General features: G+C 35.9%; 5 protein-coding genes and 1 long non-coding RNA gene across 14 annotated transcripts; 4 read left to right on the top strand and 2 right to left on the bottom strand.

Annotated features, from left to right (window-relative positions):
* Positions 1-17,595: 17,595 nt before the first annotated feature.
* LOC141691732 (uncharacterized) lies at positions 17,596-18,414 on the bottom strand. The gene has a single exon (XM_074496487.1). It carries the CDS (start codon positions 18,412-18,414, stop codon positions 17,596-17,598), a length of 819 nt encoding a protein of 272 aa, XP_074352588.1.
* Positions 18,415-22,541: 4,127 nt separating this feature from the next.
* LOC141691731 (uncharacterized) lies at positions 22,542-23,519 on the bottom strand. Its single transcript, XM_074496486.1, has one exon. The coding sequence runs from the start codon at positions 23,517-23,519 to the stop codon at positions 22,542-22,544; it is 978 nt and encodes a 325-aa protein (XP_074352587.1).
* Positions 23,520-27,005: 3,486 nt separating this feature from the next.
* On the top strand, positions 27,006-28,891 carry LOC141689637 (UDP-glycosyltransferase 86A1). The gene is made up of 2 exons (XM_074493987.1): positions 27,006-27,641; positions 27,748-28,891. The coding sequence occupies exons 1-2, from the start codon at positions 27,113-27,115 to the stop codon at positions 28,647-28,649; spliced, it is 1,431 nt and encodes a 476-aa protein (XP_074350088.1). The 5' UTR covers positions 27,006-27,112; the 3' UTR covers positions 28,650-28,891.
* Positions 28,892-29,371: 480 nt separating this feature from the next.
* LOC141689638 (uncharacterized) lies at positions 29,372-35,299 on the top strand. Of its 6 annotated transcripts, none has more exons than XM_074493992.1 (10): positions 29,372-29,982; positions 30,380-30,487; positions 30,585-30,645; positions 31,457-31,527; positions 32,605-32,669; positions 32,915-32,959; positions 33,042-33,122; positions 33,482-33,542; positions 33,810-33,903; positions 34,962-35,097. In XM_074493992.1, the coding sequence occupies exons 1-10, from the start codon at positions 29,919-29,921 to the stop codon at positions 34,963-34,965; spliced, it is 654 nt and encodes a 217-aa protein (XP_074350093.1). In that variant the 5' UTR covers positions 29,372-29,918; the 3' UTR covers positions 34,966-35,097. The 6 variants fall into 6 exon arrangements, with proteins under 6 accessions (XP_074350093.1, XP_074350095.1, XP_074350094.1 ...); XM_074493994.1 differs by having other exon boundaries at positions 29,386-29,982; positions 33,810-33,858; positions 34,962-35,099; XM_074493993.1 differs by having other exon boundaries at positions 29,406-29,982; positions 33,482-33,549.
* Positions 35,300-36,525: 1,226 nt separating this feature from the next.
* Positions 36,526-41,936, top strand: LOC141693957 (cell division cycle protein 48 homolog). Its single transcript, XM_074499149.1, has 9 exons — positions 36,526-36,686; positions 36,814-36,979; positions 38,019-38,247; positions 39,037-39,803; positions 39,902-40,123; positions 40,209-40,280; positions 40,371-40,652; positions 40,749-41,108; positions 41,437-41,936. Exons 1-9 carry the CDS (start codon positions 36,658-36,660, stop codon positions 41,728-41,730), a joined length of 2,421 nt encoding a protein of 806 aa, XP_074355250.1. The 5' UTR covers positions 36,526-36,657; the 3' UTR covers positions 41,731-41,936.
* A 396-nt stretch (positions 41,937-42,332) lies between these two features.
* On the top strand, positions 42,333-45,815 carry LOC141689639 (uncharacterized). Of its 4 annotated transcripts, XR_012562457.1 has the most exons (4): positions 42,333-42,455; positions 42,669-42,766; positions 43,973-44,888; positions 45,282-45,815. It is a non-coding gene; the product is annotated as an uncharacterized LOC141689639 (long non-coding RNA). The 4 variants fall into 4 exon arrangements; XR_012562456.1 differs by lacking the exon at positions 42,669-42,766 and having other exon boundaries at positions 42,343-42,455; positions 45,282-45,813; XR_012562454.1 differs by lacking the exon at positions 42,333-42,455 and having other exon boundaries at positions 42,463-42,766.
* Positions 45,816-72,089: the final 26,274 nt, after the last annotated feature.

The following is a 72,089-nucleotide window of genomic DNA, read 5'->3' as shown; positions in this document are numbered from 1 at the left end:
CAGCATCTTGAGGAGCTTCTTCCACTTTCTTTGGTTCAGTCTGAGAGAGAAAGGAATGATAGAGACATTCATTTGAAGTTGTAGTTCTAGTTCTGACACCTGCTTCAGGATCTCCAATGATTAAATCAGGTGTTTGTGCTTTAGTCCATTTCCTTGCAGATGAAAGTTGATCTCTAGAACTGGATCCTCCCCCATGATCTATGTTGTCTCCATCAGGATTTTCTGATGCTCCCCCTGTAGTTATGCTCTCTGAGATTTCAGAATTTGAGTTTGATTTTTCAGGAGTTGAAGAATCAGAGCTTCCAGAATTATCAGTACTTGGCTCAACAGAACTAGATGAATCAAAACTTGAAGAGTCAGTGACATGTTCTGATGCTTCTCGAGAGTCTTGAGATATGGTAGCATCTTCAGCTTGCTCCCCCTGGACAGGTGCATTTTCCTTTGGAGTTGTTACCACAGTTTCAATGACATCATAACTTAATCCAGTAGAACTTACAGGATCAGGATTTAAGTCATCAGAATTTCCAGAATCAGAATATAAATCTTCATTCTCAAATCTCAGCTGATCATGATCATCAAAATCTTCAAGTCCAATAATCTTCTTATCATCAAAAGAGACATTGATAGATTCCATGACAACCCTTGTTCTTAAATTGTAGACTCTGAAGGCTTTTGTGGAAAGTGGATATCCAACAAAGATTTCTTCATCAGCTTTTAGATCAAATTTTGACAGCTGTTCAGGAGGAGTCTTAAGAACAAAACACTTGCAACCAAATACATGAAAGTATTTCAGATTTGGCTTCTTTTTCTTCACCATTTCATATGGTGTTTTTCCATGCTTGTTTATGAGTGTAGCATTTTGAGTAAAACAAGCAGTATGCACAGCTTCAACCCAAAAATAGGTTGGCAACTTTGCTTCATCAAGCATAGTTCGTGCAGCTTCAATCAGAGTCCTGTTCTTTCTTTCTACAACTCCATTTTGCTATGGAGTTCCTGGTGCAGAAAATTTCTGCTTGATTCCATGCTCTTTGCAGAACTCTTCCATAATCGAATTCTTGAACTCAGTGTCATTATCACTCCTTATTATTTTAACAGAATCTTTGACCAACTTATCCAGCTGTCTGACATGATCAGTTAGAGTTAATGCAATTTCATTCTTCTTGTGCAAGAAGTACACCCAAGTATACCTTGTGAACTCATCCACTATAACCATAGAATATTTCTTCTTTGCAATAGACATGACATTGACTGGACCAAATAGATCAACATGCAGTAGGTGATAAGGCTCAAGAATTGATGACTCAGTTTTGCTCTTAAAAGAAGATTTTCTTTGTTTTGCCTTCTGACATGAATCACAAAGGCCATCAGGAGAAAATACTGTTTTTGGCAGTCCACTCACAAGATTTTTCTTTACAAGCTCATTTATATTGTTGAAATTTAAATGAGAGAGTTTCTTGTGCCAATTTCAGCTTTCTCCGATTGATGCTCTACTCAATAGATAGATAACAGAACCATCAATACTTGTTGAAAGTCTGGCTTCATAAATGTTACCATGCCTGTAACCTTTCAGAACCACTTTGCCTGTAAAATTACTTATAACTTCACAGTGTTCTTCAAAGAAATCCACATGATAACCTATGTCACATATTTGACTTATACTCAACAAATTATGTTAAGTCCCGAGACTAGAGCTACTGATTCAATGATGACATTCCCAATATTGATCTTGCCATATCCCAGAGTTTTTCCAATGTTGTCATCTCCATAAGAAACTCTTGGGCCAGCTTTCTCCACAAAGTCTGATAACAGGGCTTTATTTCCAGTCATATGTCCTGAACATTCACTATCCATAACTAGGATGTTCTTCCTGTTTTCCTTTAACTCAGTAGCATCAGAACTACTATCAGCATTTGCCATCAAGGCATAGTTCTCCTCATCTTCAGAATCTGAAGTGTTTGTCCAGCTTTTCTTCTTTGTGACAAGAGTCTTGCCTTTGTCACTCTTTCCTTTCTTGCAGTCAGGAGATATGTGGCCATTCTCACCACAATTGTAGCATTTAACATTTGAGTAATCTCCTCTGTCAGACTTTCCTCCTTTGCCTTCAGATTTTCTGAAGCCCTTCTTATCAGAACTTTTACCTTTCCTAGAAAACTTCTTTCCCTTTCTGAATTTCCTGTAGGCTATCTTTGTGATACCATTCACCATAAGAGCACACAGCTTCATCATCTCCTCATCAGCATCTACTTCAGGTAAACATTCAGTTTCCGAATCATCATCATCATAACTTGATGGTTCTGAATTAAATTTTATGATGAGAGCCTTTTCTTTGCCTTTTTTTGAGAAAACCACTTTGGGGGATTCGTCCCCAGCCTTAAGAGCAACTGTCCTTGACATACTCCCATGTCTCTTGCTTTTTTGATTCATCTCAAGTTCATAAATCTTGAGCATGCCATAAATTTCATCAAGAGTAGTTTCATCAAGAGCATAGTTGTCTCTTATAATAGTAGCTTTCAAATCCCAACTTTCAGGAAGAGCTAAAAGAAATTTTAGATTTGAATCTTCAATATCATATTCCTTGTCCACCAGTGACAGATCATTCAAGAGTTTGACAAACCTGTCATATAAGTCAGTTAATGACTCATCTCTTTTTGAGTCAAAGTGCTCATATTCTTGAGTAAGTATAGTCCTCCTGTTTTTCTTGATTGTATCAGTTCCCTGACACCTTGTTTCCAAAACATCCAATATCTCCTTTGCAGTCTTGTATTGAATTACCCAGTTTGACATGACATTATCAATGGCACTATGTAGCAAATGCCTTACCTTTGCATCCTTGGCAATAGATGAGATATCTTCAGTTGTGTATTCACTTTTCTCCTTTGGTATGGTCTTTGCTGGCTGATCTGCAACTACAACAGAGAGCTTGGTTGGCTTATAAGGTCCTTCATAAATTCTGTCAAGGTATTCTGGATCCGTAGCTTCCATAAACATAGCCATCTTCACTTTCCATATGGGATACTCAGAAGGTCTCAGCATGGGAACCCTGATAGTCTCATATTGACTGTGGGTTTGAGTCTTTGGAGTTTTTTCAGTTTTCGCGGGCTTGGTTGGATTTTCTGCTTCTTTAGACATGATTGTTTTGGATCTTTACTGTATGTGTGTTAACAGATAGGCTCTGATACAACTTGTTAGGTCACACAATACTATAGAAGGGGTTGAATATAATGTAGAATACAATCAAATTGATTTAGAACACAAATAACAGAAAACAAATGTATTCGATATAATAAACTCTGTTACAATGGAACTGTCCTCTCTCAGTGATGAACAAATATCACGAGAGCTGCTAGGTTACAATGTATGATCTTCTCGATAATCGTAACACATATAGTGTAAACCTATGTATGTGTTTATATAGACACACAGTTACAAGATAACTTCTAATTGATATGGAATATAATTCTGTCTCCTAAAATATATCAATCAGATATCTTATACAATTCTTCTATTCCTCTAACTCTTTCCATGCATATCTTCTTCCGTATTAGTCTTGATCTTCTTTCCTGTAAATCAGCTTCCTTCCTTAACTGTTAGTCCTCCAGTACTTAAGTTATGATATCCATCTTCTGATATTATCTTCTGATAATCTAAGTCTCGATATCCTTAAGTCCTGACTTCCAGTAAGTCCTGATTCCAGTAAGAACTGATATTTCCTGTTTATTAAGATCTGAAAACTAAACATGAAACATATTAGACATGACATCTCAAATATATCCAACACTCAGGTACATGATTCTCATATCAAAATATGTTAAAATACTAATATACGATCCTGGAAAGACGTTCTTCTAACATCTTGAGCTTTTATATCGACTGATTCGTTAACATGGTATCAAAGTTTAGTCTGACGGCAGACTCAGGTTTAACTTCATGCCAACCCCAACATTCTCATAATTTATTATGGACAAGAAAAGTAAAATTATGATACACTCTTTGACAAAGCTAGTTTATAACACACAATCAAATCAACAACTTTTCCGCCCTAACCACCATCACGATGGATACTAACAAAAACAAACATAAGAATTATCTAATAAAGAACATAGTTTTATAAAAGCAATCACTCTTGTATAATTACCTAGTGCAATGCATACCATGAGAGGCCTTACAGGCTTTGGAGATGATAGAGAATATTAGGATAATCAATCTCAGACCCATAAAGATAGATCAATAATGTAAACTTTGAATTCGAAACCACCTCAACATTCGAACAAAACAGTTTGACCAAGGGTAATAGGAAAATTATCATAAAAAATACAATGGATGAACCGTTGAAATGCTCATTCAATTTATCAAAATTCAATTATATAACTGTTAGATATATTTGAGATGTCATGTCTAATCTGATTTGTGTTTAGTTTTTCAGAACTTAACAACAGGACATATCAGGACTTACTGGAAATCAGAACTTACTGAAGTCAGAACTTAATATCAGAACTTAAGGTGTCAGAAGATACATATCAGTACTTAAGTGCGGGAAGACTTTCAGATAAGGAATGCGGCTGATTTATAGGAGAAGATCTGGACTAAGACAAAAGAAGATATGCATGAAGAGTTAGAGCACTAGAAGACTTGTAGAAGATATCTGATAAATATATTCTAGGAGACGGAATTATATTCTATATCAATTAGAAGATATCTTGTAACTGTGTAATATATAAACACAGACTTAGGGTTTACACTACATGTGTTATCATTATCGAGAAACATTATTCATTGTAACCTAGCAGCTCTTAGTGATATTTGTTCATCACTGAGTGAGAACAACAGTTCATATTGTAATAGAGTTTATTGAATATACTTGATCTTTGTTACATACTTGTGTTCAAATCGATTTGATTGTATAAACACTGTATTCAACCCCCTTCTACAGTGTTGTGTGACTCCTTTGAGATCTAGAGTAAATATGTGGAAGGGAAGACCCAAGTGCATTGTTGGTATTAAGTTATATGCATTAGAAAAGCAAATAAATTTTTCTTGGTGACTTTTCACTTTCTCTGATAACTGGAGAAATACTCTGATAATAGAATAAATTCTGATAGCAGTTGTGACTCACTTACACTGAGAAGCCACTGTAAAAAGAATGTCAAAAGATGCATAAAATTAGCACAAACAGTTGAGGTGGATTCTTGCATAAATTTGTTCTATAGTAGACTTCATAATTAAAGACATATTTTAAGCACTTTTCTTAGTTATGCCTTATTTCTAAGATATACCGAAGTTTATCAGACTTTAATCATTATCTGATCATTTGCAAATGCACACACTCTCACTCCATGTAAATGATGAAAATTACTGTGGTGATTAAGTTGTTTTTGACAAACAGTTTAGTATTATTTGCATAATTTCTAAGGACAAGTTCTAATGAAAGTTTTGAAGATTAAACTCTGAAAAAATAAGTCAGTTTTTGTATGAAAAATCACAGAAACAAACATTCACTTTCTGAGAACAGAAGCCATGTTCTGATGACCGTTAAAATCTGACATTAATCAAGTTCTGATATTAAATCCTAATGGAAACTCAGATGCTTACATGTATTTATTTACTTGACTTATTTGTGATAATACTTAACGGTCATATTTTATCAGAATATATTTAAGTGAGATAAAATAGTGATAATCATTTGTTTAGTGGGAAACGTGTTTGTCTTGAAAAACTGCATGTGCACAATAATTACTGCTTATTTCTCGTCCCCACTAATTACTGCTTTAACTATTTACTGATTGTTCACATGTTGCCAGGTGTAAATTGTCTGCCATGCTTTACAAATATAGTTTCTGTCACGTGGGCTGTATAAATAAGAAAGTTAAAAGATTTTCTAATCTTTTACCTACTTTTCTCATTCTCTCATCTCTCTTATTTTCTCTCACCCACTAATATTCTCTGAAGCTCTATTTTCTCACAGGCATTTTATCAAACACTTTATGTACACACTATTCTCACTTGATTTTTTAAAGAAATGACACCTAAAGACATCGTTTTCAATGGAGCTAAGTTTGTTCTTAACAACTACTTAGCTATTCTTAGCAAGGATGAAGCCTCATCAGATCTTCACTTTGTTCAGGACTTCCTTGCTAACAGCGAGATTGGGTATGCATTGAACCAACCTCAATCACTCTCAGGAACTCAGATACTGAAGTTTTGGAGGAGTGAGGTTTATGATGATGGTGGCAAAGATGGGTCCCCTAGTATTATTTTCACAATAGGGGAGGATGAACATGTGGTGACTGTGTCTACAGTTCTCAAAGCTCTATATCTGCCAGAAGACTGCACTTTTTCAACAGTTGAGAAGCCAGCTCTTCAACAGATGATGGCTAATCTGGGTTATGAAAAATCATTGTCCAAGCTGGGACAATTGAAGAGGCCATGCATAAGGAAGGAATGGAATTTCTTCTTTGACTGCATCACCAGAACTTTTGCAAACAAATATTCAAACTTTGATGCAATTCCAATCCTTAGTCAGCAAATTGGGTAAACTCTAATTACGCAATCTCATTTTGATTATGCTAGTATTGTACTAGGTTTCATAGGTGATAGGATGACAGAAGATAGAAATATTGTAGATTTTGCTAGATTCTGTCAACTTATTTACAGTTATTGTAGCTCTGATAAGCCCCAACTAGCTAGTGAGTTGATTCATCCATTTAAACTTGCTAAAAGAGCTTTTACTGACGTATTATCTACTGATAATAAGAAAACTGTTCTAAGACCCCTTCAAATTCCACAATCAGTCAAACAGGTCTTAGTAAACTCTGACCCAACCACCTATACTACCATATATCCTGATGTCCAACCATTCCAACCTCCATCAGCACCTACACAACCTATCACTTCTCAACCTCAACCAACTCAACCTACCACCAGAACATAGTTCCAACCAGCACATTCCTCACAACAACAACCATCAGCACCTACCATCAGACCTTCATCCTCAAGGCCTAAAAGAGCAAAATTTGTTCCTAAATCTCCACCAAGGAGAAGAAGGATGATTCTAAGGGATGAATCAGATGATGAAGAAGCACAAGGTCATGCATCAGAACATCTGCCTGTTGAAGCTGAAAATGTGATTTTTCAGAAATCAGTAGAAGTTGCAGGGTCAACCCATCAGATAAATACTGAAGTTGAGGGTTCTGATACTTTGAAGAGAAAGTGAACTGTAAATTTTGATGCTTCTCAACCAACTCCTTCTCTATTAAGGAGATTAAAGAAAATGAGGGTAGGAAGGCACATGGCTAAGCCTCCATCTGAGGATACTGAAGAAGCTGAGGAAGGGGATCAGGAATCTCTGATCTCATCAGAACCTATTGTAATTAAAGCTTTGCCATCCCCAACTCAAGCTCAAGACACTGTTCCAGATACAGTGCTCACACCTCTGGTCTCTCCAATCAAAGCTACAGATAATGTTGAAGAACAAGAAAAAGTTCTGAAATAGATATTCACAATCTGAATATTCCAACTGTTTTTTATCTGGAAGCTCCAACAGCAGCTCAACCATCTCCAGTTAATTCTCCAATCGTACAGGCTGAGACACCATCTACACCTATTCTGGATCAGGAACCTAGAGATCAGAATTTAGATGAAGTTGTTCTGGAATCTCCTATAGCCTCACACACACTTGTGTTATCAGAGGATAATGAGTCTTCTTCAAGTTCTAGAGACAGTGTTTCAGTGGATACTCCAGCTCCTACTCTTGGCAAGGAGGCACTTATTGAAAAGTTTGTTGAACAAGCTGCTCCTGTTCCTTGGGAAGAAACTCACAGAGGTGTTGAGTGGACCAAGAAGTGGAATGAATCTGATTTCATTCCAAGCTCTAAAGTTCTGACAGAGCATATTGCTAAAGCTGATGAGTTGATGACAAATTCTGATTTCAAGACACAACTCAAAGTCACAGCTCTAAGTGTCAAGTCTCTTCAAGGTCAACACTCTACAACTCATGAAAAGGTTGACAAACTTCTGGAAAAGCTGAAAAGCTGGATATGGAGACCAAACTTGATAAAAAGAGGTTTATCAAACCTATTTCTGAGAAAGTTGAAGTCATTGAGAAAGTTCAAGAACAGCAACACGCTCAAATTAATGAGGTCCTGCAGAATCAAAATTCAATCTACTCAAAAAGCTCAATTGGATGAAATTCATTCTTCAGTAGAACTTCTTCTCTCTCTCTCTCTCCTACTACCAGATGATGCCAAAAAGAGGGAGAAGGTAGTTAAGTCCAAATGCTCACCTACTCAAATATTGAAGAAGAAGGATGACAAAAGTGATGACCAGGGAAACTCTGATAAGAGTAGAGGTCAAGAAAAAATTCAAGGAAAATCTTCACAGAAAGTAATTTCTGATGTTAGCAAATCTTCTACACAGAACAAGTCAAGTTCTGATGCTGTGAATGCTAAAAGTCTGATATCAAGTTCTGATAAGCAAAGTCTGATGCCAAAGCCTGATGTTCTGATTCAAGGTGGAAGTCAAGACTCTCAGAAGTTTCTGCAAACTCTGAAGCTCAAGGGAAAGCAAACTACTGTCTACTACAAAGATCCTAAAATCCAGACACTTGATGAAGAGATTTCTAGAAGATTATTTCTCAAACATAATCCTGGAATGGATTTGGAAAATCTCAAGGAGGAAAAAGCTAGATTTGCAGCTGAGAAGAAAAATCTAAAGTCTAAAGCTTCTGATGCTAAGAAACCTCCAAGGCCTAATATAAAAGGCACTGTGATCATAGAAAAGTCAAATTCTGAGGCTTCAAAGTCCATGACAAGATCACATATTGATCCCAAAGATAAAGGGAAATGAAAAGTTGATAAACCAGCAAAGCCACATGAGATAAAAATTCCTCAAATCCTGATGAAACCTTTGTGCAAAATGGTTCAAGTATTTGATGATGCTGCTGTTGAAGATGAAACTGTTCAAATTCTGAAAAGAAGAAAGATAACTGAAGAATCCAAGACAACCTCTGACAAAGCTCAAGTTGTTCAGAATGAAGAACAACAAGCAATAGTAGAAACAACAAATTCTGATCAAGTTATCAAGAAATCAACCTATGACAGTGCTCAAGTTGATTTAGACAAGATGAAAGTTGTTGATAAAAAGAAACTCATATGGAAGAATGTCAAACCATCATATCCAAAGAAAATCCAATTATTATATGATTTCATGACTATTGGATTGAAAGCCAGAGAAGCAAGGAACAGAGCTGGACTAGGTTCTGATGAAGCTAAAATCAAGACAGGAGTTGAAGTGCTTACAAAAGATCCATTCTTGTTGACTGATAAACCTCTTGAAGATGTTACACAGAAATACCTTGATAAGGTTATCTTTGTTCAAGTGGTATTGGATGCTCATGACAAGCATAATGTCAAAGAAAATCTGATTCTATTTCTTGAAGATGGAAGGACATATCAAATGTCAAAATCAGATGTACTGAACAAATCTCTGAAAGAACTTCAATTCTTTCATTATCTTTTAGAGATAAAGTCTGAGATTACCAGGAGATGGTCAAATTTCATTATGAAGATCATAAGAGATAAAGCAAGAATTTCTGGTTCCAGGGTTACAGAGTTCATTCCAAATATAGTTGAAGATGATGGAAGTGAAATTCCAATGAAGAAGGATTCTGCTAAAATTGAAGTCATTCTGAAAGAGAAATGTCTGTGCTACAATGAAGATTCTTCTCATCCAAGGGTGATCAGACTTGTTGATGGTTTGGAAAGAAACCATATCTCAGCACTAAGGACTGCAATCTACCAGATTGGAAGTCAGGGTGAAGAATTGAAGCAAGTCAGAGCTACACTATCTCAAGTCCCGAGGAATAAAGAAGAAAAACTGATATCAAACTTTGTCAAGAATCACTTTGGATTCAAATTGACTCAGTGAGATTGGTAAAAGCTACAAGGACTGTAAGTTGTAGTTAATTGTCTATTTAAACTCTCATTGAATTTGTACTTAATTGTTTTTGACATTATCAAATCTATTAACTTGTATATTTTTCATAATTTATAAGTTGGGGGAGATTATTAGATATATTTAAGATATCATGTCTAATCTGATTTGTGTTTAGTTTTTCAGAACTTAACAACAGGACATATCAGGACTTACTGGAAATCAGAACTTACTGAAGTCAGAACTTAATATCAGTACTTAAGGTGTCAGAAGATACATATCAGTACTTAAGTGCGGGAAGACTTTCAGATAAGGAATGCGACTGATTTATAGTAGAAGATCTGGACTAAGACAAAAGAAGATATGCATGAAGAGTTAGAGGACTAGAAGACTTGTAGAAGATATCTGATTGATATATTTTAGGAAACAGAATTACATTTCATATCAATTAGAAGATATCTTGTAACTGTGTAATATATAAACACAGACTTAGGGTTTACACTACATGTGTCATCATTATCGAGAAACATTATTCATTGTAACCTAGCAGCTCTTAGTGATATTTGTTCATCACTGAGAGAGAACAACAGTTCATATTGTAATAGAGTTTATTGAATATACTTGATCTTTGTTACATACTTGTGTTCAAATCGATTTGATTGTATAAATACTATTTTCAACCCCCTTCTACAGTTTTGTGTGACCTAACAATAACATAACCGGTATGAATGACAATCTTAACAGTTGCGGGAATGCGAGAACCGATCGGATGTCAGATGAGAATTTATTCACGATCGTGAAAAACAGTAGCATTGAAGTGCAAATAGGTCATCTCTTTTTTTGACAGACACTTATGTTATTTGGACTAAGTGTAATAAGCGATTGCATGGAATTATTCACAGCAACCCCTTTTATATCCTTAACAATATTAAAAAGTATGGTCAGGAAAATAATCTTTGTTAGCTCCAGAGCAAATAGGTTACACAAATGAATATTATCTCTATTTGGTATTAGGTGTTCCTCTGTATTTGATTGATGGTAGTGCTTTTTTTGGTTTGACTGTTGGTAGCTTGAGTTGGAGCTTGTTCCGTCTCTTGTTTGTTTCCTCTGTTAGTTTAATGAATATTTACTTAGCAAATAAAAAAGAAAAAAAACATATTTTGAACAAAAGGCCTGAGGAACAAGTTGCAATCTCAGTAACATAAACTTCAGTCAAATATACAAACATTAATAAACAATACATTTTTTGATAAAATGAATATACTAACCATTAGAGAATTACAGTCAGAACTTCGAACCCTTTTCACAAATTTCAGACACAAAGACGTACCTACAAATTCAATAAAAAAATCTAAATAATAAATAAATAAGAATGACCGAAGTGTACAATATTACATGACGTATTTATAAGTTGAGTTAATTTCATTTTACAACCACCACCTTTCATTCAAAATCAAAACAGTATACTTACTTTGTAAAATACAGTTTATAACACTTAAATTTAAATATGAAATATAATATTCATCCCCACTAACAATTTTTGTTAAATATGTTAATAATTTGGAGAGTAAAATTGGAATTCTGCATATCATTTAAATAAATATAATATTTTTTAAAAAATTAAACTTAAAGTTAGAATTTGAAATTATAAAAATAATATTAATGTCAATTGTTTTAATATACTCAATATAATTTTTTTAAAATTTTAAAAATACATAAATGTTAATTTTTATAATTAGCCATGTATATAACTATATAAATATATTTTTTGCTTGATGAATAATTTATAATTATTTATGTTATTGTTAATTTAGTGCATTAATAATAAAAAATAGCTAATATTCTTTTTTCATGTGAAAATACATTAATATAAATATTTTAATTGATTTGAAATTTTAGTTAATAATATTAATATCACAATTCCAATTTTACCCCGAAAATATAAATATTTTTAACTAAAAATTTTCGGGGTTGCATGTTATAAGTGATATTAAAAATTAAGGGTTGTAAACTGTTTTTTGCAAAATATATATATAATTTTGATTTTGAATGAGATGCGGGATTGCAAAATTTAATTAACTCTTATAAATTTTATCTAATAAGTATCACTATATCGGTACTTTAAAACAGAGAACGTACCTGTTTTGATACGAGCGAGACTTAGGCAAGCACAAGTTTGGGTATTGAACATGGGGAACAGTAAAAGGACCAACCACCTAATCCGAGACGGGAAGTCTGTGTTAGTATTACTAGAGAAAGTGATAGAAGGAATTGCTAGAAGAAAGAAGAGTGCGGTAAAAAAAGAGTTACAACTTCGTTTCAATCAGGAGAGTAAAATGTGCACAGACCAACCAAGATTAAAGAGTCAAATATGCTAACCAATAAAATAGTTGCATAAATTCAATAAAAAAATCAATAAATTCTTATAAATTTTTTATCAGATATAACTTCTTTTAATTAGACCTTTAATGATTTTTTTTTGGCAAGCAGGGTTAATATAATTATGAATCCACAGTAACAAAATATATAACTGGCATTGGTCTAACAAGAATTATGGCAACCATGCCGACCTCACCCAGTCATCCCCTCTGCCCTCATCATACGCAACTGGTTGTCCTTACAAAAACAATTTGTATTTTTTACTCCCTTTTTTTTCCAAGTGTAACCTTTTTTTCTACGATGATAAGTGAAAAAAATAAGGCACTTGATGCTCAAGAGAATAAGCGCGACATATCAAATTGCAAATTACAGTACAGCCTACAACAGAATTTATAAATGATTGTGTAACGCCCAGATTCCTTCAGGTGGATGAATAGGCTTCGGCCTCCGCGAAGAAAGCTTCTGCTAAGACCTGAAAGTGAAGAGAATGCGAGGGTTTGTACCCCCGATTCACCTCCGGCGTGAGAATAAGAATCTGGTTGTAAAGTGGGTAGAAAATACAAGAAAAGTAGACTATTTGAGAGATAATGTGTCTGTTTTTGTCTTACTTTCCAAGGGGTTTTATACCCATTTAGGCCATGAATGATCATCCGTTACTCATCATTAAGGAGGGAGTGAAAATGGGGCGTTATATCTCTTCTGCTTTCCAATGGTCGGGAAGAAAGATGGGCCTTGGCCTGAGACTCTTCGTGGGCCTTCGGCTTATGGGCCTGGTGGACCTTCGGCCCAATAGCTCAATCGTCTGATGGGCCTTCGTTCAGTGGGCCTTACTGGGCCCATAGCCAACATGTCCCTGTCTTTTAGCTGAGCCTTCGAGTGGGCCGATGGACATTAGTTCTAGTCTATATTGGGGCGAAAAAACCCTAGGGTGACTGCTTCAGTTTCACCTCGATCTTCGTTCGTACACGTGGTAAGCTTGTGGGAACTTGCGGTGCATTAAAGTGACAGATGTTGTCACGTCGTTTCATGGCTCAATCTCAGCCATTGAATCTCAACCGTTTTAATCTGGGACGTCCATTTTAAAAACCCCCGAAACGTCACCCTTTTAAATTCATTTTTGGGCGCTTATATAAGACTCATTGTACATTTCTTTTTTCCTTTAACACTCCCAGTTTTCTCACAATAGCAACAAACGTCATCGAGTTCTCCAGTCACGGGCAACAATAACTCCATTTTCCCAGATTATCCCATCTCAATCCAAGAGCATCTTCAAATCAGGAAGTTTCCTTTCCTTTTCCAGTGTTCCTTTCATGCAAGTTATTGAGTTTTATCATTTTTGCATGCAAGTCCAGTGACCTTTTTCTGGGCTTTTATATATTTTTTGTTCTTGTGTTTTGGGGTTTTTCAGTTTATGGGATATTCCTAGGTAGTTAATAGGAGTTTTCTGGGTTTTGTTAATTTCAGGGGTGCCCCATGGGTTTAAACATGGCATGTGAGGCATTTTCTAGCCAAGAACTCTCTTTGGGGGTTCTTGGCGTTGGAACGTCCTTCGGTAGCTGACCCGGGGTGTAGATATTTGGTTTGGAGTTTAAAGATGGAAGGAGAAGGGTTTCTGGGGGCAAGGACTTCCTTCGAGAAACTTTCCTTTTTGGAACATCCTTCGGGAGCCGACTCCAGATTCTTTTTCTATTCGCTCGGTTCTAGGACATGTACTCGACTCTTCGTCCTTTTTTATTTTTCTTTTGTCTTAATCTGAGTACATGAACTAATGTCTCTCTGTTTCCGAATACAGGCACATGGACCGAGTGAACCGCCCAGCGGAGACTTGGGATCCAAGATCAGGCAGTTTAGCGGGGACATCTTCCATTCGGCCGGAGAGAACTGGTCGGGATTTCTTCGGTTCTGCGGTGAATTATCCGATGGCGAACAATCGGTCGGAGTTGTCGAAGGAGAGGATAATTCAAATGTATTCTAACTTCTTCTTCCTCGGAACTTCTTCTGGCTCTACGCCCCCAAGGAGAATGAACGGATTTACGACACTCCCGGAGTGCCGGAGGGGTACGACGACTGTGCCGTCGGGGATTTCAGAGACGGCGTTCAAGTGCGGCTTCAGAGTGCCGACGGTGAAGATTATGAAATACCTCTTTAAACAAATGAGGATTGTCATGGGGCAGATGGACCCCAACGGGTTCATTCATATAAATTACTTCCAGAATAGGTGCCTTCACACAGGAATCACTCCTACTCCGAGGCTATTCTGGTGGCACTACGACTTTCGAAGGAACTCGAATAGCCCGAGTTTTTATATCGTCACTCGTTGGGATGGCCGGGCGGATTGGACTGCTACTAACTCTGGAAACAAGAATACCCATACTCACTGTTACTTCGTGAGTGGGTGGAGGCTGGCCCCAATATCCGTCTGGCGGGACGTGAATCATTCGCTGCTCCTCGCGCCGAGTTTAACAGAGGAGGAGAAGGAAAATTACACGGCTCTGGTAAATGTCCGTGTGAGCAAGCTGGGTCCCGAAGAATTTCGGGACAGAGACTGGCTGCTAAGTTTGTGGGGTGGGGGTAACAAACTACTTCTTTGTCTATTATAGTTCTGCTTTTATTATTTGTGTAGTTACTTTCTTTCGTTCGTTAATATTTTCCTTTATTCTGTCTTCTTTATGGGTCTGACATTCTTTGCCTTATTTTTCAGTGTCTTCCAGAGAGGCCCTAATTGAAAGAAAGAAGGCGAAGATGGCCGAGAAGAGGGTCGCGGAGGAGGCGGCAAAGAATAAAGCTGCTGAAGGGAGGGCCACACCGAATCCTTCCGAGGAGACGGAGGAGAGGCCCGAAGCTGAGAGGATCTCGCCGCTTCGCCAGGCCCCGACTGCTTCCGGAGGGGGCGAGGAAGACGAGCTGGAGTTCATTGGGGAAAGAAACCCCTCCAAGAGGACCCGGAGCCGGAAGGGGATCGTTCAGTCCTATCTGCCCGGATGGGGTGTGCTGACGTCCGACCGCACCGTTTACCCGGTGAGGCAGTCTACTAAGGAGGTGGCTTCAGACTTATGCCATACCCTCCAGCTCCTTGCCGATCTTCCGACCTTTGCTTCGAATTCTCCGACCGAGGCTTGTACTGAGCTTCTGTCCTTCTTGTCCCTGGTACGTATTTAATTTCGTTCGTCTTTTCCCTTCGATGTATTGTTCTTCTTTTGTTTGACATTTTACCTTGTATTTTTTGTAGGCTGCTCCTTGGGTTGCGGCCGTGAAAGACAAAGTGCGGGACATGGAGACTCGGATGGACGAGGTGAAGGAGCTGGAAAGGAGGACCACGACGGCCGAGGAGGAACTCAAGAGGGTGCAAACCCAGAATGAGATGCTGGACGGTTAGGCCACCGTGCTGAAGGGAGACATAGCCGGGCTGGAGGAGGCCCTTGAGAAGACGAACCGGAGGATTGCCCACCGGAATGTCCAGCTGAAGAAGTCCCGCAAGGAGCTTTGGAAGATGAAGAAACAGCTGGACCTGACGGAAGAGCGCTGCTTCTAGTTCGACGCTGACTATGTCTTGGAGAACGCTCACGGCCTTAACTCGGATTATAAGCAGTTGCTGGACGATACCCAACTTTTGCAGCGGCTCCCTTCATTCACCTTTTCTTATAATTTATTTCTTGTAATTGGTACTGCTGCCTTTGAGATTTTGTAATTTAACTAGCCTTCGGGCTTTTATATTTTAATGCATCTCTTTTTATTTTAATCGCATCTTCAGCCTTATCGTTCGCCTTAGCAATTTTAATAATATGAATCGCATCTTCGGCCTTAACGTTCGCCTTAGAAATTTTAATAATTTTAATCGCATCTTCGGCCTTAGTAATTTTAATAATATGAATCACATCTTCGGCCTTATCATTGGCCTTAGCAATTTTAATAATATGAATCGCATCTTCGGCCTTACCATTGGCCTTAGAAATTTTAATACCTTACTACCTCTTACGGCCCCGAGTGTTAAAGGCCGAAGGTAACTTCGGGATGTTAAGACTTTAATAGGCTTCTGTTGGGCGAAGGAAGAGGGATGCTGATCATTTTTTATTGCTCTTTGACCAGCATGCCTTCGTTCATTCAGTCAATGAAGAGGATGGGCTGGTCTACTTTGGGATTGCCCCTAGACCAGGCCTTCATAGCTCTGCAAATGTTTTTAATATATGCGGAATTGAGGCCGAAGGGTCTTGTCTTCTTTGGGATTGCCGTAAGGCAGGGTTTCCTGTAGTCTTCTTTATTATCACTAAACAATAAGGGAAGGACGAAGGAGAAGGTCTTATCTCAGGATCGCCCCTAAAGATTCTTCATTCGTCCTTACCATGTATTTATTGCAAATTAAATTATAGTGGTGAAGTGAAGGATGTATTTAAAGATTCTTATTCATTCATGCTTCATTTATAAATAGAACAAATGTGTTGACCGAAGGGTTTATCTTCTTTGGGATCGCCCCTAGATAATACTTCTTCGGCCATGCATTTGGTATTTAATAAAAATAAATATGACAGGAAGTGCAGTTTCATTTATGATTAAACTCCTTACACTTTTCATATAGATTTCAAAGTACAAATTGACTTTAAAGGAAATTTCTTACTTATAAAACTTTCGAAGGCGACTGGCGTGCCAGGTGTTTTTGATTGCTTCGCCTATTAATGTTTCAAGTTTGTATGTTCTTGGGCGAACAACTTCAATCACCTTATATGGCCCTTCCCAGTTGGGCTGAAGCTTTCCTTGTTTGGATGGCATAGAAGCAGCCAGCTCCCTTAGGACTAGGTCTCCTACTCCGAACGACCTCTTCTTAATGCTGGAGTCATAATGTTGGGCTGCCTGTAGCAAGTATTTTATGTTCCTTTGGTGGGTAGCCTCTCTTTCTTTTTCCAATAAGTCCACGTTCGCCCTTAGTCCAAAGCTGTTAGTTTCCATATTGTAGACCTCAGTTCGGTATGATTCCAATCCTACTTCGACTCAAACTAGGGCTTCGGCCCCATAGGCCATTCTGAAAGGAGTTTCTCATGTTGAAGACCTAGGGGTCGTTCGATAAGCCCACAAGATCCAAGGGAGTTCTTCTGACCACCTGCCTTTAGCTTCTCCCAGCCTCTTCTTTATTCCTTGAAAAATTATTGTGTTTGCTGCTTCGATTGCCCCATTCCCTTGCGGGTGGGCGACCGAGATGAACCTTTGTTTGATCCCAAAGTGGTGCATGAACTTTCAGAACTTGTTTCCAACAAAATGAGTCCCATTATCAGAGATGCAAATCTTCGGAATCCCGAATCAGAGTATAATATGCTCTAGGAATAACTTCTTTGCCGCTTCTTCGGTTATGGCCGATAATGGTCGGGCTTCGACCCACTTGGTCATGTAGTCGATGGCAATTATGCAGTATTTTGCTTGTTTCATGCTAGTTGGGAGAATTCCTACTATGTCCACGACCCACATGGCGAACGAAATAGGGCTGAGAACTGAAGTCATTTCTTCAGGGGGTTGCCTCGGAACAGTGGCAAACAACTGGCATTGTACACACTTCTTGGCATATTCGCTGGCATCGGCTTTTAAAGTTGGCCAAAAGAATCCTTGACGGAGGATTTTGAAGGCTAGGGACCGTCCAGCCAGATGCTCTCCACAAATTCCCTCGTGGACTGCTTCAAGAGCCTGATGTTGTTCTTCAGTGTTTAGGCATCGGAGGAGGGGCTGGCTGACAGACCGACGATACATTCTTCCATTAATGATAGTGTAGGTCGATGCTCTGTACTTTATCTTTAGTGCTTCCCTTCGGTCCATAGGGAGTATACCTTTCTCCAGATAGTTTTTTAGTGGGGTCATCCAATCAGTCCCCTGGTGAATTTCCAGACATTCTCTCTTTTCGATCGAAGGCATCTTGGCTTCGGTGAGGTAGATAGAACCAGTTAGGCTCTGCGTCTCAGCTGAAGCTATCCTGGAAAGGGCGTCTGCCCTTCCATTGTTCTCCCTACCAATTTGACTTAGTTCAAAAGTTTCAAATGACAGAGAAGCGTCTTTTACCTTGGTGGCGTAAGCCTTCGTCCGTGGGTCCCTTTGCTCATATTCTCCGGATAAGTGCTTTACAACCAGCATAGAATCACTGAAAGCCCTCAGGTGCTTCGCCTCAAGGCTTCAGGCCAACTCCATTCCTGCGAGTAGTGCTTCGTACTCCACTTTATTGTTCGTCAGAGGAAAGTCAAATCTTATAGCCTGGCATATCTCAAACCCTTCGGGGCTGGAAAGTATTAAGCCGACCCCACACTTTTCCCCTGCTACCGACCCATCTACAAAGAGTTTCCATTTCCGAGGGGTCCGAATGAGTTGTTCATCTGGGGTGAGATCCTGCGGCCCCGAGAATGTGCATTCGACCATAAAGTCAGCCAGAGCTTGGGCCTTGATTGCCATTCTAGGGACATAATCAAGATCAAACTCCCCAAGTTCGATGGACCAGGCTACTACTCCTCTCGAGCCCTCAGGCCTTGTTAAAATCTTCTTCAAAGGTTGACTGGTGATAACTTGAATCATTCAGCTTTGGAAGTAATGTCACAATTTTCGGGAGGCCATAACCAACCCATATGCGAATTTTTTGGTATAAGGGTACCTCGTCTCTGCATCCTTGAGGACATGGGACACATAGAACACATGGTGTTGATTGCCTTCATAGTTTTTCATAAGAATCACCCTTAGGGTTCTGTCGGACATAACCAGGTAAAACTGAAGAGTCTCCTTTGGATCAGGCCTCATTAAGAGTGGTGCCTTAGTAAGGTATTCCTTTACTTCTTCGAATGCCTTTTGGCATTCAGGCCCCCGCTCGAAATTCTTCGACCCCTTAAGCACGACGAAGAAGGGGAGTGCCTTCTCGGCTGACCTGGAGATGAAGCGCCGAAGGGCGTCGAATCAACCGGGTAGCTTCTGGATGTCTCTGATGCACTTAGGGGCTTTCATATTAATGACTGCTTCGATCTTCTCAGGGTTCGTCTCTATTCCTGAAAGAGATATGTCCTAAGTCCAATCATGTATGAGGATTTAGGTATAACTTTTATGTAATCTGTTTTGATTTCATTGATATTAATAAAAGACTTGTTTTGCTCTATCTATTTAAATGTTTAAATAAGATATACCACAGTTTAGAGTTAAGCTTTTTATGGATTGTGATGAGATCATAATAATGAGATCTAAAAGATGATAACTCTAAACTTAAATAGTTCCTGGTCGTAGGATTACTAACTGGTAATTAACAATCCGCAAAGATCGGTACATACTATGCTTGCTTCATTATGAAGGATGTCTATTCTCATAGACATTTATGTGGTGACACTATAGCTAGTATGTAGGTGCTTATTATAGTACAAGTTCACTGAACATGACTCACACAGCTGAACAACTGATGGAGTTCACTCACGTGTCAGCAGTTGTTCACATAGTGATAGTTGTACAAGTATCCTTAGACTTGAGGTCATCATAGTCATCTTGTGTACACTGAACTATGCTTTGGTTTAGTTTTTAGTCTCAAGGGACAATTATAAGGGCTCTACTGGGTATAGGAATTTGTACACGAAGATAGTGTATGATCAATAAAGGATCTACCCCTTCCAGTGAAGGAAGAGAATGTTCACTGCTGATACACTTATTTTAGTTCAGGAATTTCTGGTCAGAGTGAATGAAATTAGAAAGGAGTTTCTAATTTATATTAAATAGAACTAAACATAGTGAATGGGAAAACAAGTGATTAAATAAGATAGGCTTGACACAAGTTACATGCCTTATATTTAATCGTGACATTGCAGGGTAGAAGGAATTAATTGTACGGTAACTACTCACTGAATATGTTCTTGATATTCTAAGCAGTGAATTCGTATTATCCGGATAATCGCGATATGCTGAGAAGTATCCCTCACGATGTAGAATAAATATGATTAATTAATTAATCATATTTAATGAACTTTTTTTTTATTAGAGAATTTATATAAATAATGATAAAATAGTTTTATTATTATTTATTTCTACTACCGGCTTAATATTGAACCTACAGGGTCACACCATAAAAGAGAATGATCTAATGGTGGAGGAATTATCTAATAATGGCCGATAATTATTTATTTATGAAATAAATAATTAATTGGCAAATTTAATAATTGATTAAATGAGATTTAATTGATTATAAATTAATTAAGAAAAGGTTCTTAATATTATTAATTAAGAATTTATTTTTTGGAAATTAAATCAAGTGAGAGAATTATTTCTAAAGAATTTAGAAAAAGGATTAATAATTAAAAGGTGTTTTAATTATTAGTGAGAATAATAAAGGCTTAATAATAATAATATTTTATGTGAAAATTTTCAGCTGAAAATTTTGCCTATAAATATACTATTATAGACCCTATTTTTGACTCAACCAAAAAGATTTACAAAACCCTAATTCTCTCCATCTCCTCCTCCTTCATTACATCGTTTTCTTGGTGGATACCGGTGGAGTGCTTCACACTTGAGGAGCAACTGCTAAGGATCTCCGTTCATCATTTTTGGATCGCCATTAAAGACCTCCATCTTTCCATTAACGTAAAGCTTCTTAAGGTAAACATACTGAACTACGAATTAAATATTATTTTTCGCATGGATCCTGCGGAGGGTTTCGGTTTTTTTAAAATTTAAATTTACGTTTTCGCTGCGTTTATGTGCTAAAAACCCTTCAATTCCCCGGGCGCTGACCATATAGCCCAGGAATTTGCCACTGGACACTCCGAAGGTGCATTTGTTCGGATTGATCCTCATGTTATTTTTTTGGAGCATCTCGAAGCATTCTTTCAAGTCTTCGGCATGATCTTGGAACAATGATTTTACAATCATGTCATCCACATATGCTTCCATGTCCCGACCAATCTGCTCTTTAAAGACTTTGTTCACCATCCACTGGAATGTGGCTCCGGCGTTCTTTAGTCCGAAAGGCTTTTAATATAAGCATAGGTCCCTTTCGGAGTTATGAACGCTGTCTTGGGCACATCCTTGTCATTCATAGCAATTTGATGATAGCCAGAAAAAGCATCCAAAAAACTAAGTACCCGGTAGCCAGCTGTTGTATCTATCAGCTGATCGATGCTAGACAAGGGGTAGTGGTCCTTCGGACTTGCCTTATTGAGGTCTGTACAATCCACACACATCCTCCACTTCCTATTTGATTTCTTGACAACCACCACATTGGCTAGCCAGTCAGGATATTCAATTTCTTCAATGAAATTGGCTTCCAACAGTTTTTCTACTTTGGCCTCTATGACCTTCTGTCGTTCGACTACGAATGTCCTCTTCTTCTGCTTCACCAATTTGGCCTCAGGCTGTACATTCAAACATTGCTTAGCCGTCTTGGGATCCAAACCAGGCATATCTTCCGGCCCTCAGGCGAACACATCATGGTATTTCCAAATGACAGCTATTACCTTCTCCTTCAGATCTACCCCATGTTTTTCCCTATCCGAACCATTTATTCCGACTGGCCTGCATACAGCTCTACCTTTTCAGTTTCCGCCGCGGGTTTGGCGATAGGGCTTGAGAGATCCGCTCCAAACTTTTATAACTCAATATTCAGTGTTTCTCGGCTTCCACTGTACTCGGCTTCGGCCCTTTTTTTTCCCGGTTTCGTCTGGCCCTTCATATTCTTGATCCTTTTCCGGTCTTCCAGCATTATGATTCAGGAGGTTTTTTGATCGCCCCTCATTTCTCCTACCCTTTTCTCGGTCAGAAACTTGAGTTTAAGATGGGGTATAGATTACACCGCTTCAAAGGTCGACAATAAGGGTCTTCCGAATATTGCATTATAGGGCTCTCAATCCGTACCACGTAAAACTTCACTGACTTTTCAATAATATATGGCAACTTGCCCAGGAGGACAAAAAGCGTGATTGTTCCCTCAAACTGTATGAGGTGTCCTCCAATGGTGTAAAGAGGAGCCTCATTGCAGGGCTCCAACTGTTCTCCAACCAAATTCATCTTGCAATAGGTTTTGTGGAATAATATGTTGGCCGAACTTCCGGTATCTACCATCACCTTCCATATTTTATTCTGCCCGATGATAGGGTTAATAATGAGGGGGTCCTCGTGTGGGCGAATGATGTCCTCGTAGTCCTCAGTGCTAAAGGTCATGGGCATGTGGGGCTTCGCCTGACCGAACTGATAGAGATTTTACACTTGTCGGGCGTACTTTTTCTTGGTTGTCTTGCTATCCTTGTCTAGGATGCTGCCCCAGATATAGTTTTTACTTCGCCCCTTATCCTATCCCTTCGTTCTGGCTCTTCGACTTCTACCTCCTCCTCTTGGTTTTCCTTCGGCCCCAGTCTATCTCTCAGATCTCGGACGAACTGATTAAGTTCACCGTCTTTGATCATTCGCTCAATTAGCCTTTTGAGGTGATAGTACTCGTCGGTATTATGCCCCTTGTCCCTGTGATAGTCGCAGTATTTGTCGGGGTTCTTCTTATGGTTAGGGACCTTCATTTTGGTCGACCGAACGAACCCAGGCTTGCCCTTGATTTCATGGAGAATCTTGGAGATAGGCGCATTCAAAGGGGTGAATACGGCCGAATCTCTATCTCGTCGCCGTTCGGCCCCACGATCCATCTCTTTTCTTCCTTCTTTCCTACCATCCCTTCGGTCAGAGCCTGATCTTGAGCCTTCGTATTTGTCAGCTCGCTTCGATCGGTCATCCCTTCGGGAGTCCTTATACCCCCCAATACTTTCCATTTTCCGGCGAATGTTCTCGCCCCTCACATATATATCATTCAGGGATTTTGGGGGGAAATCTTGAAGAGATGAGCGGAGCTTTTTACCTTTATAGGGGTCCAGCCCCGCTGTCAAGAAACCCATTACCTTGACCTTGTCCAGATAAGTAACCATCCCAGCTTCCTCTTTGAACCCAGCGAGATAATCCCCCAACTCCTCATTCGCCCTCTGTCTGCAGTGGACCAGGGCTTCAGTGTCCTTCGCGTTTCGGCACAGGTGCGAGTAGTACTTCAGAAACTTCCTCTTCAGTTGCTCGTAAGATCTAATGGACCTAGGCTTATGGGATTTGTACCACATCGAAGCTGACCCCTTCATATAGGTCTTGAACATTTTGCAAAGCATGATATCATTATGACCCATCCCAATCATTAGCAACTCGTACTTTTCGCAGTGGTCCTCGGGGTCTCCCTTCCCGCTGAACTCACTCATCTTAGGGAATTACCTTTCTTCGCCCGGAGGGGGTCGATATTATTCGATTTCTTGTGTCACGATCGGTTCTCTGTCGACCCTCCTATCACCGAACAAGGCCTTTTCTAGGCGATTGAGCCTGAGGCGGGATCCATCGAGCTCCCCGTTTGAGTCGGATGAGAAGGGTTGCTTCGTCCTCTTCCTCCGAGGATGCGAATTAGAGTCATACTCATCTCCTTCGTCATGCACCCTACGATATCTCTTATCCTTATTCGTTCTTCCAGGTTCGTCGGCCTGCAACGCTTCGCGCAAGGTCCTTTCTTACAGTTCAATTTCTTCTCTTTGAAGCTGCAGGGCCTTCAGTCGTAGCGCATCAGCCTCTCTTTGCTTCGCGCGGGCCTCCGCGTCCTTTTCTGCTTGGTCACTTTTGGCCTTACCCTTCTCCGCAGTCTTTTCCGCCCGGATCTTTAGGAGTAAGGCTTCTTCCTCAGGAGTTAATGTGATGACTCCATCTTCGTGCACTAGGGTGGATGGTTTCCCCTTATCGGAAAAACCAGGTGGCGGTGAATGCTCAAGAATTATTTTTGTCATGCTCTCGTTATCTCGGCTTGTAGCTCTCGTATTCCCACAGACGGCGCCAAATGTTACGCCCAGATTCCTTTGGGTGGATGAATAGGCTTCGGCCTCCGCGAATATGGCTTCTGCTAAGACCTGAAAGTGAAGAGAATGCGAGGGCTTGTACCCCCGATTCACCTCCGGCGTGAGAATAAAAATCTGGTTTTAAAGTGGGTAGTGAAATGAATATGTCCTAAGTCCAATCATGTATTAGGATTTAGGAATAACTTTCTGTGTAATCTGTTTTGATTTCATTGATATTAATAAAAGACTTGTTTTGTTTTTATTACGGGCTTTATCTATTTAAGTGTTTAAATAAGATATATCATAGTTTAGAGTAAAGCTTTTTATGGATTATGATGAGATCATAATAGTGAGACCTAAAAGATGATAACTCTAAACTTAAATAGTTCCTGGTCGTAGGATTACTAACTGGTAATTAATAATCCGCAGAGATCGGTACATACTATGCTTGCTTCATTATGAAGGATGTCTGTTCTCATAGACATTTGTGTGGTGACACTATAGCTAGTATGTAGGTGCTTATTATAGAATAAGTTCATTGAACATGACTCGCCCAGCTGAGCAACTGATGGAGTTCACTCACGTGTCAGCAGTTGTTCACATAGTGATAGTTGTACAAGTATCCTTGGACTTGAGGTCATCATAGTCATCTTGTGTACACTGAACTATACTTTGGTTTAGTTCTTAGTCTCCAGGGACAATTATTAGGGCTCTACTGGGTATAGGAATTTGTACACGAAGATAGTGTATGATCAATAAAGGATCTACCCCTTCTAGTGAAGGAAGCGAATGTTCAAGGCTGATCCACTTATGCTAGTTCAGGAATCTCTGGCCAGAGTGAATGAAATTAGAAAGGAGTTTCTAATTTGCATTAAACTAAGCATAGTAATTGGTAAGCAAGTGATTAAATTAGATAGGCTTGACACGAGATCCATGTCTTGTATTTAATCGGGACATTGTAGGGTAGAAGGAGTTTATTGTACGGTAACTATTCACTGAATACGTTCTTGGTATTTTAAGCAGTGAATTCGTACTATTTCTCAATCTTTCTGATTTGCTCCGATAGTCGCGATATGCTGAGAAGTATCCCTCACGATGTAGAATAAATGTGATTAATTAATTAATCATATTTAATAAATTAGAGAATTTATATAAATAATGATAAAATAGTTTTATTATTATTTATTTCTACTACCGGCTTAATATTGAACCTACAGGGTCACACCATAAAAAGAGAATGATTTAATGGTGGAGGAATTAATTAATAATGGCTAATAATTATTTATTTATGAAATAAATAATTAATTGGCAAATTTAATAATTGATTAAATGAGATTTAATTGATTATAAATTAATTAAGAAAAGTTCTTAATATTATTAATTAAAGGATTTAATTTTTGGAAATTAAATTAAGAGAGATAATTATTTCTAAAGTGTTTAGAAAAAGGATTAATAATTAAAAGGTGTTTTAATTATTAATAAGAATAATAAATGGGTTAATAATAATAATATTTTATGGAAAATTTCAGCTGAAAATTTTGTCTATAAATATACTATTATAAACCCTATTTTTATTCTAACCCAAAAACCCAAAAGTTTTAGAAAACCTAATTCTCTCCACCTCCTCCTCCTCCTTAACGTTGTTTTCTTGGTGGATACTGGTGGAGTGCTTCACGTTTGAGGAGCAGCTGCTAAGGATCTCCGATCGTTGTTTTTGGATCGCATATTAAAGGTTAGTATTCGATCCATATGTTTTTACCACGATTTATATGCTTTTATTTGGATTTTGTATATGTAAAAGTGTTTTACCATGCCTCCGCTGTGATTAAATCCAACAGGTAGGAAATACAAGAAAATCAGAGTGTTTGAGAGATAATGTGTCTGTTTTTTCTTACTTTTCAAGGGGTCTTATACCCATTTAGGCCATGAATGCTCATCCGTTACTCATCATTAAGGAGGGAGTGAAAATGGGGCGTTATGTCTTTTCTACTTTCTAACGGTCGGGAAGAAAGATGGGCCTTGGCCCGAGGCTTTCCGTGGGCCTTCGGCTTATGGGTTTGGTGGACCCAATAGCTCAATCGTCCGATGAACCTTATTGGACCCATACAGATTGATAGTGGAGGGGACAGTCAAAGGGCTATCACAATTCACAACATTTGTTAGAATAATATGTCTACTTGTTTCTTGTCTTCTACCTTTGCAAAGCACCCACATTTTTCTTGATTTTATGTCCTCTCTCTTTATGTCATATTCTTTTTGTTACACCCCCGCATTCTAGACCAATTTGATTGCTTGCCGCATTGCTTCATTTATTGGCTCACTTCCCTGACAGTCGTATGCAAGAGACGGGGAGGGACATGTTGTATAACATACTATTTCCCGATCACTAAATTATATTTTAATTTTTTGTAATCATTTTAATGTTTTAACACACTGGCGTCAGTTTTGTCATAACACACATATACAGTTGCTACCTATCCGTCATCTCGGCAAGTGGCACAAAGAAGAATACAAGAGTTATGAGAAATTAATGTGCACTTGTCAGCCATGGCGCCGATAATACTGGTCTACTAATTAACGTTTGTTTTTCCTTAGTCGGACGTCCGTTTTTATGAACACTTTCTAGTCGAATGATGAAGTTTGCCAACTTCTAAGAATTTTGTATTCCAACTAACGCGCAGCGGTGGCTATTACAGCTTGTGCAAGGACATCTACAACATTTGTTTTTACACCCCCTAAACAGAAATGCTCACTCTGTAGAGTAGTATTAAATTTAGGCCTCTGTCTTGATACACGTGCTTGTCAATTTAAAGGTGGCGGACCCATTTGCCTTTGTGCATTTCCTGGTTTGTGTGTTTAGTGACACTCCTACCCTACACATCATACATTATTTATTCATCACCAGGGATCTACCGCTCTTGAATTCAATTTTCTTCATCTCTTTCTTTTTCTCCAGATTTACCACTTCACAAGCAATGGCAAAGAATCAGCACAAAGTTCATGCAATTATGATTCCCTACCCTTTCCAAGGTCATGTTATTCCTTTTGTTAATCTTGCCATGAAGCTTGCATCTAAAGGCTTCACAATCACCTTTGTTAACACTCATTCTGTTCACCAGCAAATTTCTCAAGCTCAATCCACCTTGACTACTGCCCATGATATCTTTGATGAAGCCCGAAAGTCCGGTCTTGATATTCGTTATGCAACTGTTAGTGATGGCCTGCCACTGGATTTGGATCGATCTCTTAACCATGACCAGCACCAGGAGTCTCTGTTGCAAGCCTCTGGTTCCCATGTTGATCAACTCATTGGAAAGCTAGTTGCTGAGAATGCAGATTGTCCGGTTACTTGCTTGATTGCCGACACTTTTTTTGTATGGCCTTCACTCATTGCTAACAAGTATAATCTTGTTTATGTTTCATTCTGGACAGAACCTGCCCTGGTCTTCACTCTGTATTATCACTTGGATCTCCTTAAGAAGAATGGCCATTTTGCTTCCCAAGGTAAGTTCAAGAATGCATTTGATAATTAAGTATACGGGTATTAGAGATTAAAGCACACATGACCAATAACAACAATCTCACAACAATATTTACTGTTCTTTTTCAGATAATCGTCGTGACACCATAGACTACATACCCGGAGTCGAAGCAATTGAGCCAAGGGACCTAATGTCATATCTACAAGCTACTGATATAACTACGGTGCTGCATCGGATTATTGACAAGGCATTTGCGGATGTGAAAAGGGCAGATTTTGTTATATGTAACACGGTACAAGAGCTTGAACAAGAGACACTCACTGCTTTGAATCAAAAGCAGCCAGTTTATGCAATTGGGCCTATATTGGCTAATGATTCTGCTAAGACAAAAATAGCCATGAGTCTGTGGTCAGAATCAGACTGTAGCCAGTGGCTCAATACTAAGGCCAATGGCTCTGTTGTGTATGTTTCATTTGGTAGCTATGCTCATGTTAGTAAACATGATATAGTGGAGATAGCCCATGGGCTTTTACTTAGTGGAGTCAACTTTGTTTGGGTACTAAGGCCTGATATTGTAAGTTCCGATGACACTGATATTTTACCAGAAGGATTTATAGAGAGTGCGAGAGACAGAGGTTTGGTTGTGCCATGGTGCCATCAGATTGCCGTATTATCACATCCCGCGATAGGAGGTTTCTTGACTCATTGCGGATGGAATTCTATCATGGAAAGCATATGGTGTGGCATTCCATTGATTTGTTTTCCTATTTTGACAGATCAATTCACTAATAGAAAATTAGTGGTGCATGACTGGAAGCTTGGAATAAATTTGTGTGATGAAAAGACAATATCAAGAGAGCAAGTGTCAGCAAACATTGTCAGCCTTATGAACGGAGAAATATTGAATATTAAGTTGATGAACGAGATGAAGAAAGTGAGAAAAACACTAGAGAATGCTGCTGATGGATCCTCGAACAAAAATTTTGAGGAGTTTATCAGTGCCGTTCAAGTTAATATTGTTAGTAGATAATTTCATTGAGCTGGCTAAGTTCTTATCAGCGGCCAGCTTCATTTGTGTACTAAATTTTAGTTATCTTATAGTTGCTAAATGTGCAAAATAACTGGTGTCTTTGGTTTTAGATGGAGATGCCATCTGTTTTGGGTGGTTCTAATTTTTTGTTTGTCTTCCTAAGGATGGCAGCAAGTATGAAATTTGTAATCTGCGTAGTAGTGAGTCTAGGAACTTGAAGGAAACGATGATTTTTATTAGTACAGTAGAGAAGCCTGTCCTTCTTAAGTAAAGAAAGTGTGTGTGCTGGGATAGAAAAATTAAAAGACTGGAGCGTTTCTTTCTTTTAGGCGGTTCTCCTCGAGTGCTGATTCTTGATGCTAATTGAAAGAACAAAGCAATATGTGCCGAATCAAATATACCATTGAAGGCCCTGACCATCTGCCTGTAAATTAGTTGCTGAATTGCAGATTTCCTTGTTTTTTAAAATTATTTCTATCTTCATGACTCAATTTTGCTCCCTCAAAGATAGGAATGGCACAACAAACATAAAAAGATAGCAAAAGCATGTTAAATTTGGAGCTCGTCTGCTCTAAAAACAACAGTAGATTAGCAATCCTGGTTAAGTAAATCTAATCTCAGGTTCAGCTAATTGTGTTAACCTGACTAGTAGCAAGCAGCTATCAGACTGTAAATTACTTAAGCTCGTGAATTCATATTGTGGGTCGAGAACTGTCCTTCCTGTGCAGTTAGCAAATACTGTCCTCCAATAAGGCTTTTTGCCGGAAGTGGATTCTCCACTAATAAGCTAGAAACTGAGAAAATCAAATTTACAAATAACATAACAGTCTAATGTTTACTTTACAATGCAAACTCAGCTGGTATCTTTCGAGTTTTATCACTTGAATTTTAGATAATTGCTACTGGAAATGCTCTTCCATCGATATCGATATTGGAGGGTAAAGACACCACTCCGCATTTTAGAAATTATGGAAAGCACATCACTAATGTGGAAATTTCATAACAGATAGCAACTCAAATTGCACTAGTGATTTTAAACTATTGTCACGGGTTCTATTCAATTTGCTGTCTGTGTAGCTGCTATTTGTCCTCGTATAAACAAACCCAAGCAAAAAACAAAATAGTAGGCAATTAGTACCTGCCTGTTATCAAGAATATAGAAATAGTAACTTCTCATACGACCCTATATCTCAAATTATATTTTCAACAACTTCTAACAAAATTAAATATATTCTACCATCAAGAATAGAATAAAGATAGTAACTTTACATGATTCAAACAATTCATCCTCTCTGTATCAAAGCAATCAAGCAAAGCAAGACCAGACACTCAGGTAATGAATAGCTTGATTTTTTTGCTATTTTGTGCTATTTTTTTTTCAATTAAGCAAGACCATATTCAGGGGCTTGAATTATCTTGATGTTCTTTGTCTTCATGGCTATTGAAATGTTTTGTTAAAGGTTCGATTTTTGTTTTTCGTTAATGATGTTAGGTGTTTGATGAAAGTTCCCTAAGAATTAATTTTCACAGGTTACTTATGAACACTTGGTGGTACTGTCGCTAAGTTAGAAAACATGCTGTAGGGAGTTGCAATCTGTTTGAAAGATAGTGTAGCAGATTTAATTAGACATAGTATCAGAGATGAGGGTTCTCAGAATTTATAATCAGCTTGTTGTTTTCCGTATATTATGTTTTGGCCATAACATCTTTTATAATTACCTGTTAGATAGAATGGCTCATGATCGTTGTTTCACTCACTGTAATTTGGTTGGCTTCTCTCTGCAAAATTCTTTTAGCATCAAGGTCTCCCAGAAGGGCGACATTCTTAACTAGTACAGGTAGATAACTATTTCAACTATCCATATAGGCTTTATGGTTGTTATTAACTTATTATCTTGTAATGTGTTATTTGATATGTTTTTTTTTTAAAATCAGGTGAAGCCTCTTGCAAGAAGAATGTTCTGCTGGTAATTGCCCATCCTGATGACGAGTCAATGTATGTTTAGGCAATTTATATTATGGTGATCCTGTAGAAATTTAACTTGGTTAGTGATTTATTCTCACCCGTGCGACCCTGCAATTCTGAATACATAGACCTCATTTGTTTTAATGTAACTTGACTATGTAAGTTCATCTTCCATGGAAGTAGGTATACCTTTTCTTCTTTGTTTTTTCTGGTTAAGGTAAATTATAGAAATTTTTATATACATGCACCCTGCCCCCAGTGGTTTGAACCCTCAACCTCTTCTATTAAGAGGAGAGGAGTATTTGCTAGAGCTAGGCTCAGCCCTGCAGATTAGGTATAACTGTTTGGCATGTGGTTTCATGAAATTATAAGGGTCCAACTTGTCCAAGTGAAGTCAAACCATGGTCTTTATGACCAAAAATTGATTTTCTTGCTATGCAACTAATTCTTACAAAGATAGTTAACCAACTAAATAAATTCACATATTTTTTCCCAAGGAAGTGTAACAAGTTCCGACGAAGTTTGACTTCCTAGAGTATGTTGATCATTGTTGAACCAAAGAGACCATACTGTTTATATAGATTCTGCTAACTTAGTTTTTATTTCAACTATTGTGCGAGGTGGTCCACATTTGGCCATTTGACAACCAGGATACTATTTCCTTTTATTATATATGGTTTCCACGCATCACTGGAACCAGCTGCATTTTTAGATCTGGTCTACATACTTAGAGATATGATTTTTACGTCCCCATGTCCCCCCGTGTGGCAGTGTTAATTATTTGGGATCACGTTTAGTCATTACTCGAAGTATGTAACTATATGATGTCTGTTACTGGCAGGTTCTTTACTCCAACAATCAATTACTTGACTTCGATCAGGCATAATATACATATATTGTGCATGTCCACAGGTAATATGGTGTTACAGAATCATAATTCAGATGTGTAGTCGTTCCTTTAATTTGTAATTTTATACCAGTGTTGTAAAAAGCGTGAATTAAAAATTAATCGGTGTAGTCACCGTCCATGAATGATTCAGATAATCAGGAATTAATAGAATGATCAACCGAACCATTAATCAGAATTAATTTCATTTATATAATTATTTTAGTATTTTATTTATACATATATAATCATAAGATATTTATATAAAATAAATTTAAAAATATAGTATCATTGCAAGTAATAAAATTTAAAAGATCTAACTTTTGAATTTTGGGTGAAGTTGAAAGGAAAAATTGAGAAAGTTCTTGATTTAGCCCTCTAACGTAGGTATGTAAATGATAATAATATTTCTATATTTTTTTTATTTTACTAATTTTTACCGACCATGCCGATTTTTGACCTATTATACCGATTTTAAATTGAATTTTGACCAATTTTATAAAAAACAATTTGGACATGATTTTAAGTTTTAACATAATTGAGTCGATTTGTCATCATGATTAATTACTGATTTTCAGAACACTGCTATATACATGAATATTTTTTTCAGTGTATCTGATTTGAGTTGACACTGTCAGAAATGTAAAATAAGTATTCAAGATAATCAGTTTCTTAGCGAAAGTGAGTTTCTATGACTGGATTGTAGTTTAGCAAGGTTATTGTCTAAACCATTGAGTGGGGGATATTGTGGGTTTCTATAACATGACAGTAGGAGTTTGTATGCCCATTTATTTATTTAGTTAGATTACTTTTTATGTTTTAAGGTTTTAATGTTTAATATAGGAGTAGGCTTAGATTTCATGCTCCTTTCCACATATGACCATTAGTCGTGTATAATATATCGCCGTGATTTTACCTTTAGATAACCCTTTGAACTATTTACCATGCTTATTTCACCTATGTTATTCTACCTCTTTGATGTAGGCTTATTCAACTTGTCCAGTAAATTTTTTTCAGTTGTCGTCTTATATGGTCATTGTGTAACTTTAATCTAGTTATGATTTTTCAGCATACCTTTGTTATGTATCTAAAATAAAATGCAGGTAATGCAGATGGCATTGGGAATATCAGAAAAGAAGAGCTGTATCAGGCTTCCTCAATCCTTGAGGTGATGAATTTGTATAATTGTATGTATTTAGTTTGGGTACTCGCATGGTGCCCTTGTTGAACTCTTCTTACACGTCTTTCCTGAGTACTATGATGGATTATTTGCCTTTGTTTTGACATAACCAGAAATAAATATGCTACAGTCTTATAGACTTAATCAGCGGTCTCCATGGATAAGATTATAAATGAGGAGGAAATTTGCCTTGATATGCATTTTCTTGTTTATCTTTGAATCTATTGATACAGGTTCCACAGAACCAAGTAAAGATCCTTGACCATCCAAATTTTCAGGTTACATTCTGAAGTTCTCATGCAGAACCACTCATATTTGTATTTACCAATTAATTGAGAAGCTTCTTATTGTCGTCACTAGGATGGATTTGGCGAAGTATGGGATTGCGATTTACTAGCTGGGATTATTAATGAGGAAATCAATACTAATGCAATTGATACGGTGAGATCTAGTTTCAACAAATATTTACTATTGTTTTTTCCTTTCCTCCTTGTTCCTTATCCTGAGTTCAGGCTTTCCATACAACTACGGTTAACTTGATTGGGTGGGTGTAGTTTTGGGCTGTTTGTATTGGTTTCTTTCCTTGCATGGACATTGGATCTGTGAAGCTAAATTTTGGCTGACAATGGACCTATATAATATGAAATATCATCATAATTCAATATTTTGATTTGAAGGGTTTAGTACCCACAAGGACAGTTCAATCATCGAACCTCATATGCTTAAAAATTTTTACAGTCCTGTTGGTTTGTTTTATCTATACCTTTAACGATTTACTGATCCTCTTCTATTTCTTCCAGATTATTACTTTTGATCGAAATGGTGTTTCTGGTCACTGTAATCATTGTGATGTAAATCGAGGTGTGCGGTGAGTTGCTGTAGGTCTCTTACCACATCCGAGCATTGATTCTATTGTTACGTTGCATACTGCATTTACAAAACTCCAAAGCTCGGAATTCAAGTTTTCTACCTCATTGAATTTCTTACAGTGCATCAGCCATCTAATTAGCAGTATCTCTGTGACATTTGCAGTACTGAACTTGTATAATTAAAAAAAGAAATAATTGACATGCGGTTTACTACAATTGCATTGTAACCTTATTTTAATTACATTTCTTGTATAAGCAGCCTTCTTCTGCGTGGTGCTTTCCAAAGAGAACTCGACGCCTGGGAGCTTGTATGTTTTCCTTTATTCCCATCTTTTTCATGAATATTTTTACCGGTATATGATCTGATCTCTCTATCTGTTCCATCTTAGTTTCATGTTGAAATTTGTGTCCATGGAAAGGAACCAAGTTCTAAATATTCCATTTATGTATGAAATTTGACCTTGGATGTTAAGCAATGACTTGGGAACATTTTTTGGTTGGAGTGTTATAATCTTGTCCGGCATCAGACATACTGATATAATATTTGCAGAAAAAAATTTCAACTCAACCCTCTCAATAAGTTTTGTTATTTCAACTTAAACATGCTATATTTTTTTATTTTGGGCCATTTTAAAATCTAGCGGTATTTACGTTATTTCACTGTCTTGGATTAGTGTCACCGGCAGGGACGGAACCAGAAAAATAATTAGGGGGGTCAAACAAAAACTACAAAAATATTACTTCACATATATTGATTTCTAAGAATTAAACCGAAGCACAAAAAAAAGTCAAGTGTATATATATATATATATATATATATTGCAGCTTGGTCGACCGTGTTTCATCTCGTAGAACACTTGAAAGATAAATAACTTCATCCTCGATGCAAGTAACCAAGTAATTGTGCAGGAATTTATGACAAGACTTCTACTTCATTAAAGTAATGGGAGAAAAACACATTATGCATTAGGCGTCGAAACATGTAATGCTAATATTAAACCAATTATCAGGCATAAAGTATATAAACACATAGGTTAAAAGAATATTTAATTCACAACTTGAAATTAAAGGGAAAACTAGGTAACAGTTGATTTTTAAGTATTTTTTTATATCATAAATATGTCAAAAAATGGGGGGACTAATTAACAATTTTCATATGCAGAAAAGTATAAAATTGAAAAATATATAAATTTTTGGGGGGACGGGCACCAACCCGTGCCCCCTCCAATTCCATCTCTGGTCACCAGTGTTTCTTTAATTAAGATAAGATTCGAAATGGAACTTGGCGAGGAAATACGTATTTAGTTACATATGCACTGCTACTTATGAATATAATTTGTGAGTAAAAGAAATCATCTGTTAAGCTTGTTATTCATTACTATAGGGTTGAAATTAAATTTTTGTTTCTCAGGTGAGTACAAACCTATGGCGCAAGTACAGTGGACCAATTGACATCTGGCTGTCCAAATGGAATGCCAAGAGATGTTCGGATAAACTGCATTGCTTGCTGAATGCACAGCCAGGGAAAAGCTATATTGCAATGGCCCAGTATATGAGCCAATGGGCGTGGTATGCAGTCTTCACAACTTATTTTTAAAGTAAACAAGAAATGGTATCGTACCTTGTAACATTTATTTTTAAAGAGTTCTGGGTCATGTTCAGCTCATATCATTTAGAGCCCCTACAAAGTTAATATTTTGACAAAGGGAACATTGGTCTTGCATTCGTTCAAGCCATTTCTCAGCTTCTTGTCAAACAGTCTTTGAAGTTCAAGTGTTGTTTTAGCTTTAACTATTTATATCAGAGGTTTTCCGGAATTTTAAGTTTAATTTTCAAAAATTCAAATTGAACTTTAGCTTTACTTAATTTCAAAATTGATTTGAAGGTTAATTCCGGTTGCAATTACATAAATTACTTATGCAACATAAATTAACTTTTTCCAAAAATTGAAAAACAGTGGCCTTTCATGTTGTAAAGGTTTGCAAATTATATTTTTGAAAATGAAAAGTAAAAATGACATTTTCAAAATGACGGCACGTTTGAAAATGAGTTTAAAATATAGGTTAGGTAATTCTCTTTATAACGTTGAAATGTTAAAGTAGAATATAATTAAATTGTGATAGTAATATTTTAGTTTATGTTTGTTGAATAAAAGCAGTAGCAACAAATTAAGGGGATATTAATGCAATTCTGGAACCTTCGATATGGGTTGAATGTAATGATAGCAGTTGACATAGAAAGTCTATAACATTTGATACGGTTTAAAAGCCCGCACCGCATTAGGCTGGGTCAAGGTCTCGCGGACTTGTCGGGGGTAAGCGGCACACCGTTGCAGTGACGTCATTTATATCTAGAATCTTCCAACTTATTTTTATTATAGTTTTCTTTTGCTAATTTATTATAACGGATAAATTACTAAATTAGGGCTATTTTTTTAATTATAATTATTTCGTATAAAAATATTATTTGTTAAGCATTATAAAATTATATTGAAACTTGTTATCTAATTATGTTATCTTTTATATAAAAATATTTCATCAGAAATTTTAGGTTTTTATTGGATAAGTGAAATTTTTCGGTTAGAGTTGTTTCATCCAAATTTTGTAGTTAAAAACACATTTATCATCGCATAAATAAAATAAATATATAAAAAGCAAAGAGATATTTTACTAGTAACAATGTGATGACTATCATTTTTTTTAAAAAAAGGATAAAATAAGAATAAATATATTAGCTTGTAAGATATAGTTGAAAATAATTACAAAAAGTTATATAAAACTAGATTAAATATATTTGAAAAATATTGATTCATTAAATCTTGGATAAAATTATACATTATAAAAAATAATTAGATAAATCATAAACCCGTATAAACACCCCTTCACATTTATAAAATAAAAAGAAAAAGGTAGAAGGGGGGGTGATAGTAAGAATTATTAACAGAGGAGGAGTAGGTAAAAAAATAGTTTATCTTTTCCATCAAGAAACGGAGGCAGCCAGTTAAGAACACAAACACATCCCTCTATATATATAACATCCCCTCCTTCAGATTCAAGATCTCTTCATCTGCCCCCCCCCCCCTTCTATTTTATATCTTGACTCCAAATATGAGTAATCAACCCGAATCATCCGACCCGTAAGCTCTTCATTATTCAATTTTACACATACAATACAATACTTTCTATCTATCTATCTATCTATCTATCTATCTATCTATCCTTTTTAATTGACTTGTGTATTCATAATGATGATTTGTTTTACAGTAAGGGAACAAAAAGGGATTTTAGTACTGCGATTCTTGAGCGAAAGAAGGCGCCGAATCGCCTCGTAGTTGATGAGGCGATTAATGATGATAATTCTGTTGTTGCTCTTCATCCTGAGACTATGGAGAAGCTTCAGCTCTTTCGTGGCGATACTATCCTCATCAAGGTTCCATTCCTTTTGTGTTTTTTTGCAGAAAGTTTTGATCTTTTTTGTGTTTTGATGCTGGTTTTTTGTGGTTTACATTGTATTTGATGAAATTGTACTTGGGTTGTGTTCAAGTTTTGTTTTTTTCACTTGATTATATATAAAATTTAGGGGTTTGCTTGGCTTTCCCTAAAATGTACTAAAAAATAAATAGCTACCATTTATTCCAATGGTGTTTCGGGCCTATAATCCAATAAATAATACGGTTGGAGATTTCATCCCCGATATGGTTACCTGAATTGATTAGATGGCAAATTATAGGGAAAGCTAGGTTGGTTCCCCAAATATGGGAATGGGTTTTCTCTCACTTAAAATTTGTAGGCAAAGATGAGGATGGTTGGAGCAAGTGTTTTGGACTAGAACCCCTAAATTTGTCCACGTGTACAGTATCTTATATAGGGAAGGGTTTAAGTGCATTACATTGCCCTGATTAATTGGTAGTTGGAGTTTTAGGGTATTTTTTGCTTTAATCATGATCGAGCTTAATCATTGAATCATTTAAGAGCTATATGCGTGTATGCTGAATTCTGAAGTTACATTTGATACACACGGGCAAGCTAATGCACCAATTGATTTATTATGACAATCGATTAGTAGGCTAATGTTTTTTTTGGTAATTTCGTGCTTTATTGAAGGTTCTAAGGTTCTAGTGGTATTGCGTCAAGTGGGGTTTAACCCTATTGCAGATTTGTTAATATCATTTGTATAGCTGACAGCCTGACATTATGATCTGTCTATCAATCTATCGATGGAATTATATTCTTGTTATCTCAGGCCTCATATCCTATGGAAGCATAGATATTGTAATAGATGTTAATTTGCATGAACATCCTCTTTGCCTTGTTACTGTCTTTATGCACTAAATGTATTTTTAAAGATTTCCTGTGCATTCTCATGGATAGTTAACATTTATGACTTGTGTTTGAGATCAAATCATTAATTGTTATATATACTCCATAATTTATGATGTTTTGGTTAAAATTTTCATATTGGGATTCAGGGTAAGAAAAGAAGAGATACAATCTGCATTGCCCTGGCTGATGACACCTGTGATGAACCAAAGATTAGGATGAACAAGGTTGTCAGATCAAACCTTAGGGTTAGGCTTGGAGATGTGGTTTCTGTTCATCAATGCGCTGATGTCAAGTATGGGAAGCGTGTTCACATTCTCCCCGTAGATGACACCATTGAAGGTGTTACTGGAAATCTGTTTGATGCTTATCTGAAACGTAAGTTCTGATATGACTTATCTCTGTTTCCCTTCGATATCATTTCGTGTTATCAATTTATTCTCTGGATTTAAGATTACTTCTGTACTATATTTGTGAACCTGGTAAAATAATTTACCCTCCAATTTATGAATCAGAATTTGTATTTATCAGGAATAATCTTGAATTTACTTCTTTAGTTATAGTTATCAATTTGGAATCTAGATAATTATTTGTCAATTAGTCTCTAATCGGTACCTCCACAGAGTAAATCTGATTTACGATTTCACAATTATGTTGGAAAGGAGATACATATTTATCCAGTATCTTAAATAGATGAATGTTGATGAATTTGAGGATTTTGTTGTGTTTCTACTGGTTTCCTGTTTTCAGTCTTTTGTTAACCTTGACGATAACTAAGAACTTATCATTGTGTCTACTGCTTTCCTGTTTTCAGTTTTTTGTTTACCTTGTCCATACTAAGAAGCAAGAACTTATCATTCTTTACAAGTTTATGCATTATTCAGCACTAGGAGTCATCTAGTTCAGTGGCCAAGTAAAAAGTGGTATTGTAAGTGGTATTGTACTTGATTAATAGTATACAATTTCAACTGCTAATTATGATTAATTGAGCTGTAAATTTGTTCAAAAACATTAAGTTATCATTTAGTCTAGATGGGTAGTTCATATTGTCAGCTAGCATTTTTTTCTCCCAACTCTGCTTTTGTTTTTTTATTAGATCTTTGTCTTCCAGTTTTTACAATTTAATTGCTCTGCATTACGTCTAACCCTCTATTTGCAATTTTACAGCATATTTCTTGGAGGCTTATCGGCCTGTTAGGAAGGGTGACTTTTTTCTTGTCAGGGGAGGCATGAGGAGTGTTGAATTTAAGGTTATTGAGACTGATCCTGCTGAGTATTGTGTGGTTGCCCCGGATACTGAAATCTTTTGTGAGGGTGAGCCTGTGAGAAGGGAGGATGAGGACAGGTTGGATGAAATTGGCTATGATGATGTTGGTGGTGTCCGTAAACAGATGGCACAGATTAGAGAGTTGGTGGAGTTGCCGTTACGACATCCGCAGCTCTTCAAGTCCATAGGAGTGAAGCCCCCGAAAGGAATTTTGCTCTACGGACCACCTGGGTCTGGAAAAACTCTGATAGCCCGTGCAGTTGCTAATGAAACTGGTGCTTTCTTCTTTTGTATAAATGGACCCGAAATTATGTCAAAGTTGGCTGGAGAGAGTGAAAGCAATCTCAGGAAAGCATTTGAGGAAGCGGAAAAGAATGCTCCATCGATCATCTTCATTGATGAAATTGACTCAATTGCTCCCAAGCGTGAGAAGACCAACGGGGAAGTTGAGAGGAGAATCGTTTCCCAGCTGTTGACTCTAATGGATGGTCTTAAATCCCGTGCCCATGTCATTGTTATGGGTGCTACAAATCGTCCCAACAGTATTGACCCTGCTTTGCGGAGGTTTGGGAGATTTGATAGAGAAATTGATATTGGTGTTCCCGATGAAGTTGGACGGCTTGAGGTTCTCCGTATTCATACCAAGAATATGAAGCTTGCTGAAGATGTAAGTTCAATCAGAGGCTTTTTTTTAAAGGAATCCGAGGGTATATTTTAAATATATATGTAACAATTTTTGTATTTTAATATTTTATTATCGTGCAGGTTGATTTGGAAAGAATTTCTAAAGAAACTCATGGTTATGTTGGTGCCGATCTGGCAGCTCTATGTACTGAGTCTGCACTTCAATGTATCAGGGAAAAGATGGACGTCATTGACTTGGAAGATGATACCATTGATGCAGAGATTCTCAATTCAATGGCTGTTACTAATGAGCACTTCCATACTGCTCTTGGCACTAGCAATCCCTCTGCTCTGCGCGAGACTGTAAGTTGTCTCATGGTAGCATTTTGTTCTTTAGGATCACTTCCTCATTGGTTAGCTGTTGATCATGATTTCTTTGTTGAACCAGGTTGTTGAGGTTCCTAATGTTAGTTGGCAAGATATTGGTGGACTGGAGAATGTTAAGAGAGAGCTTCAAGAGGTAATTTCGGCTTTTGGAACTGTGACTAAAAAATATTTTTTTCTGTCATTTAGTAAGATTGTTTACCATTATATGCAAATTGTGTTGTAGACTGTTCAGTATCCTGTGGAGCATCCTGAGAAGTTTGAGAAGTTTGGTATGTCGCCTTCTAAGGGTGTGCTTTTCTATGGGCCACCCGGATGTGGGAAAACCATGCTGGCCAAAGCTATTGCCAATGAATGTCAAGCAAATTTCATTAGTATCAAGGGACCTGAATTGCTTACCATGTGGTTTGGAGAAAGCGAGGCAAATGTAAGGGAAATATTTGACAAGGCTCGTGGATCTGCCCCTTGTGTTCTATTCTTTGATGAACTGGACTCTATTGCCACCCAGGTTTGTTGAACTGCTTTTAATTGTGATTTTGTTCTATATTACATATTCTGGTGTATTGGCACTTCTAATTTACACCTGTTTTTCTATTAAACACAGAGGGGAAGCAGTTCTGGAGATGCTGGTGGAGCTGCTGATAGGGTTTTAAATCAACTTTTGACTGAAATGGATGGCATGTCTGCAAAGAAAACAGTTTTTATAATTGGAGCCACTAACAGGCCTGATATTATTGATCCTGCACTTTTGCGGCCAGGTCGTCTTGATCAGTTGATCTACATCCCTCTGCCTGATGAAGGTTCCCGCCATGCAATATTTAAGTCATGCCTCAGGAAATCTCCAGTTGCAAAAGAAGTTGACTTGAAGGCTCTTGCACAATACACTCAGGGCTTCAGTGGTGCTGATATTACTGAAATATGCCAGCGTGCATGCAAATATGCCATCAGGGAGAACATTGAGAAAGTAAGTATTATTTTTTTTGGTAGTACAATCTTTCCTCGTATTAATCCTGCTATCTTGGATGAATTGCTTTAGCACCTTGTGACAAGTGGCTTGGAACACTGGGTGATATATATTAAGGGGTTATTTAATAAGCCATTAACACATGAACTACAGATGTACACATCTGTTAGTTAATTGCTATTTCTTTAGTTTCCGTTGCCTGACAGAGTAATATTTACTTGTTATTCTGAATCAAATTTTGTGCCGAGACTATTTTATTCGTTAACTTGTGGAATCTGGTAGGGTAAGCATGTCGTCAGCTATAAATTTGTTTTCTTTTCATTTCCAGGATATTGAGAAAGAGAGGAAAAGAAGTGAAAATTCTGAGGCTATGGAAGAGGATGTCGATGATGAGGTATCAGAAATCAAGGCTGCTCATTTTGAAGAGTCGATGAAGTATGCACGCAGAAGTGTGAGCGATGCTGACATTCGCAAATATCAAGCATTTGCTCAGACATTGCAGCAGTCTAGAGGGTTTGGTTCTGAATTCCGATTTTCAGACACTAATACTGCTGCTACTACTGCATCTGATCCTTTTGCAGCTTCCGCTGGGGGAGCTGATGAAGATGACTTGTATAGTTAGGCTGTACTTGTTTATTTTACCAATACTTTCTTGTCGTTTTTGAATTATTTCAACTCCCGACCTACAGGGCATGTGTAACTTATTGCTTCCTTTGTTGGCGAGATGGGATTTAAAGCATCCATGGATAATTATTTCAGCCCGAACTTGTATGTTTGGACTAGTGTCACACTTTTTTTAAGTAATATCTGTTATTTACTTGAATTAAATCGTGTTTTTTTTTGTTTTTGCTAATTTTTCTACTTTAATTACTATCCGACCTTTTGTTTTGAGATTCTGTTTATAGAGCTAAACTAAATAGAGTTTAGATCCTGCCCTCTCTTTAAACTACAATGAGCTATTTTTGATTTCCAGAAATTGAATTACCTGCAATTCAAAAAGTTGGGAGTAGTATCACAGGGTTGACTTGAAAGTAATTGAAGGGGACCTCATTGGTCAAAAGGTATTGAAGTTCAGAATACTCATTAGAGCAAGTTCATTGCATGATCATTGGTTTCAATGTTATTGCTATATTGGCCTTTCATCCATATAGAGTCATCTACCCATCTTATATAAAGGTTCACAGTGGATTCTGTCCTTTAATCTCAACCCTTAAATTAGAATAAATATTAATGGTCCAGATTTGTTTTTGATTAAATATAAAAGTATTAGGATAAAAAACTGCCTAACAGTTGGACACTTTTCGTTACACGCAATTATACGCAACTCTCTGCCGTTCATACTTTCGAGTGAGTTTTCCAGCGATTTTGTTAAACTTTTTGACGAGCATTCTCATTAAATTTCTGTTACTTCTCTGCCGTGATATCTCTTATTTCATATTATTAAATTTCTTCGATTTAATCAGGAAAAGTTACTTGTTCTTCGAATCAATTTGAAACTTGTATTTTTAGAATAGTTCATTACACGTCGTTGTTCCGTTGATAGCTTCTCTGATGTTTCAGTCGCATTTGTCTTCTCTTTCTGATTCTATTGGTGTATATGGAGTCTTTTTCGAATCAAACTCAACTTGATTCTATAGTAGAAAATCATTCTTCATCAGGTTATTTTTTAATCTTTTTTCATATTAGTTGAATGTAGTTTCAGTAAAATATCATTCTAATTTATAATTTTCAGATGAATTTCGTTTCGTTTATATTTGCTCAAATGTTGAGTTTATCCTATAGATTTGTTGTAAGATTTGCTTAATTTTGATTTGTATTAGGCCAGATTCTACATTGTTATACAAATTAATCATTTACGATAGATTCAACATGAAATGATCCGGTTTGTGAGTTTTTTTATACTAGCTATCATATATGAAATGATTTTTTTATTGATTAAGCTGATTTCAGGTTCTACAGTAGTATTAGATAAAATATTGTAGTCTTTAATAGAATCAAATCATTATTCATTCAAATATATAGTTTTATATGTGTTATAAATTCATAAATTGATATTTTTAATTTTAATTATATTCTATACTTGAAATTAAAAAGGAAATGTTGATAAATTTTACTAAAGTCGTTAGTTTATTCTATGGTTTTGAAGATTAATATGTAAGAGTTTTCCATGTGTTTCATTTCTGATGTCCCGAGTATGTATAAATGTTTACATTGATCCATGTTCAGATAGATAGTATAGTGTTCAGATAGTATTGTAGAATATTTCTTCAGTTACACAAAATAATAAAATTGATACATTTTTCGATAGTATTGAACTGCTTATTTGTTGCTTGAAGGAGTCATTTTGTAGTGTCATCCCCTGCCAATAAACTATTTTTGTGTTAAGGAGCTTCCTATTTCCTCTGTATTCTAGTGCATATAGCCCTCATTAAATATGATACATGTTCGTAGATCAAGAAGAAAATTAGTAGGATCATAACCTTGTCCTTTCAGTGTCGTGTACTATGTTTTTAGTTTTGACATATAGACTCACTAACTTTGGTGAGGCAAAAATTGGGAGAGGCAACATGATAATGTTTTATATTCATCTCGCTAAAAAGTAACTGATAGGTACCACACATGCAGGCTATTAGAGAAATTTTTGGAACATTTGATTGGCATACATATATGCAATAAGTTGTATACCCTGATACAGTCGGAACGATAATTAGGGATAAATCTCTTCTTTTTTTAATAAATCGGTGAATTGAAATATATAAAATGAAAAATAAATTTTTTTATACGTGCAAGACTGGTTTTTTTTGTATTTTATCCTTATTTTTTTGACATTTATTGTTATGTTATGTTTTCCTTTTGTCATGTAGGAAATATTACAAATGTTGAAAATGATGATATGGTTGAAGACGCTTTTGATCCTGCTTGTCATGAAATGCTTGAAAAGTTGATAGAAGGGTTTGATGAATCTTTTAATAGGACTACTCAAGTTTGAAATCATAAAGTTGCTGACATTAAAGTCAAACCTTATGTCTGTCAGCGTTTTAAAAATATTGATTCATGTTTTGATTTCTACACTGAATATGGAAGGCAGGGCGGTTTTAATGTTTGCAAATCATCACATAAAGTGAGGAATGTGATTATTATGATAAAGTATCTTGTTTGTCAGAAGGAAGGCACTCATGAAACTATTATGTCAAAGCATTCTGATTCTGAGACAGAAACATCCCATTCATTTAGTTTTGTTGGTATGGAAGTTCGGCGGAGGAACACAGTCACAAAAAAATGTGGTTGTGCTGCCAAAATTATTTTGAAGTACATTGGTCCTGATAGCCCTGATAAATATGTTATATTCGGCTTTATAGAGGGTCATAATCATTCGTTAGCTTCTGAATCGGGAAAAGAGTTTTTTCGTGCTAATCGAACTATGACTACTTTTCAACGTCACTTTCTCTTAGATGCTGTAAAATCAAATATGGGGGCTTTTAGGGCTCATACCATGCACAAGTCTTTATTTGGCTTATATTCTAAAGTGTTTCCTACTGCTATGGATTTCCAAAACTGGATGAGAGATATCAAGTTGTATATTGGAAAACATGATGCAGATATGCTATTTTAGAAGTTCAAGAATAAGCATGAAACTTCAGATGGAGGTTTTTTTTACGAGTTTCAAACATATTCAAATGGTCACTTAACTCGTCTATTTTGGGCTGATATTCGTGGTCGAAAAAATTATGAAGTTTTTGGAGATGTTGTATCTTTTGATGCTACTTATCATACCAATAAGTAAGTTATCCAATTTAATTTTTAACTGTTAATTTTTTATGTCATTACATTCATGTTTGTATTTTTGAATTACATATATCTTTTTGTATGAAGTGTATTGATATATACTAATAATGTCTTATGATATATTGTGCAATTCTATAACTATGAACATATTTTTTTGTATCTTATTATTTAAACTGATTATATTGCAAATCTATTCATTGTTTCTAATCTATTGTGCTTTATGAACTAATCTAACTAGGATGCGATTATGTTTAGAAGTTTATTTAATTAAATTTTTTAATTTTTTTAAAAATTGTTTAACTTCTGTACTTTAGCATTTTTTCATTCCTGTTCATTTGAGATAAAGAGTCCTTCTTAAATTATTGTTATTTTTTATTTGTAACTCAGGTATGGCATGGTTTTTGTCCCATTCATTGGCATCGACAATTGTTGTTGGAGGAATTTCGTAACAACACGAAATCGGAGGTTGTTGGAATCACGGAGGAAACTATATTGATTTGAAGCTGTTTTCACAAAGAATGCGAAGAACACGAGAAGAAAATTGATGGATGTTGTAGCTGATCTTGTTTGATGATTCGTAGAATGCCAGAGGAATAGTATTTATTATCTCTTATTTCAAACGGTTGATAATCCGTAAACAAGAGGCCTACGTACCCTTTTATAGGGGTTCAAGCCACACGTAGTTCTTGGAGGACAAGTTACCTAGACGGGCTAGGGTTTGGCCCGGTCCATCAAAGCCCAGGTTCGTTGACCGTTGGCTAGTTCGTAATAAGCCCATATTATTCCATAGCCCAAGCCCAATTAGGCTGTAATAGGCTGTCATGGCATTAGGTGGAGATATCTCGTTGGTGAGGCACGAGAATACCTAGAGGCCTCACATGCGACCCCTTAGAGTCTGGTCATGTGATATGGACCCAAAAATATGTGAGTAGTACTGACCTCGAAGAGGTCCTTCCAAACGTAATATAATCCCGCTAGATTTCCATGATGTGCCCTAATAGGGTCATGTAGTCATAAAGTGTTGTAATAATATTCCTTGTGCAGTTGACATGTGATCGTGGACTCTCACTTGTCTCTTCAAGTCTCTTAAAAATATGAGGTGAGGACTCCCCTCCTGTTAATATTGAGACATGCTACCCGTCATAGTGATATGGTGGTAGGCCACCCCTCCTAGTAATATGGAGTCATGCATGATATGAGGAGAGGACTCCCCTCTTAGTAGTATGAGGAGAGAACTCCCATCTTAGTAGTATGAGGAGAGGCCTCCCCTCTTAGTAGTATGAGGAGAGGAGTCCCCTCTTAATAGTATGAGGAGAGGACTCCCCTCTTAGTAGTACGAGGAGAGGATTTCTCTCTTGTTGAGAGGTGGACTTGATCCCTATCTTGTTGAGAGGTGGACAAGTCTCCAGTCTTGTTGAGAGGTGCACATGACCCCCTTACTGCTGGAGAGGCGGTTAAGACTCACATCCTAGTAAGAGGAGGGCATGACTCACTTTCTTGTAAGAGGAGGGCATGACTCACCTCCTAGTAAGAGGTGGACATGCCCCCTTCCTTGTTGGAGAGGTAGACATGACTCACCTCCTAGTATGAGATGGGCAGGAGTCACCTCCTAGTTAGAGGTGGACATGTGCCATCTCCTAGTAAGAGGTGAACATGGCTATCCTCCTTCATATATTCTCATGTGTCATCATGCGAAGTCTTGGTCAACATACGGTACATGATCCCGATCCATATCCAAATTAGGAGAGCTCTTCCATATTCTTGAGCTTGTTTATTAAGCCCAATATTATTAATAATTCTTGTAATGGGTCTGTTTATAGCCCATGTCCATATTTGGGCATAACAAGTACCCCCCGATTTCATGTTCTCATTATGAATGCAATGTGAAATCAAGTAAGTATTAATCCTCCTTGAAGTGACGTATGGGAAAGGTCCAGTTACTACGTTGAATGTGCATCTAAACAGGAAGCTTTTCCGATTGACCGCTAGGAGCCGAAGAAGTGAACCTTTGTTGGGGATCGCCACCAAATGATTGCTCAAACTGATTACCAAAGTAGGGCAAGGACCCTAACCTTCTTTCACTTTCTTCTAATGTAGTAGCTCAGACATAGGCCAATTTAAGGTTGTTATGCGTGATTGGCGTGAATTCTTGGTCTACTGATATTATTAATAATAACGTTGTGATCATAGAGTTCAACTTTGGGTGGGATCTTTTTCACATAAGCTCTATGCAGCAAAAAGATTCAATATTGATTATTTTTAACTCTGGACTAGATAATGAGATTTACATCAAGTACTTGAGGAGGAATCTCCGCAAGGCAACCAAAAAGTTGAATGATTTGGAGAGGTCTTGTGATTGTTAGGAGCACAATTTTGATTTCTTTCATATCGGTCTCGTACCGCAAGATATTGGCTCCAAACTTGCTTCATATACGATGGTTGGTTGGCATCACATTGTTGAAGATTGGCTATTAGAGAATAGGGCTTTATATCTTCACCTTCTTGTAAAATATATGTTACAAATAGGATCCTTATAAAATTATTGTATAGCTCTTATCGACCTCACATAGCGGACATTGTCCCTACCTTCATGACTCATGCAAGAAGGCGTTGCATCATAAGTGTCAGCCTCGAGAGACTCGCATTGCCTCGTGCAAATCACAATTTTTTTAAAAAAATTCCCAAGTGCTTTAAGATAACTGATTGAGTCTTCAAAAAATTCTCCTTGCTGACAGATTGTCTTTAGCACATGCATTGAGATCGATTCATAATGTATGGACTTACGGACTGGCCCATCATCGATCGTCAGCGGGGTCAAGAAGTCTCATATTGCAAGATTCCAAATTTGCGGCCTCGTGTCACTAGATGTTGGCCTTTCCCTGCAATTTTTAATATCATGTTGGAGGAGGTGTTTCGGTAGTACCACCCCCCCCCCCCGATTCCTTGTTATAATTAGAGATGTGACGAGGAATCAAAATATTGTAGTGCTCTTTTTGTGCTATTTGAGTTAACACCATATGTCCAACATTATCACGGCTCAATTGATCTCTTCAATGCTATCCCGGGGATATGAGGCTTCATCAACGCTACCCCGGGGTGATTGCCACTAATGTCTTCATGTAATTTATTTTTAAGTAAGTTCCTTTTAGTCTATCCACACACCTCAGTAGCGGTGTGTTGAAGCCTCCCTTGTAGAATCTTGTCATAAATAAGATAGAAGGTCGTTTGTTATCGGATAGTTCATGTTTCCATCCTATTTTGAGGTAAATTCTCCATTTTGACATAGTCCCGGAGAGGGTCATCAATGTAGGCCCCCGGGTCACTATCTCCATGGTGAATTCATCAGACACGCTAGCCTTGACTTGAAATTTCATGGAAAATATTTCCAAGTAGTATGGCCTCTCTTTGAGAGCTCAACTTTGTCAATGCATCTTCCTTTTGATTCTGATCTCTTCAGATCGACTCACCCTACCTTCATTGAAGAACTTTATGAGCCTTTCACAAAAAATATGAGGAGTCACTAACATGAAGTCGTTGTAGACATTGCGATCAACCACCTTCATCTCCAGAGCTAGCTTGAGGATGTTAATAAGAGCCTCATCAATATATAGGGCCCATCAGGGGTACATTTGGCACGTTCTCGGGGGGTTCCACTCCTCTTAGGGTCGCTATGAGTTCCCTAGAGTCATCCTTGGAATGAGGCAGGAACTCAAGCACGAGGTTGGTCAATGCTTGACCCTTTAAAGTGTCTTCAGGCTAATATACCACATCAAAGTGCCCCAACTCCATAATTTACTTGAGAGTGGGGGACCTATGTGTGCCTTGATTTTTGGGAAGCCCCTTCACACTCATGTCGCATCAACGCTTCCCCGGGTAATAAGAGTTCATCAACAGTCAATTCAAGTCTTCATAATAGTTCAAGTGTGGCGGGTTCCCCGAATATTCTTCTAAATCATTCCATTTATGAGGGTCGGGGCTTCTTCCAGGAAAGTAAGGCTAGTGCACCTGTTAGAGTGGTGAGCTCGAATCCCTTGAATAGGTGAGCCCGAATCCCTTAAGTAGAAGAGCTTGAATCCTTTGGAGAGGTGAGCCTAAATCCTTTAGGGTGAGAAGAGCATGAATTTCTTTAGAGAGGTGAGCCTTATTACTGTTGGTGAGGAGAGCTCGAATTACTGAGAAAGATGAGGAGAGCCTGAATTCTGCAAGAGCGAGCTGAAGTGCATAACTCATCACTGCTACTCAGTTAAAAAAGACACATAAGCGCTCTTAAACTTTATAGCATATAAAAAGCAACAACTCCCTTGGTCCAGAGTAGAGATAATTTCTACTGTATGTGGAAGGGGCGCTAGTTCTCCTTTTTATTTAGGGCGGCCTCTTTTCATCTGTTATCACCTGAGTTAGCATTCAATAGACTTATGAAGAAAATCAAGATCGTAGGAGAGGCTTATTGGGGCCTCGCACCGCTGTGCTCTATACTTTTCAGCCTTACATGAGCATGCTGGCCTAGTTCTACAATTAGTTCAGATGCTAGAATACAAATAAAAACCATAAAGATCGGACTTGTAGCACAGATAAGGGGCCTTCTGGAGTGAGACAAATAAACCATAAAGACCTTGTTGGTCATTCAAGTAGGGGGGCCTCGCTGAGAGAGACCGTCACTCCATAAAGAAGAAGAGGCTTCATTTTAAGCGTATCGCAGGAAGAGGCATCCGACAAGGGGGCATCTCACGTAGAGGCATCTCATGCAGAGCGACCCGCTAAGGAACTCACGCAGAGGCATCCCACGAGGGGGCATCTCACGTAGAGGCATCTCATGCAGAGCGACCCGCTAAGGTGCTCACGCAGAGGCATCCCACAATGGGGCATCTCATAAAGAGGCATCTCATGCAGAGAGGCCCGCTAAGGCACTCACATAGAGGCATCCCACGAGGGAGCATCTCACGTAGAGGCATATCATGCAGAAAGGCCCGCTAAGACGCTCACGCAGAGGCATCCCACAATGTGGCATCTCATATAGAGGCATCTCCGTAGAGGCATCCCATGCAGAGCGACCCGCTAAGGTGCTCACGCAGAGGCATCCCGCGAGGGGGAATCTCATGCAGAGAGGCCTGTTAAGGCACTCACGCAGAGGCATCCCACAAGGGGGGCATCTCACGTAGAGGCATCTCATGGAGAGACATGTCAAGACGGGACATGTGAGAGACGGCCGTCCCTGATGAAAAATCATATTGATGGTTGTCCAAAGGTCGACAACCTAATTAAATAAACGATTACTTAGCAACTTACTTCAGATGAGGTTGAATTATGATGGACAACGCTCAAGTACTAGGGGACCTCTTGCCTAAGAGGTTCAGGGTCGCGCGCCCCTTCTTCTCAGGCCAGTGGTCTTCCGGTTGTCCTTATCTTCGCCTCTTGGATAGCTACTAGCTCCATTTTATGAAATTGAGACATCTTTCAGCCATAGATATCAAATCCCTTCATTCTAGCGCCAAATATTGTTGGAGGAATTTCGTAACAACACGAAATCGGAGGTTGTTGGAATCACGGAGGAAACTATATTGATTTGAAGCTATTTTCGCAAAGAACGCGAAGAACACGAGAAGAAAATTGATGGATTTTATAGCTGATCTTGTTTGATGATTCGTAGAATGCCATAGGAATAGTATTTATTCTCTCTTATTTCAAACTGTTGATCATCCGTAAACAAGAGGCATGTGTGCCATTTTATAGGGGTTCAAGCCACACGTAGTTCTTGGATGACAAGTTACCTAGACGGGCTAGGGTTTGGCCCGGTCCATCAAAGTTCAGGTTCGTTGACCGTTGGATAGTTCATAATAATCCCATATTATTCCATAGCCCAAGCCCAATTAGGCTGTAATAGGCTGTCATGGCATTAGGCGGAGATATCTCGTTGGTGAAGCACGAGAACACCTAGAGGCCTCACATGCGACCCCTTAAAGTATGGTCATGTGATGTAGACCCAAAAATATGTGAGTAGCGCTGACCTCGAAGAGGTCCTTCCAAGCGTAATATAGTCCCACTAGATTTTCATGATGTGCCCAGTAGGGTCATGTAGTCATAAAATATTGTAATAATATTCCTTGTGCAGTTGACATGTGATCGTGGACTCTCACTTGTCTCTTCAAGTCTCTTAAAAATATAAGGTGAGGACTCCCCTCTTGTTAATATTGGGACATGCTACCCGTTATAGTGATATGGTGGTAGGCCACCCCTCCTAGTAATATGGAGTCATGCATGATATGAGGAGATGACTCCCCTCTTAATGATATGAGGAGAGAACTCCCCTCTTAGTAGTATGAGGAGAGGACTCCCATATTAGTAGTATGAGGAGAGGACTCCCCTCTTAATAGTATGAGGAAATGACTCTCCTCTTAATAGTATGAGGAGAGTACTCCCCTCTTAGTAGTATGAGGAGAGGACTCCCCTCTTGTTGAGAGGTGGACTTGATCCCTATTTTGTTGAGAGATGGACATGACTCCCTTCCCGATTGAGAGGTGGACAAGACTCCAGTCTTGTTGAGAGGTGCACATGACCCCCTTACTGCTGGAGAGGCGGATAAGACTCACCTCCTAGTAAGAGGAGGGCAGGACTCACTTTCTTGTAAGAGGAGGGCAGGATTCACCTCCTAGTAAGATGTGGACATGCCCCCTTCCTGTTGGAGAGGCAGACATGACTCACTTCCTAGTACGAGATGGAAAGGCGTCACCTCCTAGTGAGAGGTGGACATGTGGCATCTTCTAGTAAGAGGTGAACATGACTATCATCCTTTATATATTCTCATGTGTCATCATGCGAAGTCTTGGTCAATATACGGTACATGATCCCGATCCATATACAAATTAGGATAGCTCTTCCATATTCTTGAGCTTGTTTATTAAACCCGATATTATTAATAATTCTTGTAATGGGCCTGTTTAGAGCCCATGTCCATATTTGTGCATAACAACTAAATGTTGTTGGAGGAATTTCGTAACAACACGAAATCAGAGGTTGCTGAAATAGTAGAGCGTAATTCTTATGAATGTGGCTATTTTTCGGGGATTAGGGTTTATAAAAAATAGGGTGGCTGGACTTGGAAAGTGTCTCGATTTGTCTCGATGTATCGAATCCCTTTGCCAAGATGTATGCGTACCAATTTATATTGGATCAAGCCTACGCAGTTTTGTAAAATTCGGGCCTATCCCTGAGAGACTTTAGGGATTATTTTTGTTAATGTGCTAATTACCGATTTTTTTTGGTTTAATCTGAGCGTTGTGATATCTTTTTTGATTTGAAAGATATCGTTTCGAGATATTTTCCGTAATTAATTGATTGTGATTGATTCTTCCTCATGTCAGAGAGAGGATAAAACTTGCGCATAAAGTTATAATTATTAATCGGAATTAATAATTAATAATATTAGAAAATTTGGAGATAATTAGGATATGCCAAAATGTGGCATAACAACTAGCCCCCCAGTTCTTCAATGTAGCTTGCCGCAGTGGAGAACTAAAATTCTTCGAGCTTCCAAATTTCCCGAGTCACAGGGAAAAATTGAAAATAATATATCATTAAATCATATGGAGCACTACATTGCTCATAATTTGTATGTAAGTGCAAGTATGACATCGTGCGAGAAACCAATATAGGATATATTTTTTTCCAAGGTTTTCAAAAGTGCGAGTATAAGTAATATCTTTTTGAAATCCATTGCAGTCTTTATTGTCAAATTAGGACCTTGGCATTTTGTATATAGCCCGAATTGGCGTACACACTGTTCAAGTGTCGTTGACTCCTCTTAAGGATATATCTTCGTTCGAGCCCCCAATTTGGTTGATGGGACCTTCAATAAAGTAGAGTATCCTAAACTCTACTTTCGAGAGTAGGACCTTTGAATAATGTAAGTTTTACCCTTGTTCTCCTGAGAAAGTAGGGCCTTGTATAATCCAGAGGGTCGCTGACTTCTTTACTTAAATGTGTAGCATTGTAGGACTTACAGGTTGCCGAGGCTACCCTACTTGACAATTTCAGTTTGCAAGTTTGAAATATTTTTGACATATATGTATTATCACGTAGGTATATGAAAAATATTTAAAACACAATCCAAACGCAAGAATAAATATGTCATTTTATAAATGTCGCGATATTTATTTTCTTCAAAAATAATGTTTTTCTGTAAAACACTTTTATTTAAAATTATGCATTTCGCATAAATATTTATTTTTTTAGAAAGATGCATCTCGTACGATCTTCTAAATATTCAAAATCTTCAAAATAAATATCTCGTACGATATTTTTAAAAATATATGTGTCGTCCAAGATTAGATTTCCGTAATTATTTTACAAGCATTATAAAATATTACTCACACGTATTTTTAATATTTTTCTGCATAAATTATATTTAACAATATAGAATTTATGCATGCATGACATAATATTTAATTTGAAAAAAATTGAAATAAGAAAATAAAAACTTATCTTTTTATATTTACGAAACACTTCTACCGCCGGGCACGTTGCCAGTTTGCTTTCCGGCGTCCACTTTTAATCTTTGTAGGCCCGTTATCATCTGTTTTAATCAGGTCCTCGTGATATGAATATGCTGCCTTGGAAACAAATTACCATGTCCTTAGATTTTTTTTTATATTATTTTTAATTTCTTTTCCACCACGGTGAGTATCCAAACTTATATGATTAAACTTTTTTGTAACTTTGACTTTTATTTTTACATGGCTACCACTCCCTTGCAATTCATGTGGTTGGCACTACAATCACCAATTTGTAGCCACCGCCGTTGTTGTAGCCCGCAGCCGCCTCGCAATTTAAGTTTACTTTCGTCTCCGTCGAGCCCCTATCTAAATATTTTACCCCCATATTTTGTAAAAACTTATCCGTCCTCCATTGGATAATTAAAAGCCCCTCCTTCTAAAGCCAAATGTTGTTGGAGAAATTTCGTAACAACACAAAATCGGAGGTTGCTGAAATAGTAGAGCATAATTCTTATGAATGTGATTATTTTTCGGGGATTAGGGTTTATAAAAAATAGGGTGACTGGACTTGGAAGGTGCCTCGATTTGTCTCGATGTATCGGATCCCTTTGTCAAGATGCCTGCGTACCAATTTATATTGGATCAAGCCTACGCAGTTCTGTGAAATTCGGGTCTATCCCTGAGAGACTTTAGGGATAAGTTTCGTTAATGTGCTAATTACCGATTTTATTTGGTTTAATCTGAGCGTTGTGATTTCTTTTTTGATTTGAAAGATATTGTTTCGAGATATTTTCCGTAATTAATTGATTGTGATTGATTCTTCCTCATTTCAGAGAGAGGATAAAACTTGCGCATTAAGTTATAATTAATAATTAATAATATTAGAAAATTTGGAGATAATTAGGATATGCCAAAATAAGGCATAACAACAATCATTGGAAGAGTTGTACATTTGCCTCTGCTTTTCTTAATAGTGAGAATGGGAGTAATTTTACGTGGTCCTGTGAGATGTTGCTTAAAGTTTTTCCTCTTCCACCAAAGTGCATAATCACTGATCAGTGCCCTACCATGAAAGTTGCAATTTCTAAAATATTTTCTAGTTCTTTTCATCGATTCTATATGTGGCATATAATGCAGAAGTTTTCGGCCAAGGTATATTCTGCTTCTATTAAAAGTTGCAATTAACTGATCATTCATGTTTAGTTTGCATGCACGTGAACTTCTACAATTTAAATTTTGTCATCTTAATAAAATTATATTAAGTGTTCCCTACATTTAATGCATTATTTTTATTTCTTTTCTTTCTTACATTTATCATCAGTATATTGTGCTTATTATATTTTGTGTTAATTTTAAAAAAAAATAATAATATGTGTATAGTTTTATTTCTTTTTTAATAGTCATTAATTTTCAATTCTTGTTTTTGTGATTCTTAATTTCCTATCATTTGTTATTTGTACTCTGTATTCTGACTTTTGCTTTTTCCTTTTTTTATAGGCTGGACCTGTATTTTGTGATGAATCTGGATTTATGGACAAACTAAACAAATTTGTCTGGTCATCACATTTGACAGTAGCCGAATTTGAGCAAGGATGGAATTCTGTGTTGAATGAATTTGGATTGAGTGAGCATTTATGGTTGAAAGATATATATGCAATTAGAAAATCGTGGATTCTTGCTTTTTTCCGGGACAAGCCAATGGGAGCACTACTTAGAACCAGGTCAAGGTCAGAAAGTACCAATTTCTACTTTAATCACTTAGTCCAGAAATGAGACACGCTTTCTAAATTCTATATGTGTTATAAGTGTGCAATCGACAAACAGATTCATGAAATTAAAAACTTAATGATGGAGACACATGTGTTCCACAATGTGTGACAGAAAAACAAAGTGAGAAGCATGCATCTCATCAATACACTCATACCATCTTCTATAAGGTTCAGAAGCAGATTAAATCAAGTTGTTTTCATATTAGTTTGGCAAGCCAACCAACTGTATCTGATGGTGTGAGTAAATATGTTGTTCGAGATAAAAGTTTTGATGAAAAATACTTAGAAGTTGAATTAAATTTTGCGAAGAATGAAGTTAATTGTTCTTGTAAACTATTTACAAGAGTCGGTTATCTTTGTAGACATTGTTTTTATATTTTAGGGATTTGGGGCGTGGAAAGAATACCGCATCAATATTTCTCTACTCAGTGGATGAGAAATGCAGAGAAAAAGGTTTTCAAAATTGAAGTTTGGAAATGAGATAAAGAATAACAATGGTGTTATTATTAGAGATACATCAAAGAAAATATGGACAGAGTTTCAAGGCTGTTTTGGGAGTGTTTCAAATGATATTAGAGGATTGAATTTTATGTTGGAGGGAATGAGGTCTTTAAAAATCAGCATTGATGATAAATTTCAGAGTCGTGGTGTTTCAAGAGATGATATTCTACAAGAATGCTTTGGTGTTAGACCTTCTGGTAAAATAACCATGGAAAAATATATTAATATAGAGATATATTTTACTTGATATTTTCTTTCTTCATTATCTGATTTTGGGCTTGCTACCGTCAGCCTTGGTGATCTTCGTTTTTCCATTGTACCAACTGAAGTTGCCCTGTTATTTTTCTTTTTTTTTCTTTCTTCGGTCCTGTTAAATTTAATAACTGTAAGTGAACCTCATACAATTTAAACAGATTAATCGAAAAATGTATATAACTAGAGAATCTATTTACCTTGTTGTCCAATCGATTATCAAATTTCATTGACTTTTCTTGTTCTTCATTTTCTTTATCATCTTCATGTTCAGTTTCTTTATCACTTGGGGCATGTTTATTTTCTTCCCCATCACTATTTATATCTTCAGCTCCAGTAACTTGTTTTCCATTTTTCAGAATTGATGATATTGCTCCTTCATGTAATGCAAACTGTTGTTCTTTAATGTCATTATCTGTAACGGCCCGCACTCCCGGACGATTAATTCTAAATCAAAACTAATACAAAATACAATTTACTAATACGAAAATCTATTACAAAGGTGTCTATTACAAAAGCGCAGCTAACGGAAGCGGTCCAAAAGTCAATCTACTCCCATACTAAGATCCTCGAACTCCAATGCTATCCAACTCGAACTCTTAGGCGAAACCTGAAATTGTAAGAATGAGCTATACAGCCCAGCAAGAGACCAATCGATCCAACTAGTAGGCCAAGTAACACACACACATATAACAAAATACGATAATCTATACGATACGATATACGAAACAAACACTTTCGATACACATTCTTATTCTTATTCGATACACATAGCACATAAACAACAATAATTCAAAATCCATAATTCATGCCAAGACCACTACAACCCGGTGATAACGGTCCTAAATTTTCTGAAAACTGTCACTACAATCCGGTGACTGCGGTCCTAAGTTCTTATTCGATATTTTCACAAACCATGGCACAAATCAAAGATTCAGAATTATCATCTAGACACCACAGAGATACAACAATACGTATACTTGTAACACATAATACTTTAAAAAATATCATCACTTAGCCCATTTTTTTGATAATCAAATATACACGCATAATACACAATTTTGAAAACACTAGTAAGATCGATCGAAAACTTACCTTAAAATCTGACCAAATCTGAATATAGCCTTTTTGACCTACTAAACGACGTTATATTAGAAAATACGAAACACGAAAGTTGAAGATAACGAAAAGACCCCTCCGAAAAGTCCAGAATCACTGAATTCCGACTTACGATGAATTTTCTACGAATTTTACAAGACAGCTGATTTTTGCTGAGAAGAGCCCTACGAATTTTTATATTAAAAACGAGGAAGACGAATATGGTGTATTTATAACGATACCAAACCCTATATCTTTATCTACAAGTTATCCATAATAGAATTGGATCCAAATTTTAGGCCCATTAGTCTAATCCAATTTTAAATCCTAGTCCTTTTCTAATTTTAATATATTTTTATTCTATTATTCAATTATTATTCTTATTCTAAAAATTACGGGATATTACATACTACCCTCCTTAAAAAGAATTTGGTCCCCAAATTCACAACAATCCTAAAGTTCGAGACACATCTACCACATCTACCCCCTGATCTACCAAAGGTCAAACTATGGTCCACAAGATCGAATCCTAGGGAATGTACTAGTCACATACCTAATACACTCCAAAAGACAGCCTGCTCTGATACCAACTGTAACGGCCCGCACTCCCGGACGATTAATTCTAAATCAAAACTAATACAAAATACAATTTACTAATACGAAAATCTATTACAAAGGTGTCTATTACAAAAGCGCAGCTAACGGAAGCGGTCCAAAAGTCAATCTACTCCCATACTAAGATCCTCGAACTCCAATGCTATCCAACTCGAACTCTTAGGCGAAACCTGAAATTGTAAGAATGAGCTATACAGCCCAGCAAGAGACCAATCGATCCAACTAGTAGGCCAAGTAACACACACACATATAACAAAATACGATAATCTATACGATACGATATACGAAACAAACACTTTCGATACACATTCTTATTCTTATTCGATACACATAGCACATAAACAACAATAATTCAAAATCCATAATTCATGCCAAGACCACTACAACCCGGTGATAACGGTCCTAAATTTTCTGAAAACTGTCACTACAATCCGGTGACTGCGGTCCTAAGTTCTTATTCGATATTTTCACAAACCATGGCACAAATCAAAGATTCAGAATTATCATCTAGACACCACAGAGATACAACAATACGTATACTTGTAACACATAATACTTTAAAAAATATCATCACTTAGCCCATTTTTTTGATAATCAAATATACACGCATAATACACAATTTTGAAAACACTAGTAAGATCGATCGAAAACTTACCTTAAAATCTGACCAGATCTGAATATAGCCTTTTTGACCTACTAAACGACGTTATATTAGAAAATACGAAACACGAAAGTTGAAGATAACGAAAAGACCTCTCCGAAAAGTCCAGAATCACTGAATTCCGACTTACGATGAATTTTCTACGAATTTTACAAGACAGCTGATTTTTGCTGAGAAGAGCCCTACGAATTTTTATATTAAAAACGAGGAAGACGAATATGGTGTATTTATAACGATACCAAACCCTATATCTTTATCTACAAGTTATCCATAATAGAATTGGATCCAAATTTTAGGTCCATTAGTCTAATCCAATTTTAAATCCTAGTCCTTTTCTAATTTTAATATATTTTTATTCTATTATTCAATTATTATTCTTATTCTAAAAATTACGGGATATTACATTATTCTACAATAAAAATTGGATTAGTTATATACTAGTACAACACAATTTTGTGTTAGCAAAGATATTAATAAAAATGATTGTGAGACTAACCTCATCAGAAAGTTTTCGACGTGCCCTTGTTTTGATTTTGATTTTCTTTACCTTATGCTCAAAAGCAGACTTGTTAATCTCTTTCACAGAGTCTTCATTGACTTTAATCTGATCAATATTTGTTGGTATTTGAGACTGAGATAGTCCATGCAAGATACCATCATGCAAAGTACCTATATGCATTACCACTTAGGTTACAATTTTTTTTTAAAATTTATAAGTGTACAACTAGATAGGTAGCTAGTTGTATACTTTTCATAGCTTTTACGAGTTTAAATTTTGAAAAAATTGATGTTTACCTGTTTTTGCAAATGGTGTCAGCTTTTCTTGAGAACTTTTGGAAGTATATATACATAACGCCTGAAGTGCATCGGTTGGCTACATATTGCAAACTAGAGAATTCAATGGAACTTCTAATGTACTCTTCTCACCATTCTCTTCTTTTTCTCTTGAAAAGTCTGTAACAATGATTATTTCAATGTCATTATCTTCTTCATTTCTACAGTTGGATTCATTCACCATAGTCTCACACATTGATGGTAGTTTTGAAGAAAACTCATCTACATCATCACTCGTGAACCAGTTCTCATTCATCTATTAATAACCAAATGAGAACAAACAGTTAAATAAGTGCATGTAATCGAACAAATTAAAAAAATATAAAGTATATTATACTTACAAATCCTGGATAATGTTCTTGGAAATTGTAATGCTTTGGACATGAGATTAGAAATTTGTAAATGTAGTACAAAACATAGTAACCACATTTAGAGTCATCCTTCTGTTGCGGGACTTTGGTAATATGAAATGGATACTTTAGAACTTCATGTGTTTCTTCTCTTTCCTCCTGTTTCAAAATGTCTTGGACAAACCTATATATTAAATAATATTTTGTTAGATTACTTTTATTGTCTGATATGATAAAGCATTACATTTATGATTAGATGAAGTCAAAAAACAGAGTAGGGGTCATACTTTTGAAGTTTTGCTTTTAGTCTATGTGAAATGGTTGACTTTAGTGAATCTAACAACAACAAACATGAACTTCTTTTGGATTCCAGTGTTTCACCAAAATAACATAATATGAGCAAATTCCAGTGGCTCCTGTAATGAAAAATATATAAAAATTTATTAAAATTACAGTTTTTCTAATATTATTTTTGAAGATTGTTTTACATACCCTTCACACATTGGAACAAAAAAAAAATCTTTTTTCCGGACACTTTCTCCTTTGATATGTATCTCAATACTTTTTTCCTAGAATCACCATTGTTCAACATATATTTTCTGAACCACAGAGGGTCCAGAAAAATACATTCTCCTATTTTGTCAATCGGTAGTGTTTTTGCCACATACCCCTATAAATGGCCAAATATATTATTATCAACAATTTTATACCAATGATATAAATCCTGATGTATTTATAAATGCAACACAAGTGAATTATCGTAGAGCTATATTAAGTTGATTAAGAATTGATAGTTATACAATTTAAAATAATTACCTTATGTATTGATCAAAATTGTTTGTGCTTAGATATCCTACTATGTTTCTCATTTTCCGTTTCATTTTTGATTTGCTAGATCCATAATTTTTATTTTTTGACTTCATTTCTGCTACTTTGTTTCTGCTACTTGAATGAGTACCTGAAATTTTAACAATATATATACTGCATGTTATAAATATCTTAATTTTGAATGGTTAAAATATCAATAGCATGTGCAAAACACATTCAAAAGAGTTAACAAATTGTCATTTAAAATTACATAAATAATAAAGCAACATACTAATGATTTAATCGTTAATGACAATGTAGCAAGTATGTTACCAAATTCAGACCTTTTAGCTACTTCAATTTGTGAATGATATCGTACCAAATTCAGACCTTTTAGCTACTTCAATTTGTGAATGATATCGTTGTTACTATTCAAATAGGGAAGATTTTTACTGCTAAATAATGTCGACATAATTATCTGTGAACACTTAAAGGTCTTAGATAGTCTAATAATCAAGCTTCAAGGTGGACTTAAGAGAAATACGAAGCAAAATCTTTATAACTCACCAGCCTCATTATACTCATTATCTGTATTTGAACTTAAGAGAAATACGAAGCAAAATCTATAAGAACTCGGCTAATTAATTAGAACTTGGGCTTAAAACATCAATATTTCTCCTCCTCGATATATTTTTACATGAAGTAATTAAATCTGGAGTAACAGTGTTACTGGACAAAATTATCTTTCTCTTGCAGAGAAATTCGTGATGAAACAATTACATTCAAAGAAACAATAACGGCAAGAATCATTAAATTGATATTTATATGAAAGATCATTAGTTTTTTGTATCCGAGTTAAGAGCATACCGCTAATTAGTAAAATCAGCATACTTAGATTTTTTTTCATACTATTAATTAACTTACCAGATCTTAAAATAACATTGCATAAAAGCTAGTCACATCAAATAGCTAGCTTATTGATTAAATGATAGAAATCGGGAACAAAGTGCATGGCAGTACTAATAGGAGTATAATTATTTTCAGTACATATTACAGAGCAGAATTAAGTTCAACACAAAATGGCAACACCGCAAGAACTGGCAGTCTTTCTAGCACCAGGAGAGTTAACATAGTTCTTGAGATTAGGGTATTTTAGTTAGCCACCGAGGCAGGGAATACTCAACTATGATGAATAACACTTCCAAATCTTGAATTCCATCCATTTTAGTAACTTCATTTTTATGCAGAATCATAAATACTGATTCAAAATCTAAAAACAAAAAACACACTTCTCTACTTCTGATACAGAATTATAAGACTAAAATATGTTGTGTTTTAAAAATAACGCTAAATCACTGGATTTTTCTATAAGTGCTTTTTAATCCTTTATAGAATAGATGTATTCTACTGTAGAATTCATATCTTCAGTAGAATCGAAAATAAACATATAGAATCTACTCTACAAATAAGTGTTTTAAACGCACATACGTTGCTTCAACCGTGGAATCAATATCTTCAGTAGAATCTAAAACTAATAAATAGAATCTACTCTACAAACAAGTGATTCTAACACACAAATTTTGCTTCTACCGTGGAATCAATATTTTCAGTAGAATCTGAAACTAACATACATAATCTACTCTACAAACAAGTGATTTAACCACACTGATTTTGCTTCTACCGTGGAATAAAAATCAAAAAACCTATAACATAAATTGACATGCATTTTAATCTAAGTCAGTTTTATAAATATTTCTTCTGTATAATCTATCTAAAAGCTTGAACTCAAGTCAACAACTACAAAAAATTATATTCTACTTTAGAAACTTTAAATATATTGTTAAATAAATACAAACCTTACCTATACGATTAAACTTCATTGAAGTTGAATTCATCCTTCAAATCTACCTGAAAAATGAATTATACATCTGAGATTGATCTATATATTCTCAAATTCCTGATAATATTCGATTAAAGATAAAATAGATCTACTTACAGAGCTCTTTTAGATGAAATCATCGATTATGAGGCTCGATTTGATGATTTCTTTCTAATTCATGTGTCTTCATATGTTATTCATCTCCTTCCTTGTTCTAGATTTCAACTTTTCAGCGTGTCTGTGTGTGTAGTGTTGTTTAATGTGTCTGTACAAACCGTTATTAAAAGTAGTGGGTTGGTTAGTTTTTACTTTTTTGAAATTAGGCTTGAAGTATCATTTAATTACAAAACTGCCACTTAATATGGGCCATTAAAAAATTGGATGGCTGAGATTGGGTTCTTTATGGTTCACTATATAAAAAGTTCTCTATTGATTGAGACTCCTGCTATTTATAACACCGGCTATGAAGAAAAACTCAATTATATGGGGTGTCATACTTAGATGCAATATACATATTTGATTTTATATTTGAAATGAAGGATGCATTCCTTGTCACATTATCTATTAATATAAATGATGGAGAAAGATTAAATAATTATTACCATGTCCATTAAAAAGTATCAAAATTATATTGAATTAGGTCGAATTTCACGAACTCGACTCGTTTAACTAAATTGAAGCTAGACCTTTGTCCGAACTTGAGTCATTTAATTTCACGAGTCGAGTGGAGCCGGCTCGTTTGACTAAACGTGCCGATTTTAACGAGTTGGGGGGCGGGGTTTAATTTTACACTTAATCGAATCGAAACCTCTACCCGAACTCGGCTAATTTAATTTTACGAATCGAGTCAATCTGACTCGTTTAAGAACCTTTATCTGAACTTAGATCGTTTAGTTAAACGAGCCGAGTCGAGCGTAGTTAAACCAGTTCCATCCGGGAGAGCTTGTGAGCCGCCCGACTCTAGTTACATCTCTACTTTTCACCGTAGTAAATATTTTGGCTTGTGTGATCTTTGACCTTTCAAATTATGTGCTTTTTGGTTAGCGAAATTTTCAATTCATTATCTTTTCTATTATACCTTCCACAATTTACTTGTTTAGTTTGAATTTTGCACATAAATTAAGGCTTTATTTGGATAGGGGGTTGAGAAGGAGATGTTAGGATGGAATATATTGGGTTAGATTAGATGAACGCCTATCTTATGTGGATGTGAGGGTTGATGAATAAGGGTTTTAATCCTTACCTCATTTGGATTAGAGGGTTATGAGTGAAGGTTAGATAATATGTTCTTTTATATATAAATCAAAATAAAATTAGACTTGCATCCAAAGTTTTAAAATTTTTTAAAAAATAAGGTTTTTATTTAAATTTGAGAAAAATTAACGAATATTTACAATTGAAATATTTCAATTTTAGATAAGATTATAACCAAAATGAATAAATTATATAAGAAAAATTCAAAATTTAAATTAATGCAAAATTAAAATTACTACTATATTTAATAAATTTCTATTATTTTGTTAATTCGATTCAAATTAAAAATTTTGATAAGAAAAGCCTGTAAAAATTTACTAGTCAAGATTCACATTGCATATATGGATTTATATGGCTTATGAAAGTAACATCTCTTGCACTCGTAGTCAAACAAATCCATAGTGTTAATGTAGTTTTTCATAAAAAATTTAAAGAAAAAACTAGAAGTTGAATTCAAGATCACTGCTAAAGCAGATCTCATAATTAAAGAAATTGACAAAAAAAGCAGATCTCATAATTAAAGAAATTGACAAAAAAACTTACACAATTTTTTCATGCACTTGAACAAGTTTTACAATATTGCTCCAAAAGATATTTGGCAATGTCTAATATTGGGCTAGAAAAAATATCATTAAATATTATATAATTATAAACAAACTAGTTTTATATAATTACAGAATCAAATAGAATATGAATTCAAATTACATAGAAGAAGAATTCAATTTATATGTATTTGTTGTGTGAAAGTTGGGAGAGAGAAAGGGGAAAGAGTGAGAGGAGAAGGCGAGGGAGAGAGAAGAGAGATAGTATAGGTGTAGATGTATGCAGGAGAGAAAGTAATAAAATTGAGCTGCGAAAAAAAGTACGCTACCACAACTAACACCCCAGATCGGGTGTTGGAAATTGCTAATTTTTAAATTAAGAAACAGCCTTCTCCAACCTCTATAGAACTCCCGCAAATCCAACCCCTGCTTTAAATTTTTTTTCCGGGGATTTTATCAGCCCCAACCCACCCATTTCCAACTCCCCATCCAAATATAGTTGTTTTAAGTGTATTGACCATATATTTTCGTTAATTATTTTTTTTAAATAAAAGTTTAAAATTTATGATTCCACCACTTTACTCTATTTTTTTATATTTATTCACTAAATTACACATTTTCTTTTTTTCTCGTTCCACCGCCTTACTAAAAGTAATTTTTTTAATATGTTTCTTGTTTTTCATGACTATTCCATTTGTAGGTGAATGGCTGTGATGGAGGGAGTAGTTTCTATTTGTGGTGTCTGACATCATAATTATAGATATTTTTCTCTTATTATATGGCATAGGTTTTTAAATATTAGTACTTGAGTACTTATCATATTAAACAAAAGTTAAAAATGTATTTTTAACTCCCTTCGTCCTAAAATATAATTTTCTTTGAATATTTTACACGTACTTTAACGTGTACAAAAGTCATAGTCCAGTGTATTTTTTTAAAAAAAAATGAATTAAAATTTAATATATTCACTTTTATTCAGAAACAAAAAAATTAAAAAATATTTTGTAAAACTATCTTTTTTATTTATTTAAAAGATGAGTGAAATGTCAAAGGGACTTTTATTTTGGGAAAGATAATAGGTAATAATAGCTTTGTAAATGTAAAATTTGAGGACAATGATGCATGGCAATCAAGACATAGTCGCAGAGCCAATTGATTTCTACCCCTTGCTGCTGGAATATCTGTGGTCCCTGATCACTACCTCTATGCCATTCTTTATGTATGAAACATGTTTTTCTGAAAGCATGTCAAGTGCCAATTTTTATATGTATTGAAGAAGTGTAACCGCAAATCACTTTGAATTCGGAAGAGATGCAACTGCAAATGGCTTGAGAAGAGTTCATGGAAAAGCTAGTACATGTTATGGATTTGGACTGGCAAGTCTAGCTCAAACACTAAAACGTTCTCACATTTTTTGCTCAACTCCTTTTTTTGTTGCTAAATCAAAACTCATAAGACTGGGAATTATCAAATGTATAGGCTGGTTATCGAATATATTTTAATTGAAATTTTTATAAAATATTATCATTTCGATCCCACTCAAATACAATTTCTTTACAAATTATTGAAGTTATTGAATTTTTTAAAATTTTGGCCCCACTAGATTTATTTTCTGGGTTACGCCCCTACTGGTTCTTGTTTTATTTATTCAGTAGTAACAATATTCTCATGAGTAAAGTAAAGTGTATTTCTTATACTCTGCATTTTGGATGTTAGATCAGTCCAGACATTTGACTTCTTAAGCTACCACTTACTATATTAGACTCCTGATTTTTGTACGAAGTGTGTGTTGGAAAAATAATCTTAAACTTGTTTTAATTATTTTATTTATTTAATTGTTTTAAATAAATTGTTTTAAATAAATTGTTTTATTTATTTGTAATAGTCAGGCATCAATTAGATTATCGAGCTGGTCTTTTGTGTCGTGTAGTTAATGTAGAAACTGAAGGAATAAGTCTCAGACGTGTAGTTGCATTAGGAGAGTTAGTTTTCAACGTGGTCCTTGTTTTTAGCCACTTTAGTTGTTCATTAGGAGAGTTAGTTTTCAACGTGATCCTTGTTTTTAGCCACTTTAGTTGTTCACTTTCTATTTATTTGTATTACTTCTGCATTAAGAAAATATAATAGCACGCTAGTTTTGTTCTCCCTTCTCAGGTTCATATTTTGTTTATCTGTTATATATAAATAAAGGTTCTACACTTGGCATCAGAACTATATGTTCTAGGGCTTGTGAGACACTTATAAAATACACACACACATATATATATATATTCCTTCATATTCCATGGCATCAAACAACTTCTCAGTCTCTATTCCATTATTCAAAGGAGATCATTATAATTCATGGGCTATCAAAATGAAATCATATTTAAAAGCTATGAGTTTGTGGGAAGCAATTGAGAGTGATGTTGAGTCAATCCCTCTTCCACAAAATCCAACAGCAGCCCAAATCAAAAAACGTGATGAAGAAGTGGCAAGAGAAGCAAAGACACTTTCATGTCTACATTCGGCTGTGTCGGAAGAGATCTTTACTACTATTATGGGTTGTGATACTTCTAAAGAAGCATGGACAAAAATTATGAAAGAATTAGGCAACCAACAAACCAAACTGATGCAAATTCTGAACCTCAAGAGAGAGTTTGAGATGATGAGAATGAAAAGTAAAGAAGGCGTCAAGGAATATGGGAGTAGGTTGATGTCCATCGTTAACCAAATCAAATTACTTGGTGGAGGCTTCTCAAGTCAAAGAGTTGTGGACAAACTTTTAGTGACTCTTCCCGAGAGGTATGAAACTAAAATTTCCTCAATTGAATATACTAGAGATCTCTCAAAATTAATTGTTTCATAATTGATCAATTCACTTCACGCCGTGGACCAAAGGAGATCAATGAGGGAGGAAGAAATTGGAGGAAAAAATGAGGGACTCATATTAGCTAAAATTTCATCCTCAAAAGGCACATGCAACAAAGTTCAATGCAACCATTATCATAAGATGGGTCATGAAGAAAAAGACTGTTGGCACAAAAGAAAGCTACAATGTTTCAAATGTAAAAGATACGGGCATCTGGCAAAGAATTGTAGATTCCAAATGGACGAAGAAGACATGGCACATTTGATCGAGGGAGAACCACTCCTGTAGAGTTGTAGGTGAGAAGTGCACCCTCGAGAGAAGTACTCCAAAATTGTTTTTGATGAGAAGTGCATCAAACTTGATAGTGGTGAGAAGTGCATCACTAAATGAAGGGATGGTGGTGAGAAGTGCATCACAAAAAAAAGAGAAGTGCTTCATAAGTTTAAAATTATGGGGGTGAATGTTGGAAAAATAATCTTAAACTTGTTTTAATTGTTTTATTTGTTTAATTGTTTTAAATAAATTATTTTGTTTATTTGTAATAGTCATGTATCAGTTAGATTGTTGAGCTGGTCTTTTGTGTCGTGGAGTTAATGTAGGAACTGAAGGAATAAGTCTCAGACGTGTAGTTGCATTAGGAGAGTTAGTTTTCAACGTGGCCCTTGTTTTTAGCCACTCTAGTTGTTCACTTTCTATTTATTTGTATTACTTCTGCATTAAGAAAATAGAATATCACGCTAGTTTTGTTCTCCCTTCTCAGGTTCATATTTTGTTTCTCTGATATATATAAATAAAGGTTCTACAGTGTGTGCTCCCGTCAAGTCTGGCTAAGTAACATGGTAAACTTTTTCAAGGGCATTTTAGTTGTTATATCTTTATCTTCTTCCATGAACTCAATACCACTGTTATTAAAGCTTTGATAAATTAAAATTCAAATATCGTAGTCATTTTTAGTGAAATCAAATCATTCAAATTGCATTAAAATTATTTTTTCTTCTCTCTAATGGGATATCAGTTACAATTATTAAATTTATTTTATAGAAAACAACATGTGATGCAAGTGTGTTCATAATTGTTGTTAGGGCGTGTATTGTATTGGCCACAAATTTCACTATTTGGAGGGAATAATCCTAAATGTCATTTTGAAAAAAAAATGATCTCAAATATCACTTTAAGACGGAGTCTCGCTTTCCGTTTTTCCATTTTAACAAAAAATAAATTACGTGTCCCGTTTTATATATATTTTTTATTTTTCAACATTGAAAACGAAACCGCGTCCTCCGTTTTTCAAATTGAAATTTTGTTTTACATTTTTTTATTTTTTTTACCAAAAAATCTAGATATTATTATGTTTCTAAGTTTAACACGTTATTTTAAGCCATGTTTTTATTCGTATTTTACTCATATCTATAAATATTTTAATATTTTTAAAATTCAAATTGAAAATTGATAAATCCGAAATATTAAAAATGATTAATAACTAGAATTTGATTCTTAGGGCCTGTACATTTTATTGATTTATTTTTTAGTATTTCTAAAACCCAGGGATTTGTTGAACCCCAAAATGTTAAAAATTGTTAAATTAGAGCCCATTTTTTTAATATTTTTGGGTTCGTAATTCCCAATATGGGTTTTGAAATATTAAAATATTTATATATATGAATAAAATACGAATACAATACCCTTAAAATAACATTTTTAAGTTTGAAAACATAACATTATTTAGTAATTTAGGTTAAAAAAATTTTAAAAAATGAAAATCGTTAGTTGAACTAACGTTAAACTCTAAAACGACAAATGAAATGTCGTTTTAAATCTTTCAAAAATAATAATAATAAAAAAAAGGAAAACAGACGTCCAAATCGAGTTTTTGCACCAAATTCATGTTTTGAAGTTACGTTTTAAATTTTTTTAAAAAAATGAAAACAGACTACACAGTGCGTTTTTAGCATATGTATATAAACGACGAATGAAATCACATTCTGAATTAACATTTGGGGTTATCTTTTCCTAAAATGACATTAAAGGTTATTCATCTCCTACTAATGACATTTACTCATTTAGGGAGTTTTGTCCTGCAGGTCACAATGCACAGTACAACCTAGGGCTGAGTATTCGGTCGGTTCGATCAGAAACCGAACCGAACTGAATTAACCGAAAACCGAATTGTTGATTATTTCATAACCAAACCAAACCGAAATTCTGTATAAACCGAACCGAAAACCGGACCGAAATATTTCGGTTTATTCGGTTCAGTTTGGTTAACCGAAATATTTAAAAAAATTATATTTCTGCATGACTGTAAAATTTCCAGAACAGGATAATTTCTAGTTTAAAGGATTACTGATAATACAACAACATACGTAATTTCCAGAACATGAGCATAACAGTAAACTTTATGCAGACAACAGATAACAGCAGAGACAGAAATCATACATCAGATTGAAAATCATACCTCGAAATATATATTTATATTATTAGGTATTTAAGACTTAGGTTAGGAATTTAGGAATTATTGAAATAGGATCCCTCCCTGGCAGGCTGTTAGTCACTGCTCACAATCACAAGTATAGTCTGTATCTAAAATTATCTATAATATATTATATATAAAAATATTATTCAAAAATATATATTTATACTATTCTGTTAATTCGGTTAAAACTGAATTAATATTTTGAAAACCGAACCGAACCGATTTTATTTCGATTAAAACCGAAAAATCGAAATAACCGAAATTTTCAAAAAAACTTAAATCAAACCGAACCGAATTTTACCGGTTCGGTTCGGTTTTTCGGTTTCGGTTCGGTTTTGCTCAGCCCTGGTACAACCCACTCTACATTCTTCTTGCACAATGTCCCATTCTCGAGCAGCTTTCAAGGCAATCTTATGTCATGGTGACGACACCAACGTATCTGGATTACGTCCTGAATACTGCATCTGTCCTATTGAATTCTATACGATCACTTTTTGATACGTTTTTCAATACTCGTTTAAAGTATAATTCTATAATATTTTTTCAAAATTTTTTTGAATAAAAGTTGTATATTTAAATTTTTATTCAAAAAAAAATTAAAAAAAAATATTATAAAACTACATTTTATAAAGATCTCGAAATATATGTAAATAGTGCAGGTGTCGTATACCATCATTCTTAGAAACCTTACAAATTGTAATACTAATAATCCACTTCTTACAATTTACCAAATGGAATATTATAATGGGATAGAAGTAGTATATACAGTAGAACCTCGATAAATGAATGTTCGATAAATGAATAATCTCGTCTAATGAATAAATTTCTTCGGTCCCAACTTGGTCCAATGGGATTAACGAATAATTTCGCTTAATGCATTAACGAATAAATACAAATGAAGTCTTTATAGGCCCTATGTAAATATAAATAATTAATCATTATATTTCAAATAATATATTTTTATTTATATAATATATCATGAATACATTTCATTCAATGACTAATTTTCAAACACATTAATAAATCATATTTTTTCAAAAAATGCCTCCAAAGTTGATTGTTTCTTTCCTCCCCCAAAATGCATCTGATCCTTGATTTTGTGTAAAGTATGCACCACTTCTGGAATATTTTGATCATGTTGCAGCATGTAGTTTTTTATAGTGACAATAGCTTGATCTACTCCATGCATGCATATACAACTAATCTAGAATTCTAAAAATATGAATGTAATTAAAGTTTGCATAAAAGTTATAACTACCAGGTACATTTGAACTTAATATATACAAAATGATATAATTACAAAAAAAAGTCTAAAAATATCATCTAAATGAATTATTATTCATTTATCGATAAATAAATATTATATTCATTAATCGATAAATAAATGATCTCGCCAAATGAATATATTTTTTTTATCCCAAAGGTATTAATTTATCGAGGTTTTATTGTATGTGAAACATATGTATATTGGATAGATTAATATGATAATTACAAGAATATATAAAAATTCAAGTGGTATTTAGAAAAAGGACTCTCGGGGCTAATTTAAATCCCGTTGATTAAACCTTACAAGCTATTACTTCCCCCATCCCAAAATGTTATTCTCGTTTTGACTTTTTGTACCGTTGATGATAAGCGATTGACTACTAATTTACGTCTAATCTATAATATCAAATATAGTTATGAGTGATTTTGTTGTATTCGTATTTATGACTATTTTAATATAATGAAATTTTTATATTTAATACTAATACAAAATTAAATATATTAACAACCAATAATATATATTAACAAATGTGTTTAACATAAATAGGAAACGTTTTTATAAGCTTAGGAAAAACATGTGTAAGTTGCAACCCATCATGGAAGACTCCAAGGATTACAGAACTTCATATGAACTTTCCATAAATACAGGATATGCAGGTAATTTGTAGAGGTTGGACATTAACTTTTTCTGCCGTAAATAAAAGAGAGAATTATATTTTGAACCCCTTATATTTGGTCAAAACTCAATTTTGTATACCTATTTTTATAAATTGTAGTCTGTAACCCCTTATTTTGAAATCCGCTTCAACATGCACCCTTTTTGCCTAATTTTTTAGTTTTAATTGCTGTCTCCAACAATATATTTTATCTTTTCTCTTGAATAATAGATTATATATATTGTCGAAGACAATAATTAGGATAAAAAATGACAAAATTTGACAAAAAGGGTAAAACTTGAAGCGGATTTCAAAGTAGGGGAATGCAAACTGCAATTTATGAAAATAGGTATATAAAATTGATTTTCGGCCAAATATAAGAATGTAAAATGTAATTTTCTCTAAATAAAATGGAGCTTTTTTGAGACAATTTTGAGCCCTCGTCCCGTGACCGAGTAGTTATTACTCAGCCGCCACCAAATGTAATTCTTGCATATTCGGTCCAAACGCAGCACAAAGACCACCCGATTTATGCAACTCAGCCGACTCCGCTATCATGTACCCAATTTCAACCTAAATCTTTATCATTCGTGTGGTATTTTCAGAATAACCTGTGTTGTACTAAATTTCTCACACTAATTGCCCGAGTATATAAGGTTAACAAAGTAGTAGTTAACAAAATTAAAAGGAGGAGTTACATTATTAACATATCGATTCGTGAAAATTGGGTCAGAGGACTTGAAGAGGACCAATTTAGGGGGGGGCAGACACTAGACTTTGACTCACCAGGTGGACCTATGAATATGTAGCTGGCTCTTGGTGCGAGGTGTACTAGCTAGCCTAATGATTCTAGATTAAATACCCTTATCAGCAAGCAGCTCCAGTTGACTGTTGACTG

Source organism: Apium graveolens, chromosome 10, assembly GCF_009905375.1.
Source record: "Apium graveolens cultivar Ventura chromosome 10, ASM990537v1, whole genome shotgun sequence".
In the NCBI taxonomy this organism is placed as follows: domain Eukaryota; kingdom Viridiplantae; phylum Streptophyta; class Magnoliopsida; order Apiales; family Apiaceae; genus Apium; species Apium graveolens.
This window is presented reverse-complemented; position numbering and strand designations above follow the sequence as displayed.

Excerpts from the sequence above, each read along its gene's own strand:
- LOC141691732 (XM_074496487.1), bottom strand. The coding sequence starts at position 18,414 with ATGCTGGTTGTAAAGCACTTATCCGGAGAATATGAGCAAAGGGACCCA.
- LOC141691731 (XM_074496486.1), bottom strand. The coding sequence starts at position 23,519 with ATGAGTGAGTTCAGCGGGAAGGGAGACCCCGAGGACCACTGCGAAAAG.
- LOC141689637 (XM_074493987.1), top strand. The coding sequence starts at position 27,113 with ATGGCAAAGAATCAGCACAAAGTTCATGCAATTATGATTCCCTACCCT. Across the intron at positions 27,642-27,747 it reads TGGCCATTTTGCTTCCCAAG|ATAATCGTCGTGACACCATA; the intron begins GTAAGTTCAAGA and ends GTTCTTTTTCAG.
- LOC141689638 (XM_074493988.1), top strand. The coding sequence starts at position 29,919 with ATGATTCAAACAATTCATCCTCTCTGTATCAAAGCAATCAAGCAAAGC. Across the intron at positions 32,670-32,914 it reads AGGCTTCCTCAATCCTTGAG|GTTCCACAGAACCAAGTAAA; the intron begins GTGATGAATTTG and ends CTATTGATACAG. Across the intron at positions 33,550-33,809 it reads GATGTAAATCGAGGTGTGCG|CCTTCTTCTGCGTGGTGCTT; the intron begins GTGAGTTGCTGT and ends TTGTATAAGCAG.
- LOC141693957 (XM_074499149.1), top strand. The coding sequence starts at position 36,658 with ATGAGTAATCAACCCGAATCATCCGACCC. Across the intron at positions 36,980-38,018 it reads GCGATACTATCCTCATCAAG|GGTAAGAAAAGAAGAGATAC; the intron begins GTTCCATTCCTT and ends ATTGGGATTCAG. Across the intron at positions 38,248-39,036 it reads GTTTGATGCTTATCTGAAAC|CATATTTCTTGGAGGCTTAT; the intron begins GTAAGTTCTGAT and ends GCAATTTTACAG.